This window comes from Rhipicephalus microplus, chromosome 4 (assembly GCF_043290135.1).
Source record: "Rhipicephalus microplus isolate Deutch F79 chromosome 4, USDA_Rmic, whole genome shotgun sequence".
In the NCBI taxonomy this organism is placed as follows: domain Eukaryota; kingdom Metazoa; phylum Arthropoda; class Arachnida; order Ixodida; family Ixodidae; genus Rhipicephalus; species Rhipicephalus microplus.
In genome coordinates this window covers 167,426,578-167,498,666 of record NC_134703.1, presented here as the reverse complement: position 1 = coordinate 167,498,666, position 72,089 = coordinate 167,426,578, and the positions used below count along the sequence as shown (strand labels likewise).

Genomic DNA, 72,089 nt, shown 5'->3' with positions numbered 1-72,089 from the left:
AGTGGCACCAGTATTTAAGATAGGAGGAGTCCGGGGCAGAAATAGACGTAGCCACGAGCGCCGAGCCAAGTCAGACATAGAATATATTAACATGAAGGGTGGTAGGGACAAGCTGAAGTGGGAAGAAATTGAAGAACAGCTAAGGGAGGAGAGGCCGATGGTATAAGGTTTTGTAGAAACACATCTCAGGGACATGTAATAACCTCCTAACAATGCAGACTACGCGTGGGAATATTGTAATAGAACAGAAGGCAGCAGAAAGGGGGGTGGTATTAGGGCATTCATTCATAAAAGTACACACTGGCAAATGGTCAAGCAGGAGTGCAAGGAACAATTATGGCTGAAAGGGAAAGTGGCAGGGTAAATGACACCCCTTGGTTTCGTGTACTTGGGGACGGGAGCAAAGGCCAGAGAGGAACATCAGTCGATGGTAGAGTGTATATCAAAGGACGTTGAGGAGTTAGGAAGAGAGTGCGAGATGACTATACTAGGAGATATGAATGCACACATAGAAGATATAGATGGGTATACCAACCCGACAGGCAAAATGATCATGGATATGTGTGAAAGGCTTGATTTGATAATTTGCAACAGTACCGAGAAGTATGAAGGGCAAATAACATGGGAGGTAGGAAGGCTGCAGTCGACGATAGATTATGCACTCATATCACATAGGATGTATGATAGGCTCAGGGGAATGCACATAGATGAATGTGGCTCCAGAAGTCTGGGTAGTGACCACAAACGTATCAAGCTAAGCTTTAGAAGAGCAGTGAAAGTGGGAAGGAGACAAGATGAGCAACTATAGAAAAAAATTTATTCAGAAAAACAAATAGAAATAGCCACTAAACAAATTGAGAAATTAATCACTGATGACAGTATAACAGTGTTGGCGTACAAGAATCTAATTAGACTGAGCTAGAGCTTGTAAGGCACGTGACAACTCACCCCGAAAAGGAGACACAAACCCGAGAGTTGGTGGGATGAGGAAGTTAAGAGAGTCATTGCAAAATGTCAGGAAGCCTCTAGGGAACACAGACATGCTAAGCAATGGGGTGAACCGACAGATGATGTTGAAAGAAAATGTCAAATGTTTCTAAGCTGTAGAAAGGATGCATCTCTTCTGATCAATGAAAAGATTAAAAGAAAGGGAGCTCAGTGGCTGGCTGAAGTACACAAAAAAGATAGGAAGGCAGCTACGAAACTTTTGAACCATATAAACTCCCTAAGAAATGAGACGAGCCTATAGCAGAGGTTTATAACTACAGCTCAAGGTGCTAGGCTAGAAGGGGACGAAGCTATTGAATATATAAGAACAAGGGTGACAAAAAAGTTTCAACAAAGAAGTGCTTTAGGCACCACAATAGACAAGGCTGAATCAAGTGGCGCAATGGCTCCATTTTCACAACGAGAGTGGGAAAGGGCTGAGAAGAGGGTTTCTAGTAGTACGTCAACAGGCCTAGATGGGACGTCAACAGGCCTAGATGGGATTCCAATTATGCTGATGAAGACATTAGGCCCAAAGTCTAAGCAGGCTTTGAGAGAGGCAATGAACAAAATAATAATCGATGGAGAAGTTCCCTATGGATGGAAACTTAGCAGGATGAGCATGATCTATAAAGGAAAGGGGGACAAAGCTGACATAAACAACTACCGTCCTGTAACAGTGACATCAGTGGTCTACAGGCTGGCGATGCAGATTATAAAGGAAAGACTGCAGGCATGGATAGAGGATTAGGGGGTGCTGGAGAACTGCAGAATGGATTTCGAAAACACAGGAGGTTGGAAGAAAATCTGTTCTCACTGACGCAGTGCATCGAAACAGCAGAAAAGGAACTCAGGCCTTTGTGGCTAGCATTTTCGGATATCAAGGGAGCGTACGATAGCGTGGTTCAAGAGGACTTGTGGGGAATACTAGACACACGGGGTGTGAAAGATGGAGTCAGTAATCTTTTAAAAAATATCTATAAAGGTAACAAGGTAATTATAAAGTGAGAAAAACAGGTATCCAAGCCTGCAGAGGTAAAACAGGGGCTTAGGCAGGGGTGTCCCCTGTCACCCCTATTATTCATGATGTACCTACAAGGATTAGAGGCCAAATTGGAGGGAAGTGGACTGGGATTCAACGTCTCTTTCGTCAAACAAGGAAAACTCATTGAGCAGGCACTACCAGCATTGATGTACGCAGATGATATAGTGCTAATGGCCGACAACAAGGAAGATTTGCAGAGATTGGTGGACATCTGCGGTAATGAGAGAGATAGGTTAGATTTCAGATTCTGTAAGGAAATATCAGCAGTCATGCTTTTCAATGACAATGAAGATAGTGAGCTTAGAATACAGGAGGTCACGCTAGAGATAACAGATAAATACAAATATCTGGGCGTATGGATAAGCAATGGGGCCGAGTACCTAAGGGAACACGAAATATACGTGTCGACTAATGGTAACAGGAATGCAGCGGTAATGAAAAACAGGGCACTGTGGAATTACAATAGGTATGATGTTGTGAGAGGAATATGGAAAGGGGTCATGGTTCTTGGTCTGACGTTCGGCAATGCGGTCTTGTGCATGAGATCAGAAATGCAAGCAAGATTAGAAATTAAGCAACGTGGATTAGGTAGGCTTGCCTTAGGAGCTCACGGGAATACACCAAATCAGGGAGCACAAGGTGATATGGGATGGACATCATTTGTGGGCAGGGAAGCTAGCAGCAAGATAAAATTTAAGGAGCGATTGAGAGAAATGGGGGAAGAGCGTTGGGCTAGGAAGGTATTCAGCTACTTGTACATGAAGAATGTCGATACAAAATGGCGGAAGCGAACCAGAATATTTACTGGTAAATACTTGGAAAACAGCAGGGGGCCAAACCAAAAAAAAAATTATCGATTAAGAAGAAGGTGAAGGAAGCGGAGACCTATATGTGGAGAATCGGCATGATTAAGAAGTCCGCACTAGAGATCTATCGAACTTTTAAGCACAAAAAACCGCAAAGCTTTAGAGCGCGCGAATTTGGTCACGTGCACTATGGCTTCTGTACTTACCGGGTAGAAATTTATTGCTATATATTATATAATAGCCATGCCTTACGTGTACATGAGCTGGCTTGCAGTTATTGTAGAAAGTCTCACATTACGGCATATTTGTTAATAATTAAAATAGGCTGTTGTTGCGTCATGTCATTGCCGAAAAAGGCGCGGCCTTCACTCTCTGTGCCTGAAATTATCTGTGTCCTAACCGGATATCAAAACTTGTTGAAAAAGAAGGAAGATCAACCACACATTTGATCAAGAAGACAAGGAGGGTAGGTTGTATTATTATTATTATTATTATTATTATTATTATTATTATTATTATTATTATTATTATTATTATTATTATTATTATTATTATTATTATTATGTATTGTTATCATTGTTGTTGTTGTTGTTGTTGTTGTTGTTGTTGTCACGAGGCGTTATAGGTGATAAAGTTGTCAGATGGTAGCGTTGGGCAGCAAGACGTAACGTACAGAAATGCACCCGAACTAATGCCTAATGAGCAACTCGTTGGCCTCTTCTCTTTTAGCCACATCCCCACTGCCCCTTGCTGTCCTGTACTGGTACCTACCTCGGGGGAAAACAAGCCGTCCCGGCTACTTATGGGTAGCAGAGCACAAGCGGATCGTGGTAACGGTTTAAACGTTCGACATGCACAATTTCGCGCTGCTGGTGGCGCTTGTCAGAAGGTAGTTCGACGGGTTCGACGATATAATGCGCGGGAGACGCTTGCTTTACCACACGATAGGGACCCAGGCACTTCGAAGCAAGTTTTGGTGACAATCCAGGGCTTATGGCAGGCACACAAATCCATACTAGAGCCAGTGTCATAAGATGCAGGGGCGACGGCAGTATTCCGGCGGTGCTTCTGACGTTGCTGCTCCTCAGATGTCAACATGCCGGAGAGCTTGCGGCCCGCTTCTGCGAGAACAGCAGCTTCAGACAGAGGTGTATAGGTTCCGTGGCATGAGCGCTATACGGAAGAATAGTGTCCATGGTGGAAGATGGCTCACGCCCATAGAGTAGAAACAATGGGAAAAATTCCGTGGTGGCCTGCGTGGCTGTGTTATAGGTATATGTAACAAATGGGAGCACATAGTCCCAAATAGTGTGGTCAGATGCGACATACATGACCAACATGTCGCCAAAAGTTCGATTCAAACGTTCCGTCATCCCATTAGTCTGCGGGCGATATGCAGTTGTGGTGTGGTGAATGATACGGCAGTTTTCGGGGAGAGCTTCAATGACGTCGGAGAGAGACACTCGGCCTCGGTTAGTGAGTAATTCTCTTGGGGTGTCATGGCGTAGGATGATATGGCGCAGGATAAACGAGGAAACATAGCTAGGTATAAAGGTGAAGTTTCTGCATAACGTGTCAGCTATGGTCGATGGCCACGATCACCGATCGGTTGCCGTTGGGAGTTCTTGATAAAGGACCAAAGAGATCGATTCCTACACAATCAAATGCATGTGTTGGGCAGGGCAAAGGTTGCGTTGGGGCAGTTGAATGGCGGGGAAGCTCCTTGCGACGTTGGCACGCGAGTCAGTAGCGTAGTGATGGACGAAGCGTTACATGCCGCGCCAGTTATAGCGAAGGTGCAGGCGTTCGAAAGTCTTAAGTACGCCTGCATGCGCGCAGTGTAGGTCATCGTGAAACGCCCCACAGATGTCCGAGTGGAGATGCCGAGGAACGACGAGCAACCATTTTGGGCACTCCGTGAGGTAATTGCGGCGGTATAAATGTCCACCGTGAACGGAGAAGTGGTGTGCTTGGCGACGTAATGCCCGGCTGGCAGTAGGTGTCGATGACTGTATGGAAACAATCCATGGGTCCTTCTTCTCAATATGGTTGATTGGGCGAGTTGGTGATACATGATTGTTTTGAAATGAGAGCACACTACTTAGACGCGGACAGAAAGACAGGGACAAGCGCTTGTCCCTGTCTTTCTGTCCGCGTATAAGTAGTGCGCTCTCATTTCAAAACAGTCTTTCTTCTGCTCGAAAACCATGTTGGTAGCAGAGAGGGAGGACTAGGCTTGCGGGGTATCAGAGGAATCGTTCTCACCGTGTAGGGGGGAGCGTGACAAGGCAACTGCGTCAGAGTGTTTTTTGCCGGAATGGCCACAGCACGCAAATGTTATATTCTTGTAGCCGAAGCGCCCATTGAGCGAGACGATCTGAAGGCTATTTCAAGGAAGAAAGTCAACAAAGGGAATGGTGGTTCGTTAATACGTCGAACGGGTGGCCATAGAGGTATAGACGGAATTTAGCTATGGCCCAAATCATCACCAGACATTCCTTTTCTGTGACAGAATAGTTAGTTACAGTCTTCGTCAGAGCGCGAAAGCGTCGACGTACGACGACGATTTCCTGACGAGGTCAGGAAATCGAAGCTATAGCCTTTCGTTGAGTAAGGACGGCGCCACGGCCCACACCACTGGCGCCTGTGTGTATTTCTGTCGGTGCGCTTGGGTCGAAATGCCACACGATCGGAGGACAGGTGAGAAGATGACGCAGCGTTTTGAACGCGGCATCGCAATCTAGTGACCAGGCCGAAAGGTTATGGCCAGCACAAAAGAGCTGTGTCAAAGGGGCTATTACAGTAGCGAAGTTGAGCATGAAGCGTCGAAAGTATGAGCATAACCCGACAAAGCTGTGAAGTTCTTTCAGAATGTAAGGTTGTCGAAAGTCAGCGACAGCTTGTAGTTTCGTTGGATCAGGGAGTACCCCGTCCTCTGTCATTACATGGCCTAGGATGACCAGCTGCCGAGCAGCAAAGCAACATTTCTTCAAATTGAGCTGAAGGCTGGTGTTGGCGATGCATGTGAGGACGCGTTCGAGTCGAAGTTGGTGAGAAGGAAAGATCGGCGAAAAGATGACGATATCGTCCAGTTATAACAAAGGCATATTTGGCACTTGTGCCCCCCCCCCCCCCCCCAGGATGTTATCCATCATCCTTTCAAATGTGGCAGGCGCCTCGCATAGGCCAAAGAACATCACGGTAAACTAATCTAGACCATCTGGGGTGATGAAGGCAGTCTTGGGGCGGTCTGCTTCAGCCACAGGGACCTGCCAGTAGCCGGGTTGTAAATCGAGGAACAGGAAAAATTCTGTGCCTTGGAAGCAGTCTAGCGCGTCATCAATACGAAAAAGCGGGTAAACATCCTTACGAGTTATGTTGTTCAGACGACGGTAGTCCGCACAAAAGCGATTGGTGTCATCTTTCTTTTTTACCAACACCAAAGGAGAGGCCCATGGACTGTACGAAAGTTGTATAACTGCACGTCGGAGCATGTCTCCTACGGGCTCGTCGATGACTCGGCGCTCCGTTGCGCACACACGATATGGCCGTTGACGCAACGACGCGTGGTCCCCGGTGTCGATGTGGTGGACAACAGTGTTAGGGCCGCCTAAGTTAGTTTGTGTAAGGTCGAATGACGTACGAAAGCGGTCAAGGAGCGCAACCAGCGGAGTGTGCTGGTTGGGTGTGAGGTTAGGGTCAATGCAGCGAGAAAACGGTTGGTCAAGTGATGGCTGCGCAAGAAGACCAACGTTCACAGCGTCAACCTGTAGAGGAGTGGAGTCATCAGGCACATGATAGACAAAACTTAGATCAAGGTCATCAGCATGACCCAGGCACTCATCGCGGTGCAGGTTGTCTAGACACGGAAACATGTTGGAAACATGAACTGCGCTGACACCCTGTCGAATAGTATGTAGGGCAAACAAGTGGTGACGGCGAGTAGCAAGCTTAGACGGCGTGAAAACAACGGTGTTGTCAGAAAATGCCGCGCAGGAGATGGGAACAAAAGCGGATGAGAAAGGATGAATGGTAGTGTCCGTTGCCACCAACACTCGATTAGAAGCGGCAGAGAAATCTTTTGCAATGTTGCCACCGAATGGAGACAGTGGAAGTTCTTTGCGGGTGCAAGAGATAATGGCGTGATGGGATGACAGGAAGTCCCATTCCAAGATCATGACATGAAAGCATAGAGGCAGACTGATGAACTCGATGTGGTAAAGAATGTCGCCTATAAAAAACATGAACAGTGCATTTTCACAAGAGATTGATTGGCTCGGGGCATGCTGTGCATAATGAAAGTGCTGAAAACAGCGTGGCAACATTGCGAAGTTTAAGACGAAGCTGGTCAGAAATCACTGATACCGCTGCTCCTTTATCGACAAGCACATGAACAGCAATATCTTCGGCATAAACTACCATTACACTCACAGGTAATAAATGAGGTCTTAATATTTTCGTTGATAGCGCAGTTCTTGCCACTGGAACTGCGTTCGTTAATTTTCTCTTGGGGAGTGTGATGTGTGGTGCGCGTTCAAAGTGCGCGCCTTCGAAAAGTGCGCGTCACGGAAAAAAAAAAAAACAAAAGGAGAAATACCAGAGTGCACGTGCGGTGCTGCTTAAACAAGAATGACGACGTTAAAGAGCGTCAAGCACGAGGATGCGTGGCAGGACGTGAAGTAAACAAAAGGTAAAACATCCAATGGGCAGCGAACACGGAGATTTCAAGGCCCAATGGCTTGACACCACGAAACAGGAGTATCTCCAATGAGAACGAGACAAGGGGGCCAGAGCTGAAGCAGGAGCCTGGGGAGACCAGAGCAAGGGGAATTCGAGGCAGGCAGTGCAAGCGGAAGGTCGTCACCGGACCGGGCGCTGAAGATGGGCCGTTGGGTTCCGGACCCGAGCCTACAGGACTTCCACCGGCCGGGGCCTCCTGCTGTCGGGTTCCCGCTCCAAAGGACCGTGGCCATCCGGTCCTGAACTCCTTTCCAGAGCCTGCGGACTTTGGTTCCGGCAGGCGAGCTACAGCCGTCGGGCTCCGGGCCCGAGCTGTGCGCCCAGCTGCTTGACTAGGTCGACCCTAGTTCCCGGACGCGTCGCCACCAGCCTGCGTTCTCCCGTCTCCGACGTGTCCACGCTCCTCAAGCCGAAACCATCACGATTTGGTAGGGCTTTTCGACGTGTCGCCAGCAGCCAGCGTTCCCTCGTCCTCGTCCAGCCCACGCAGTGACGCAGGAGTCACGGCGTTCCGGTTTCTCATCACCGCCGAAAACCAACTTGTGGGTGAGACTGCACCGATACTCTTGCGCTACTCCCATCACTCAGCCCCTTTCGAACGTTAGGTTTAGTTACTGACTTTGAACGTTTTTGTTGGGTGTTTACAGATGTGTTTCGTCATGTCCAGTCAACTGTTTATTAAGTGTTTTGTTTTGTGAGGAATCTTTGCCTTTTTTCTTTTCAATTAAACTTTTTGTGTGTTTCTTGGAAACCGAACGGCTTTGTCCTTATTAACAAAACTCTCTGAGGCTCAGCCCGGGAGAAAAACAAATCAGCAACAAGAACCCGCATCACAAATTGGCGTCCGCAGCGACAGGACAAAGTCGTTTGTTTTTCCAGTAGATTTTTTTGACGCGGTTAACACGATGACGAACACGTGGGAGTTAATTGAGTTGGCGGATAAAATGGGACTGACGGGAGCGGAGTTTAGAGTATGGTACGAGGAGCGGATGGAGAGGGAGCGTGAGCAACGGGCTGCAGAACGAAAGGCGGCGAAGGAAAAGCTTGAATTGGTGCTTAGAGCTAAGAAGGAGGAGCTAGAGCGCGTAACGCGTGAAAATAAAGTGTTGCTAGAGCGTCAGACACGCATACTGAAGCAGCAGCTCCAATTAGAGAGGGTGGACCTCGAGCGGCGACTCGAGCTTGCGATGGCGAAAAGGGGGCAGCTGGCGATGCAGAAGGTCGAGCAAGCGGTGAATGTTTGCTCCGATAGCAGCGTTTGCTGGAGGGAAGTCGATTCCTGCAAGGTTGGCCTCGAGCCTCGCGACAGCCTTACTTCGGAGCGAGAAGCTCAGATAGAGGAAGGCAGAGAGGTGGACAGCCAAGAAGGCAGGAGTCATGAGGAGTTTGTTGAAGCGACGGAAAGCTTCTCTGGCTGGGAACATATTACTTCCGTTAGCTGCTTGGGGACCTCTGAGAGGCCAAGCACCTATGAAGAAGAGCGCCTGGATATGGGCGACCTAGAAGCTGTGGAAAATGTTGTGGAGCAAAGCTTCGATAGCAGGGAACGAAGAAGTTCCATTCAGAATGAGGTGTGTATCAGAACGTCTCAGAGGCCGAGCACATTTCGGGAAGGGGTAGGGCTACCTCTCAATAGCTCCATGGAAGGAGCGCTAGAACGTCATTGGGAAGATGGCAGCGAATGCCATGAAGGCTCTGATATAGTGGCCACTGATTGTTTTGTACCGACAGAGGTAGCAGCAGGCACCACGTCAATGGTCCTAGACCATACGTATATCTCACTCAGAGAGAGAGGGGATTCTAGTTCACAGGATAGCGTAACTGCTATTTGTCCGAGAAAACACGATGGGAGTGCTGAAGCACTCTTCAAAATAAACAGTATCGAATCGGAGGTGGGCTCGATAGTAGGTATGGAGAATGCCAGACAGGGTCTTGAACCTGAGAACGTGATTGGTTTTGAACCTATAATTAAGTCCACTCAAGATGAGCTGTATAATGACCGAGCACAACGGCATCCCTTCTCAAGAATCCAGGAACCTCACACGCTTGTCGGAGCGTTTGGGCTTGCTGAGGGCACCCCGAGCTTGTGTTCATTAGATGGTGAATTAAAAGAAAGCATTTGTGTGAGAGATTGTGGCATTTGGACATTCGTGTCTCAGTGCGTTTCGTGTCGACGCCGACGGCTCGAGACCGCGCCCTGTTCCTCTGTGACCGGTAAGCGTTCATGTGGCCGGCGGGGGCGCAGACACGCGTTTCAGCGAAAGTGCATAAAAGCATGTTTGCCACAGTTACTTTCGAAACGTGCGAGAAGGGCAGTGCGTCTGGTTTGGGACGCGATAACCTGAGTGTAGGGTTAGAAAACCGGTAGCTCTTTCTGGACTTCGACTTTTAGATGCGGACACAAGTAGCTTTGTCCATAGTCGATTTTGTAGTAAAAAGGTTTATTCCGGGTTTCAGAACTTTTAAATGCAATTGGGTGAATCTAAAGTTTAAGTGTGGACATTTGGACGATGTAGCGAACTGTAGCCCGGTGATGTGTTGAACTGCGTGGTGCAAATATGTGGTTTAATTGTGACGTAGTGCAGAACGCGCACTCATCGGCAGTTTTTTTTTTCTAAAAAAAAAAAAACTTGAATAAAAGGGGGGCGTATGTGATGTGTGGTGCGCGTTCAAAGTGCGCGCCTTCGAAAAGTGCGCGTCACGGAAAAAAAAAAACAAAAGGAGAAATACCAGAGTGCACGTGCGGTGCTGCTTAAACAAGAATGACGACGTTAAAGAGCGTCAAGCACGAGGATGCGTGGCAGGACGTGAAGTAAACAAAAGGTAAAACATCCAATGGGCAGCGAACACGGAGATTTCAAGGCCCAATGGCTTGACACCACGAAACAGGAGTATCTCCAATGAGAACGAGACAAGTGGGCCAGAGCTGAAGCAGGAGCCTGGGGAGACCAGAGCAAGGGGAATTCGAGGCAGGCAGTGCAAGCGGAAGGTCGTCACCGGACCGGGCGCTGAAGATGGGCCGTTGGGTTCCGGACCCGAGCCTACAGGACTTCCACCGGCCGGGGCCTCCTGCTGTCGGGTTCCCGCTCCAAAGGACCGTGGCCATCCGGTCCTGAACTCCTTTCCAGAGCCTGCGGACTTTGGTTCCGGCAGGCGAGCTACAGCCGTCGGGCTCCGGGCCCGAGCTGTGCGCCCAGCTGCTTGACTAGGTCGACCCTAGTTCCCGGACGCGTCGCCACCAGCCTGCGTTCTCCCGTCTCCGACGTGTCCACGCTCCTCAAGCCGAAACCATCACGATTTGGTAGGGCTTTTCGACGTGTCGCCAGCAGCCAGCGTTCCCTCGTCCTCGTCCAGCCCACGCAGTGACGCAGGAGTCACGGCGTTCCGGTTTCTCATCACCGCCGAAAACCAACTTGTGGGTGAGACTGCACCGATACTCTTGCGCTACTCCCATCACTCAGCCCCTTTCGAACGTTAGGTTTAGTTACTGACTTTGAACGTTTTTGTTGGGTGTTTACAGATGTGTTTCGTCATGTCCAGTCAACTGTTTATTAAGTGTTTTGTTTTGTGAGGAATCTTTGCCTTTTTTCTTTTCAATTAAACTTTTTGTGTGTTTCTTGGAAACCGAACGGCTTTGTCCTTATTAACAAAACTCTCTGAGGCTCAGCCCGGGAGAAAAACAAATCAGCAACAAGAACCCTGCATCACAGGGAGCTTCACGTCGGCGGATGAGCGGCGATGGGGAACGCCGACGAGGGGACAAAGACCACCGTGTGCTGAAAGCTTGGGAAGCAGCAGGCGCGGCGTCGAATGGCTCAGCGCCAGTGTCAGAGCGGAAGACGTATTCGGGAGAATACACTGGAGGACAGGGTCACGAGAATACCATGAACGTCGGCGGCAAACCCATGTTACGTGACCAGCACAAGGCTTGAGAAACAAATGGGTCGGTTGTCAGGGGTGCGCCACGGGTTGAAAACAGGACCCGCAGATGGAGCGAAATATTGCCGCGCAGGGCGAGGAAGCTGCGATGGTGGACAGTAGGTTCTTGGTGTGTAGCTTGCAGGCGCGGGTACATGTGAAGAAGAGAAGGTGGTCGTAGGCGCGTATGGAACTCTCGGAGAAGCTTGTCTTGGCCTAGCAATGACGGCAGCGTAAGTTAGCGGAGCTGTCACAGGAGCTGGTTGATGAGCAAGAGGTGCAAAGTCTGCCACTTGCTTCTGTATGACCTGCCAGCTGCCAGGCGTCAAGAACGACTCGGACGCTTGGTTACCTGGCAGAATGGACAGCTGGCGTGCGACTTCTTCTCGTACAGATTGCTTGACTTGGTCAAGAAATGAGTCGGAAGGGGAAGGGAAGGTGGTAGGTATGGCACCGTTAGTCAGCACAGGAAGCGTTAGTAAGCTCCGAAAGTCTACTACGTGATACGAGATCTCGGCGCGTAGAAAAGCGTTACTTACACAGTTCCTCATAGCTCTGGCAGAGTCGTTACTTTGTTCACCGTCTGGAGGTTCTTAACTAAGATCATTTGGAAGGCGTCGTCCTCTATGCCATTCATAACATACTTTATCTTCTCCTCTTCAGTCATGTTGATGTGAATGCGATGGTATAGGTCCACTACACCTTCAATGTAGCTGGCGAAGTTTTCACCTCCCTGTTGAGCACGAGTGCGAAGCTGCTGTTATGCCCGAAGTTTGCACTTTTGAGTCTGGTCTTGGTATGCACCTTGTAGTCTGGTCTTGAGTGCCGCCCAGGTAGGAAACTCCGATTCATGATTGTGGAACCAAATATATGGGACTCAGGAGAGGTAGAAGCTGACGTAGTTGAACATATCTGCGTCATTCCACCTATTGACCACACTAATTTGTCGTACATGGACAACCAATTGTCGATGTCCTGATCTTCAGTTCCAGTGAAAATCGGAGGGTCTCGCTGGCGGGGCGTACCTGAACAGTGTACCGCAGGCGATGCCTGGAAAGAGTTGCTCGGCCCAGCGTTTTCAGGCATGACAAGCATGGGGGGAACTGTCTGGTTTCGGAGTTTCAGGTTTGGAAATACCCCACACCTCCACTGAATGTCACGAGGTGTTCTAGGTGACGAAGTCGTCAGATGTTAGCGTAGGACAGCTAGAAGTAACGCACAGGAATGCACCCGAACAAAGGCTTTAGAGCAACCCATCGACATCTCCTCGTTTATCCACATCCCCACTGCCCCTTGCTGTCCTGTACATTATTATTATTATTATTATTATTATTATTATTATTATTTTTATTATTATTATTATTATTATTATTATTATTATTATTATTATTATTATTATTATTATTATTATTATTATTATTATTATTATTATTATTATTATTATTATTATTATTGTATTGTGATATCGGCTTGCCCTTAAGGCATAACATTTTGCGTGTATACCTATATCACCTGCTAGTTGTCAGCCCCGAGTGATGTAGGAAGGAAAGAGGGTGAATTAGCAGCCCCGGGACGTGCGGAACGCTTACGGCGCCCTCCACTATCCCGCATATCAGCGTGTCACTGCACGAGGTCAGTATATAGGTTTCCCAAACTAAGCCACGCAAAACGCCCTTGTTGCTTCGTGGTTCTACGATGCGTAGGGCTGTCATGGCAAGGAAATACTTGTCTCGAAGAGGGATCTATATGCGATGAAGTCAGCTTTCTATAGCACGAAAGAAGTCGTGATATCTTCGCGCACTCTACATGCCTACCACCGTAAAACCCAGCTTGGACCCGCAGGACTAGTTCATAGCAGGGCAGCGGGTCCGGCAAACTGCTCAGAAATGAGAGCTTCTGGACCCCAGGTCTTTACTATAGATATGGGCATGAGCTCCGGATGAAAAAGGAAGTTATGGCAAACCTGTATTAATGGTGTCAATAATGTCATGTCTGAAAGAAGAACGCAGCTGTATGGCCTTCCTTGCATCTCTCTCTCTCTCTCTGTTCTCCTTTGTTATCACTCTTTCTCTCAGCTTGTTGTATTTCTTTTATATGCGAATGCATTTTCAGTCGAGATATGTCAGGCATCCGGCGTTGTCCGTGGCGGTGTGGTGGTGGTAGTGGTTAGAAGATGAGAAAAGGCACCTAATTTCTGCAACCCGGTCGGGAGCACGGCGCAGAGCCTGCGGCGGTGTCCATACGCAGTGCTTCACCACTCCTTCTCTCGCCGTTTGATCTCTCTCATCCCTGCACCCCATTCTCCCGTCCGCTCGCGCCTTACTCTTGGATTCGCTCGCAGGATTTCAAGCTGGACGGTTGTGCCCTCGCGATCTGTGCCATCAGCGTAGCTCCCGCCGACTGGTTCGCCCTCCGCGGTCTCCTGACGCCGTGCAGCTCTCGCATTGTGGCACCCCGCCCTTGGACTGCTTTGACCGGATCCCCACTTTCCTATCTCCTTCTTTTTTCCGCTGCTTGCCTGTCTATTTCTTCATCTATTTTCCTTCTATTCTTTTTATTTCTCTTTCCCCCCACACCTATAAGGCACTGCGCCGTGTCGCCTGAAGGCAGACAGAAATTAGGTGCCTTTTTCCTCTTCCTTCTAACCACTACCACCACCTACCACTCTTGACTGTTCGCTGGCTGGGTGCCTCTTAAGAACATCCGGAAATGTGTGCTCGAGACGCCACTGCAAAACGCCAACACCGAGCCGAGAACGCTGTTTATTTTGTTCACTTCATAATATTTTTATCCGTGCACACTGTAGCTACTAGAGCTGCAAACACATACCGCGTTTCTCACGGCCGAAAAACACCACGTGCGCCGAACGGGGCTGCAAGCTGTAAGAAAAAAAATTGGCAGATCCCACGTACAGTGGGAATCGATGATATGCGAAGCACGGATAAGAAAGGTTGCTCTGTCACTTTAAAATCAGCACAACGTTACAAGGTGTAGATAAACGAGGCCGTACATGACTTTTATGTCATGATTATCAAGTTTGGATGTATCGTTTAACTTCGTCATCTATTCACGTCACGTGATAGCAAATTTAGTATATGTGGAGCTAGCGAAACGGCCATGAGCCTGCTTTTAGCGTGGTATGTTGTCATGTTCTTACATAACACGCGCGTCGGGATTGTCATGCTTGCACCTGTCATATATTTCATCATCCATTGACGTCACGTAACACCAAATTTGGTATATGTGGAGCTATCAAAAACGTCGTATGTGCATCATGAAGGGCTCAACATACTCCAATGTAGCGTTCTGCTATGACCGTCATAATTATTGAAGTTTTTCGGCCTTTGCGAACGGCACAAAAAATATTTCGACGCATTCCAAGCATGAGTGTGCCGTCAAGACGGATTAATTTCCTCTCGGCAAAACCTGAACGAGGGGTTCGGGACTGGTGGTGGTAGTGGTTAGAAGATGAGAAAAGGCACCTAATTTCTGCAACCCGGTCGGGAGCACGGCGCAGTCATATCTGCAAGACTGGTTCGCGCAGAGAAAACGCTCGAGCCAAGAGAGGCCATTGTGAGCTCGACTCAAGAAAGGCCATTGTGTTTGCTGGGAACAAGGCTTTCGAGGCAGACAAGGAGGCAGCTGGACCATTTTCGAGGTCACCGAGGATCTGGAAATCCCGGAACCAGCATGGTATTTGCAGTTCAGGCTGCAAGCTAAAGCCAAATTGGTTGAGGCTGCATCTTGCGAGGTCAAGCGGAACCCCGGGATATGTGCAGCTAAGCGGCAGCTTCTAGCAAACAACCAGGAATGGAATGTGGGGGTGAAGAAAAGGATAATGCCCTATGTGCTGCAGCCCTTGGGGGAGCCTGCCTCGACCACGAGGGATTAGTCGACCACTCCTCCTTCCCCCTTTCTCCATAGGATTGGCTGAATGGGGTGGCATATTTTGAAGATATGCTGGCCCACCACTACATTGTCCTACCCAAAGAGTCAGGCAAGTTTGACACGTGTACTGGCAGCCGGTTTTTCGAACCTCACCCAGCTTCCAGAATAATCTTGGAAACTAAAATCATCGGACGTACGCGAAACTTGGTGACGTGTGCGAAAACGTCGGTGCAGTGCTTTGGCGACCATATTTGGGCATTGTGTGGACTGTGCCCTTCCACATGCATTGTGTGGTGTCTTTCCTCTCCTTCGTGAGTGGAGCATCTAGACCATGGAGCACCGTATTGGCTGAAGCCGCGGACAGTGCGCCCAGCGTTGGCAACGCGGCGCTATATAGATGGAAGACTCTTGTGTATTTTAAGTTCTGCAAGTTCTACAGTTCAACAGCTCTCATGAACAGTTCTGATCACTTGATCACCTCCTTTCTAATTCTCAGTTACTAACCATGTAAATAAATTGTTGTCGTTTTTACGAGCGCCTCATCTGACTTGTTCGACGATGGGTCCTAGGACGGGGGTCCGCTACCAAACTGAGACCCGCGGGACCCGGAGTCGCAACAGTTCACGCGCGCGCACGCTGGGCACGTGCGACGCTACGTTAGCAAAACGCGAGCACTCTATAGTCCACGTCCCGTACTATTCACGTCCCGCAATATCAAATTTGGTATACAAGCTTGCGAAATGGCCGCGAGCGCATCATGAGCATAGCATGTAGCCATGTTGTTACATGACGTGCATCTAATGATTATCGTGTTTGTACCAGTCGCATACCTTTGTCATCCATTCACGTACCGTAATACCAAATTTGGTATATGTGACGCTAGCAAAACGGCCGTGAGTGCATCATGAGGGTGTCATGTTGTTACATGACACGCATGTCATGATTTTCAAGTTAGGGACTGTCGCTTGTGTACGCCATGCAATCATGTCATACCATATAGCTTTGCGACATGCGATGTGAACAAAGCTACCGCAAGAGCTGCAGGAGCATGAAATGTACATTATGACATTCATGACATACATGTCATGATTTTCATGCCATGACTAGTGAAATGTGTTCTTAATACAGTCATGTTATGCCACACCAAGTTTGGTATCGATACCATTATCGAAACGGCCACGAGAGCTAAAAGTTGTAGGCAGCTAGATAGATAGATAGATAGATAGATAGATAGATAGATAGATAGATAGATAGATAGATAGATAGATAGATAGATAGATAGATAGATAGATAGATAGATAGATAGATAGATAGATAGATAGATAGATAGATAGATAGATAGATAGATATGCTCAAGTCACCGAATTTCACTAAGAAATGCTTCGCATTTAAATGAAAACGTTATTCTTCTAACGCTCAATTCTCACGTGCGAAACGCCGTTGTGGACGCTAAGCAATGCATTCGGATTTCCTCACGATACCCTTCGGGAAGGTGAGGAGGTTTTTTCGTATGTGTTTTTTGTTCTATTTATTTCTTTCACTATTTTCTTTCTCGCGTTGTCTATCATCATTTATATATCCTTCTTTGTTTGGGTTTGATTGTCTACTTGTCTTGCACTCTTTTTTCTTTGTCCTTCTTGTTTTCCTCTTTGTCTGTTCCTTTCTGTCTTTCTCTTCATTTATATCTCTCTTTCTCTTTATTTGTTTCTCTTTATTTTCCACCTCTATTTATCTGTCTTGCTTTCTATCCTTTTTTTGCTCGTCTTCTTTTCAATTCTGCTTCTGTCTACCTGTTTCTCGTTTTTGCCCGTGTTTCTACTTTTTCCCTTTATTTATCACTGCTTATCACTTTCTCTTTCTTTTTATCACTCTCTCTTTCTCTTTAGCTATTACTTTCTCTATATATTTCTCTATTTGCGCTTTCATTGTGTATCTTTCTCTCCGTTTTTTCTCTCTCTCACTCACTCTATTCTTATCGTGTGTGACATGCCCCACTGCACTCGTACCTGCAGTGGCACATGTACTCTGCTGTGGAATTTTCGATGACTGATCACAAGTTCTATACCGATAGCTCACACAGCTTCACCGTTAAAAACGTGGACTTTTTACGGGTCGCTTCATCTGCATGGTCCAGAGATCTCCAGTACTAGCACATGCTGGTATACCACTTGGGTGTGCACGATACCAACGCAACACCAGAAATAGTCCGCTGATGCACCGTTCATGAAACCAGCCACTCGCGTCGACTTGCTGCGTAGTTGGTAATTATATTGCCGATATTGCAGTCCGAAATCGCAAACTCCTTGCGGCATGCAATTCACTATTAAGTGGGTCTTGCTGGTACCATCAGGCTGGTACACAGATGTAACACGTGTACTATCACGAGCTACGTATTTGTATGCATGCAGAACATATGCACAAAAGAAATAATTATTTTGTACTTTTTTTATTCACAGTCACATGGCGAAAACAGTGAGTCGTGACCAGAAAGGTGCAGCTGGGTTGTACTGAGTACACCATTTGTACAAAACATGGTTTCCCGTAATGAAAAAGCTATACACGACAACGAAAAAAAATTATGCTCACAACCATAACAATCGTGACAACACGTAAGCACACGAACAACAAGCCATGTATCTAATTTTTGGTCTATGCTTGAGACATTGGCGCCCGTGCTTATTCTAATCCTTTGCCAAGCAAGTGGTTCTTTGGTTGGGTAGCTGCATGCGATTCTTTTGGTCTGAAAACCCTGCACGAAATTGATGCTATCATTTCCTGGTGTCAACTTCCAGAAAACTATCTCAAATGTCTTCAGTTGTGCATGAGAAACATGAGGACAGTGTGAACACAATGAGAATGCTAATAGAGAACGCCGTTGATGAGGATGCAAGTCAAGACGGTGACTTATAGTAGCGATATTCAGCTGTATATTTGCAATATCGCATCAGAATGCAGATTTTCTAGGATATGCGCGATTCCTGGTTATAGTTTAATTATCTAACGACCTGAGCTAAAAGGACTTAGAACACTGAATCATAGTCTGGGTGAACCCTGTTTTCTGAGCCCTCAGTTCATTTCCTGTAAAGAGGTTGACTAGTATATCGAAGAAAGCAAAGCTCAGTTTTAACACGAACCGTGGACACTGATGCTAAACTGTGAAGATATGGATTTTGATATGCGTCTTGTAATTAGTCCGCCTTGATGCATTATGTGCAGATTTACAAACTAAACGTTCCCAAAAAACTGTACGCACGCTTTTTTTTAGTCATAAGCAAGTAACAGGCTGGTGAATTCACTGAGGTTATCGGAAGCGTTTCGACGACCTGTACAGGTGACTTAAGGTGATCTCATCACTATGTTTATCTTCTTTCTTTTTCATTTGGCGCAACAAACATCTATCCACTGTATCGGTTATGGTAAATTGTTCGGGCATCCGAAGGAATGGCCATCTAACACTCTGTAGATGCGTTTATGAAAAAAGTTATGGGTCCCTGTAATTATTAAGGCATATTCTATGGTACAGTATGAAGCAAAGATATTCATGTTCATGGAAAGCGTGCTGCGGACGCACTGAAATTTCATGACGATGATAATCGTAGAATATAAAGGATGAAGATGGTGTCAGATTGCAAAATGGGGCGTTGTGCGTACGCGGCGTATAGCGGTGTGCGTCAGCAAGCAACGAATGACATCACGTACAAAGCATGGTGCAAAACGGCGAGTATGTGGAAGTAAACGCAGACATCTGTGGCTCGCAATGTTGTTAAGGAAGCACTATGATAGGGCGACACCAGCGAAAATCTGCGGTAACGGTGCATCAAACGTCGCACAAGCAAGCTTTCGACATTGGCACATATACTGGACAGGTGCATGCTGTTTTTCCACACAAAGTTATCTGAACCCGACTGACAGCTCCTTCTCGCGATTAGTGCTCAATGATGGCGCATTCGGTGAAGTTAAACCTAGAGAAGCCCCATAACACCGATCAATAACTACTGCAGGAGCTGCCCTTTCGTACCTTTTTATACGAGCACACAGTTCTTTCACCTCGCTGATCTCGAAAACAGCATGGCATTGATAAAACAAAAAAAAAACATTAATAACAGAAGACCTGTTTAAGCTACCAAAGTTTTCTTCCAAGCCTCGTTTTCTTGCTTGAAAGTGGTTTTCCTCACTGAAAAACTGGGGCATGAAAATTGGACAAGGATTACCATGCTGCAAGCGTGTTTTGTGTGTTTGCTGTGCATACTATCACATTTGCTTTGCCTGAGCTTTCCGTTACATTATAATAAGATATTTAATAACAAAAACTTGAATAGTGTTGTCAGAATCTCTTCCGTCACAGAAATGGCTTGTGCGGGAATATCTATGTGGGGTTGTCAACTTTCTTTTCTGTTTTTTTTTTCTAGGGAAGGGGGAGGATTGTTTACATACTGGATTATCCAATCTTTACTGCATAGTAATGCCAATGATCTTTATTTTTTGAAATTCTAACTCACCAATCCAATTTAGCTTGAATTCAAATAAACTGGGCAATATGGCTTGTTCGAACAATCAAAGTAAATCTTGAAAAATTGCTTGTTACAGAGCTCAATATAGATTATGTTTCAGTACCTAACGCGATCTAAAGCACGCTCTTGTACTGTGCACGAACATGTTTGCATTGCGCCCGCATTACGACGCGGCCGCCGATGGGGATTTCGAACCCGCGACCTTAGCAGACAAACATCACAAACCACTGAGCTACGTGTCATGACAACTGTCGTAGTGAACTGCGGTGTCCCTCTAAACTTTCGTTCCTCCCACATTGAAAGTGCGGCTAACATATGGAACTAGATTCGGTGGTATAGACTTAACCACTGCGGTATATACGAATACTTCGTGCAACCCGTTAACAACGTCATATAACATGGTGAAGAATATATACCATGGTTTTAACAGTTTTAACAAGAGTGGTACAAAAGTCGAGTTTACGCTATAAAGACTCCATTCACATAGAACGATAGATCCAATTGCAATTGAAAAGTACAACGACCACTATTTGAATCGTTTAGCAGTGAAAAAGCGTGCGCGTTTACGTTCTGCTAGAACTTGCAAGTCCGGTGTCTTGAACATTGCAGAACATGATACCATTAACAAAATTGGACTTCTAATGATGCGTGAAAACGGGTATCATTAGAAATGGAATTGTATTATATCTGTTCTAGTTAAATTTTGCAGTTGTACATTGTTCGTGCAGCCAGTATTCCTTGTTCGTCCAAAAAAAAAATGCGTTGTAAACGATGAATGTGCCCAGTCATTACTTCGCTCACACGTTCAGAAAGCACACAAGCTGTTCAGGGGGCATTGTTCACCAATGACGAGATAAACAATCATTAAGCTACGAGTCAAGTATACTAACTGATACATTTTCCTCTCGCGCTTTGATACGTGTCGATAGACCTAGTTTTAGGGCTCACGCACCCAAGATTCGGGGACATGAACCACTGGATGTAAGAAAGAAGTTTCTCTGTGTTATTTTCATAAGCCCCTAACCAGTGATTATACAGCACCACCAATTCTGGAAATGCTGGAGTGAGAACCGATATCGTACGCGTGGGCACCAATGCATAGTTTCTCAATGCGCATTTATGACGATGCCATTAAACAAGAACACATGTCATAGGCACTTTTTATGCTGTATTCCTTCAAGGGTCTGCACGTCTACATTCGGTGTTCCTTGTCACTGGAACTCAGCTGAAAGTGTGGTACTTGAGCTGCATTATTTTTTTGTATAGTGCTGCTTAAATTGCGCTTTGAGAAGATGCTTAAAATGCCACTGCTTGTGTAAAACCCATGCACACCATTGACCAGTGAATGGAGGGTGGTTGACTTTCGCTTTATACAGTAAAGCCAATGGTGGCATCATGGCGCAGCCAGACATCCCATGTAGTATTCTCTTTGGTCATTAGACTAAAAATTTAGAAAAAGAAAAGAAGCTCATAAATGTAGCGCCTATCTGTCCTGCCCACAGTTACGAATAGACCGTATGCAGTTATACGGAGAGCATTAACAGTCATTTTTTCTGCCGAACGTTGTAACGCATGAAAATGATAATCATTCGAAGGTACAAGGAAGCCTATATGCGGATTGATTCATAAATAATAATAATAAACAACATATTTCGCATCTGAAGAAAGCGTTGTTTCGGGCTGAAATTGGAGAGTGATCGGCACAGAAAAGTATTTGCTTACGGTTTGGCCCTAGACAGGCGTTTCTCCGGTCTGATCACTTTGCCATCTGAGCTAACCGAAAAGATAGCTGATATGACTGGCCTCCAGATTAACACACCAAGAGGCCCACCGAAAGGAATTTGTACAGGTTCAAATCTAGGACAAATTTTAATTTAGCTGCGAATGCTTTCTTTTCTCAAAAATCCTCATGGACTATACTCGTTGTTTCGTACGTACTTAATGCAGACGCTTAAAAAGTCATTTTGCTCTCTCCCGTGCCTGCTACGACACTGAGGGCTTTCGCGAACCTGACGTAATTCCCATACTCATCGAAGACTCTAATGGCCGCATTATAAGAGATTTGAGTGTACAGCAAAAAAACAAAAAAACAAAGAGGGTTGAGCGAGTTGTCTTTGGGTTTCTCTCATCAGCGCACTGCTCTTGTGCCGGCAGATCCATGAACTTGCTTGGCTGTCGTCTGTATATAGGAACGCAGCTGGATTCACCACGTGCGAACGTGTACGGGGTTGATGACTAGGGGCTGACGAGCCTTCGGATGGAGAAGTCCTGCTGGAGCGCCACGGTCAGCGGCGGCGGTGGCAGGAGCGACGGCTGGTGCGTGCACTGCTGGCACAGACCATTGACCACCAGCCGGCTGGACACCGGAAACTCGGCACGGCACCGCTGACACTGCACGTGGGGACAGCCTGCGCGACAACATCGTATGCATACGTTTCAGTTAACTTATTCACCACACTTACATAGCAATCTCTATTTTGCAATACGAGTCCTTTGTACATGGGCACATTTATACCGTTTTCCTGAGTGTTTGTCGAAATTTCAGCGTTATTTTTTTCCTTCTTCACATGATATATGTACAATCCTGGTTAAAAATCCCGGGCATAGCTTCCATGAAAATACATATGGCCTGAAAACTTTTTACCGCCCCCCCCCCCCCCACCCTGTACGTGCCAACTCCCCCAAGGTTTAACCTTAGCAAGCTTGATCGCTAGGAGAGGATAAAGGAAATCCGAGATGATTGATTTTCTGCGAGTCACCATGCATGCAAGCACTTGCGGAGAAGATCTCACGATGTTGCTCTGTATGTTTACAGCCTTTCATCATAACGCCATCAACTCGATACATGGGGATTATCGCAAGGCACTCAAAATTTCCTTTCACGACTGATCTATATCTTACGAACGGTCGCGATGCGTAATCCTTAAAGAAATCATGGCATAACCGCGAAGTGAAGGATGATGATCGAGTGAGCAAAGCAGTGCGATCGGACGGTGTTAACACAAATGACCCGTGACATTGACCACTCACGCATGTAAATGAATGACAAAGTGGTGTGCAGTTATATTCAATCTTTATTGGTCATATATAGTTGGTATGTTGTGTTAAGTTGTGAATTTTGCTTTGCCTTCACCATAAATGCTTTGTGGTATCGGATTCAGCCTGAAAGGCGAGGTCTGACCGTGTTCCCCTGGTGGTTGTTTCCAGTCACACGAAATGCATCGTAGATCATCTACCGCACAAGCCAGTTGCTGTCCATTAGCATCATCGCCACATCTTCATCGCCATGATGGCTATATGGCGCACACCAACAGACAAGCCCCAATCTTAAGGAACTTCGCCCGTAAAAGTGACTGCTGACCCGCCGTGGCTGCATCACTATTAGTGTTTCAAGCCTAAAGGCTTCACCACAGTGCGTCAGCACGCGCCATGATGCCGCGTCCTCTCGAAGCGTTCTCGGTTTAAAGGAGATGAAATTGGCGCAACGTGCTGCTGGGCTGGGTGCGTTGTTGAATATATATATATATATATATATATATATATATATATATATATATATATATATATATATATATATATATATATATATATATATATATATATATATATATATATATATATATATATATATATATATATATATTGTACAGAAGCCGCCGAACACTGAAGTGGGTCGAACTCTTATGTGCTTTCTAGTGGGTCTGCCCAAAGAGAACGCCGCTCGCGCGGAGACCCCGTGTTTTGGCCGTTACTGTCGCCATTGTGTAGACTCGCTGTGTGCCGGCTAATAAACGCCATAACAAATTGGTGGAGAGTGCTACGATCCCCTTCGATGCCCTTGGAACTACGCTCACGTACGCTGCAATCTACCATGTCCCACGACGCCTCTCAGCAAACGCCTCCTCCCATGCCACCCATGCATGTCCTGGTGTCCCCAGGATCCGCGATCCACCCATCTTCACGGGCGCCGATGGCACTGACGTGGAGGACTGGCTCGCCATTTACGAGCGCGTGAGCGTCCCCAACAAATGGGACGAGGACGGCAAGTTGACAAACTTGGTGTTCTACCTTGCGGGCGTTGCAAGTTTGTGGTACACCAACCACGCGTCCGAGTTTGCAACCTGGTCCGGTTTCAAGACTGCTATCACCAACGTTTTTGGCCGCCCTGCCGTTCGCAAGCTGCAAGCCGAGCAGCGCTTACGCGAACGCGCTCAGCAGGCCGGTGAGTCATTCACCAGTTACATTGAAGATGTCCTGGACTTGTGCAAGAAGTCGAACGACAGCATGTCCGAATCAGACAAGATCCGGAACGTCATGAAGGGCATTGACGATGATGCCTTCACGATGCTGCTTGCCAAAAACCCAGGCACAGTAGCTGAGGTCATCACGCTGTGCCAGAGCTACGAGGAGCTCCGCCGGCAGCGTTCGATGACCCGTCGCTCCACATCACGAGATGCAGGGCTTGCAGGCTTGGAAGCGAGCTGTGATCAGGTGGCACTGCTGGCAGATCTCAAGTCCTTCATACGTGAGGAAATCGCGCGGCAGTTCTCTCTCCTGCCCTTTGCCCACCCACCGGCTGCTCAACAAACGGCCCCTACCATTCTTCCACCCATCCGCCGAGCGATTGAGCAGGAAATAGCGGAGGTCATGCCTGCGTACCACCCACAACAACTTCCGGCCCCTGCACCCCCAAGTTACGCCCAAGTGGTCGCAAGGCCGCCTCCAGTCGTTCAAGCGCCTGCACCAGTGACTTACGCCGAAGCTGCCGCACGACCTCCGTCCTTTGCAGCGGGTATGCCGGCTGCATATGTTGGCGCAACCCCTCAGCCTCATTTTCAGCCCACCATGCAGCCTTTCCAGACACCGTTCCGGGCGAGACCCACCCCGGCAAACCGATGGCGCACACCCGACAACCGGCCCATCTGCTTTGCTTGCGGTTACGCCGGTCACGTAGCCCGTTATTGCTCTCGACTACAGCCGGCTCCCACTTCTCCTGTTGCTGGCCACCTTAGCCGTTCGTATAACGAGGAACTGCCGTCTGTGCCACTGTCGTCTCGCCCAGGTCCGTCTGCTCGAAGGTCGCCGTCTCCACGACGTCGGTCTCTGTCCCCCATGCGGCCAAGTTCTTCTGCTCATGAGCGGGAAAACTAGTCGTCGCAGTCCCAGAGGCAAGGACTGCGACGCTATCGCATTGTGAAAGCCCTCAGAGCCGCCCATCTAATGTCATTGACGTGCTTGTGGACGGTGTTCATGCATCTGCTCTTATTGACACTGGAGCTGCGGTATCAGTTATGAGCGAAAACCTTTGCCGCTTGCTTCGAAAAGTGACGACGCCGATTTCTGGACTGTCCCTTCGTACCGCTAGCTCACATCGTATTAATCCTACAGCAGGCTGCACAGCTCGCGTTGTCGTTCAGGACGTTCTGTATGTCGCCCAATTCATCATCATTCCTGCATGCTCTCATGACGTCATCTTAAGATGGGATTTTCTCTCCCGCAACGACGCCGTCATTCATTGTGCCGCCGCCGAAATTGAACTCTCGCCCTTCTCGCATTTGACGCCAGAAGACGGTCCCTCGACACTGAACAAGATTCTTGTGAAAGACGATACTATAGTGCCTCCAAGCTCGACGATGGGCGTATCGGTCTACTGCACCGGTCTCTCCGACACAATTGCACTTGTTTCGCCATCCTACCGTGCTTCCAGGAGGAAAGGGTTGCTAGTACCTTTCGCGACCGTGCAAATCACCCAAGGCAACGCCGCTATTTTTGTGACCAACCCATCCCCGTACACTGTTACCTTGGTTCAAGGGGAATGTCTCGGCAGAGTGGAAGCAGTCGACGACGCACAAGTCCTAGACGTACCCGAAGACTCGCGTTGTCCCGATTCACGTACCATCAGTGCTGTTTCTACTTCTGACCCATCATCTCCTGATGTATTTGGCCCATTCATTGATGACAACCTTACGTCAGTGCAGCGTTCCCAGCTTCTAGACCTGTTGCAAGAATACCGTTCTTCTTTCGATGTCGGGCGAAGTTCTCTCGGTCGCGCGTCCACTGTTACGCATCGTATTGACACTGGTGCCCATCCACCATTACGGCAACGTCCATACCGCGTGTCGCCTGCTGAACGCCGGCAAATTAACGAGCAGGTTGACGATATGCTCCGACGCGACGTCATTCGGCCCTCGGACAGTCCATAGGCGTCTCCTGTTGTTCTTGTTGCGAAGAAAGATGGTTCTGTGTGGTTCTGTGTGGACTACAGACGGCTCAATAAGATCACTCACAAGGATCTCTACCCACTGCCGCGCATCGACGACGCAATTGACAGCCTTCACGGAGCCCAATTTTTTTCTTCTCTCGATCTGCGCTCGGGGTACTGGCAAGTACCCCTGGCTGATGACACTCGACCGAAGACTGCCTTCATCACACCCGACGGCTTGTACGAATTCAACGTCATGCCGTTTGGTCTGTGTAATGCACCTGCGACATTTGAGCGCATGATGGACACCGTACTGCGCAACTTGAAATGGCACACGTGCTTGTGTTACCTCGATGACGTTGTTGTCTTCGCTCCAGATTTCTCCACCCATCTCCAACGTCTAAAAGAAGTTTTCGCACGTGTGAGCAATGCCGGCTTGCAACTAAATCTGAAGAAGTGCCGCTTTGCAGCACGCCAACTCACCATCCTAGGGTACGTCGTGTCCAAGGATGGCATCCTTCCTGACCCAGCCAAGCTTCGGGCCGTGGCCGAATTCCCAAAACCTGCGTCCGTCAAAGAACTGCGTAGTTTCGTGGGCCTGTGCTCATACTTCCGACGCTTTATACGAAACTTCGCCACGATTATATCACCGCTGACGAAGCTCCTCGGAAGTAACGGGCCCCTCAATTCGTGGTCGTCAGAGTGCGACGACGCGTTCTTGAAGCTCCGCCACTTGTTGACGTCTCCTCCCATTCTCCGCCACTATGACCCTACGGCCCCAACAGAAGTGCACACGGACGCCAGTGGTGTAGTGTAGGCCTCGGCGCTGTCCTGGCGCAGCGCAAACCCGGGTTCCCTGATTATGTTGTGGCATATGCAAGCCGTACGCTCACAAGAGCCGAGACAAACTACACCGTCACGGAAAAAGAGTGCCTGGCAATCGTCTGGGCTCTTACAAAGTTTCGACCTTATTTGTATGGTCGCCCATTCGATGTCGTCACTGACCATCATGCACTATGCTGGCTGTCATCATTGAAGGATCCCTCAGGCCGCCTCGCCCGTTGGGCTCTTCGCTTACAAGACTACGACATCCGCGTCCTCTACCGCAACGGACGCCAGCATGCTGACGCCGACGCCCTCTCGCGCTCCCCTCTGCCTGAAGCTAACGTGCTCTGCTCAGTATCCTCGGTTGTTGTTTCTGCCATTGATGTTGACATCATCGCTACCGAACAGCGAAAGGATAATTGGATCGCCCAACTGATCGACTTGCTCTCTGATCCGTCCACAACGCCATCCACGCGTGCCTTGCGTCGTCGAGCTCACCATTTCGCCATTCGTGACGGCCTCCTACACCGACGCAATTACGACGCCGATGGCCGGCAGTGGCTACTCGTGATACCCCGCAGTCTGCGGTCGGAGATATGTAAATCCTTCCATTCTGATCCACAGTGCGCGCACTCTGGGGTATTCAAAACCTACCATCGCATTAGACAACGCTACTTCTTGCGCGGGATGTACCGCTACGTCCAGCAGTTTGTTCGCTCCTGTCTCGCTTGCCAACGCCGCAAACCGTCCGCACACATGTCACCAGCCGGTCTGCAACCGCTACCTTGCCCTGACCGTCCGTTTGGGCGCATAGGTATCGATTTGTACGGACCACTTCCTCTGACGTCCACTGGCAACCGCTGGGCCATCGTCGCCGTAGATCATTTAACGCGATACGCCGAAACCGCCGCTCTCCCTGCGGCTACTGCGCGTGATGTTGCGTCCTTCCTACTACATCGATTTATATTGCGCCACGGTCCACCCCAGGAGCTTCTCAGCGATTGAGGCCGTGTCTTCTTGTCAGAAGTCGTCGATGCCATTCTCACTGAGTGCCATTCTGTCCATCGCAAAACTACTGCTTACCACCCGCAGACGAATGGTCTGACCGAACGCTTTAACCGCACCCTCGGCGACATGCTGTCGATGTACGTCGCCGCCAACCACACGAATTGGGATACCGTACTGCCCTTCGTCACTTACGCCTACAACACCGCCCCTCAGAGCACGACTGGTTTTTCACCTTTCTTTTTGCTGTACGGAAGGCACCCGTCACACACCATCGACACGATACTCCCGTACACGCCGGATCCATCTGAGTGTACACCTATTTCCGAGACCGCCAGGCTTGCTGAAGAGTGTCGCGAGCTTGCCAAGACTTTTACGACGCATGAGCAAGAGCGGCAGAAGAGTATTCGTGATGGCTCCGCCACTTCTGAGCCCACCTTCCTTCCTGGTTCCCTTGTATGGCTCTCAATCCCGACCTCTGTAGCTGGCCTTTCTTCCAAACTACTCCCGAAATATGAAGGTCCCTACCGTGTGATCGAGCGCACATCTCCGGTCAACTATCTTATCGAGCCAATTGAACAATCTTCGGACATGCGCCGCCGCGGGCGCGACATAGTCAACGTGGAGCGTCTGAAGGCTTACTATGACCCGCTCGTAGTGACAAGCTGTTAGGTCGCCAGGTGGCTCCCTCTTCGACCCCGGGGTAATTGTACAGAAGCCGCCGAACACTGAAGTGGGTCGAACTCTTATGTGCTTTCTAGTGGGTCTGCCCAAAGAGAACGCCGCTCGCGCGGAGACCCCGTGTTTTGGCCGTTACTGTCGCCATTGTGTAGACTCGCTGTGTGCCGGCTAATAAACGCCATAACAATATATATATATATATACTTCCTTAAGCATTTCTGTCTTTTCTGCGCTCGCATGTGACTGTGAGATGTAAATGAAGTTTGAAGTTGCCCAACAGCAAGTCCTACTCAGCTGAAATTGTGCCAGAATATCAGAATATACATCAGAGCCCACTCGCTCGTCTCTGGGATATATATATATATATATATATATATATATATATATATATATATATATATATATATATATATATATATATATATATATATATATAATTTCCTGTTGAGCAACTTCAAATTTTATTTACATCTCACAGACTCATGCCCACTAGTGAGCGGTCACAACGTGGTTTATTTCGACGTTTCGGCCTAGAGTCTGGCCTTCATCAGGATTGAAGGTACAGTTTGTTGGTGTTCAGTTTTATACAATCTCAAATCAGAGGGGGGATTGAGAAAGAAAAAAAAGGAAAAAGAAAAAAAGAAAGAAAAAAAGATGAAAAGAGTATAAGGTGCACTCCCCCGGAGGTGCCCCCTTCCACTCTTCGTTCCACCTCCCCCTCCATCTCTCTACCTTTCTCCTTTTCCCCTTTCTGCTCTCTGCGGTCTGTGTATCCTTTCTTTCACTAACACGTTCTTCCCGACCAGACGGCGCCTCCTAGCTCTGGCGGTTCGGTGTGGGGCAAAAAGAGCTTTTTTGAAAGAAAGAGGGGTGCCACGTATTGCCGCAGAGGCTGGCAAGCGGCTGCAATGCGAATTCCTTGCCCGCCTCTGGATTACGCGTGCAGTAGGGGCCTCCCGACTGTGCACAGGGTTGCTGTTGGGCATGTCATGCTTGGCACAATTGATTGGGTAGTAAAGAAAAAACAGAAAACAGTCGACAGATGTACTTAGGAAGAGTGGTCACACTTGGCATTGTTTTGAGTTGTCCAGGGCCTTTCGCAGCTGCAGTGCCGTGAACTCAGTTACTATTTTCATTTTTGCCCTTATTGTTTTCTAATGCTTTAATTGCGGCAAGTGTACCAGGATTCTCATTTATTCCTCTATCGAGGGTGTTAAATCGGTGGATAAGGTATTATTCTCGTTGTTCACGTTCTCAATTTGATTTAAATCCCGTCTCTAAGAACGTTACTGATAGTTTGTCGTATGCATGGTCGGGAAGATAGAGATGTTTTGATAGAGGTAGACTTGGGGCTGATTTCGCATGGACTCTGTGATTATTGAAGTGAATCCTAAATGGCGTTTCTGTTTGTCCGATGTACTGCATATTGCACACGTTGCATTCGAGTAGGTATACCACATTAGAGGAATCGCATGTTAGGTTTCCTAGTATGTTAATTGAAAACTTGGATTGTGTGCTGGTTGCTTTGTGTGTTTCTCGCATCGCCTTACATACAAGACATCGTGGCTTTAAACAAGGTCGGCATGAATAATTGGGGGGTGATGTATTAATTTGAGAGTGGACAAGTGTGTCTTTGAGGTTACGTGGTCGTCGGCAAACGACGCCTGGAGCGGATGGGAATGCGCGTTTCAGACTTTCACTTTGTTCCAGAATGTTGTAATCTCGTTTAAGGATTTTTTCTACATTGGGGAAGTTTGTGCTGTAAGTCAAGCAGAGGTCTGTTCGTTGTGGGTCTTCTTGCGGTGGTCGCTTCATAAGTAAGTCTTCACGCTTTAGTTTTCTCGCTTTTTGAACAGTGTCATCAATTACATGGGGGGGGGGGGGGGGGGGAGGGGGGTATTCTTGTTTCTCGAGCATAAGTTTTAGCCTCTGTGAGCTCGTGTCAAATTCAGTGTCTCTAGAGCCGATTCGCTTAAACCGGTGAGCCTGGCTGTATGTAATACTGTTTTTACAGTGGCGTGGGTGATCGCTTTGGTAATGGAGGTATTGTTGTCGATCCGTTGGTTTGCGATATAGGGTTTGCGATATAGGGTTGCGTTGGTGCGATATAGGGATTTTGCTCAGCGGTGGCGGCTACGGAACATTGGCTCGTCACTAACTGCTCCTGTCTGACTTTGCAGCCCCGGGAAAGCGTGTTTGCGGATCGGCGCCTGCTGCCACCTTACCTTCTTCGACGCCATATCAAGAATCCCGGGTCCATATCAAGAATCGACAACGCCCCCTTTGTGAACTACGTCATCGAGACGCACCTTCAAAAGGCACAACTCAGACACCGGAGGACCATTTGCTCAGCGGTGGCGGCTACGGAACATTGGCTCGTCACTAACTGCTCCTGTCTGACTTTGCAGCCCCGGCGAAAGCGTGTTTGCGGATCGGCGCCTGCTGCCACCTTACCTTCTTCGACGCCATATCAAGAATCCCGGGTCCATATCAAGAATCGACAACGCCCCCTTTGTGAACTACGTCATCGAGACGCACCTTCAAAAGGCACAACTCAGACACCGGAGGACCATTTGCTCAGCGGTGGCGGCTACGGAACATTGGCTCGTCACTAACTGCTCCTGTCTGACTTTGCGGGTTGGTGTAAACTGTATTTACATTTCCCTAATTTGACGCTGTTTGTCACCGCCGCCACCGCTGTTGCAAGAATTTCCTGATCATTGTATCTTCCTTTTTGTGACCGCTGATACTGTTGAATCTGTGATTTTGCCCAGTTCGAGATGTCAGTCTGATGCCTGCTTAGTCTGTAATGAGCCTCTCTTAGAGAGCGGCTCATATACAACCTGCTCTGAATGCAAATATGGCTATCACCTGGGAGCATGCTCGGGAATGAGCAAAACGACCTTCAAAAAAGATGATGCCGCAAAGAAAACATGGAAGTGCCAGACATGCCTGGTTTCGGCGGTCCGAAGTGCACGTGGCGATAAGAGCCACACCGGAGAGCATAATTCGTCGTTCGAGAAAGTACTGATCGAAATTAATAGGAAGCTGGCCCAAATACCAGACATACAGAAAAAGGTGGATGCACTAATGAAAGTAAAAGATACAGTCGACAAATTGGAGCTGTCAGTTCAGCATTTGTCTGATAAATATGATGCAGTGCTCGTTGAAATGCAAAAGCAATCAGCTGAAATAGCAATCCTCAAAAAACAGGTGCATTCTGCCCAGTTGTCCGACACCACTAAAAACGTCCATGAGCTGCAAAAGCAGGTTAATGCTCTAGAGCAATACAGTAGACGCCAAAATATTGAAATTCACGGCATGCCTGTCACCCAGAATGAAAATTTGCTCGGTAAGCTCAATAACTTAGCAGTTAAGCTTACCCTTCCTGAACTGACAAGCTCTGAAGTCGAAGGCATACACAGACTTCCACCAAAAACCGGCAAAGTTCCTGTTGTGCTTGTTCGTTTCGTGTCACGAGCAACACGTGACCAGTGGATGGCTAAGAAGGTCGAATTGAAAACTGCTAGCTCTAACGTGTATTTTCTTGACAATCTGACGCCACAGAACCAGAAACTTCTCTAGCTAATGAAGGCGAAGGCAGAGGAATACCATTATCAGTTCGCGTGGCAAAAATCCGGCAAATTGTTTGTGCGCAAGGTGCCCGGTGATCGAGCATTGCGCATAGACAGCGAAAGCGACCTAGATAAGATTCGTTGAACCGTGTCTTCTATCACTTACGTTACTTTAATTTTCAGTTATCCCCCTCAATGGCTATATTCCATGAAGCCATATATTATGACGCCCAAACTTTTAAATCAATTGTGCAGGGCCCTTCTTTTAAGGAGCCGGACAGAATGTCGATCTTTCATTTAAACATACGTAGTATGAGAAACAAGCAAACTGATATGCTGTTTGATTCTTTAGATCATACGTTCAATTTTTTGGCCTTCACTGAGACTTGGTACTCTTGCACGTCCGATGTAGTGTTCATCGAAGGATACAAGCATGAAAGCGTGCATAGACCGAATCGTAGGGGTGGTGGTGTGTCGCTATATATACAAAAAGATATTTCATATGCCGTACTTCCCGAATTTTGTTGTGTCAGCGCACATTATGAATCCATTGCCGTTCAATGTGTAATGTCCCTGATTGTCACAGTTTATCGGCCCCCTTCAGGGGATATTCAAGAATTTCTGTGTTTTATAACTTCGATGCTTGAATATGCGTCCTTGAGAAATTGGCACATTGTGCTTGTCGGTGATATTAATATTGATTTGTTACTTCTTACTCCACAAAGTAGACAATTTTTAGATGTAATCGAATCATTTTCGTGTAGGAACTTTATAAGTTTGCCTACTAGAATAACAGCAGAAAGTGAAACTATGCTAGACCTATGTATAACTAATTATGATAGAAACGACGTTAGTGCTGGTGTGATAACAACTGATCTGAGCGATCACTTGTCCATATTCTGTTTTTTTCCTGCAGTTAAGAAAGAAAAAAATAGTGTTAACGATGCTCCTGTTCCATATCGCTCTTTCAATACCAATGCCTTGTCAGCATTTCATGCTAGTATTGAGAGTATCGACTGGGAGATTGTCTACAGTGAGCAAAACCCTAATATATCGTATGATCTGTTCCTGCAACATGTAAAGCGCTGTTATGATGCTGCCTTCCCACTACAATACTATAAAAAGCACGGAAAGTCTAGGAAACCATGGATTAACAGAGGTCTTTACAACAGAATCAGAGAACGAGATAAACTATACCATAAATTCATTAGGATAAGAGACATATCTATATTACATGAATATTAAAAAGTTCGCAACAAATTAAACTCTGATTTGAAGAGAGCCCGTATTCAGTATTATCAGGCTCGATTTGCAGAGGTCTCTTTCAATCCAAAGAAAGCATGGAACTCAATACGTACACTCATAGGAACAACAAAAGGTTCCCTTCCTTCAGCATTATCAATTGACGGTGTTGAGTTTAGAGAAGCTCGTCTGGCGGATAAATTTAATAATCTTTTCTTAACCTCGGGTGCAGCAGCTCAGACAAGGGACGCAGCAAACGACTGCCAAAAATACATTTCTTCTTTCTCTGCGAACTCTATTTTCTTGACTCCCTGTAGTCAATTAGAAATACTTACGTACCTGAAGTCTTTAAACAAAAATACTGCCGCTGGTTACGATGACATTAAGGTAGAACCAGTTAAACATGTCGCCGAATTACTGTGTGGCCCACTGCAGCATATCTGCAATCAAGCTTTTGCCACTGGTATTTTTCCTGATGGCATGAAGATAGCTAAGGTGGTAGTCATCCACAAAGGTGGCTCTCACGGCGACTTGAATAACTACCAGCCTATTTCCGTGCTACCTTTATTTTCCAAAGCTTTAGAATATACATTAAAATCACGACTAATGAAGTTTCTCGGTGACCATCAAATGCTTGCAAGGCAACAGTTCGGGTTCCGTGAAAAGAAATCAACTGAAATGGCACTCTTGGATATTAAAGAAAAAATGCTTAGTAACATGGATCATAAGCAATATACTCTTGCAATATTTTTAGACTTCAAAAAGGCATTTGATTCCATAAAGCATTTCATTTTGTTTCACAAACTCCCTTACTACGGTGTTAGAGGTATCGTATTAAATTTGATCCGCAGTTACTTATCTGACAGGGTACAATTCACTAGTCTAAATGGCTACTCTTCTCAATCTCAGCCAATAAAATATGGCGTTCCGCAACGTTCCATTCTGGGACCTTTATTCTTTCTCCTTTACATAAATGATATTGTGAACATACCGCGAACTCCTGACATAATTCTCTATGCAGACGACACGAGTACTTTTTTTTCAGGTAAACATCTACTTGAACTTCAAAATGTAGCTAATAGATGGCTAACTGAACTTTCACACTGGTTGCATCTAAACCAACTTCAACTTAATGTAAAAAAAACTAAATATATTATTTTCAAGAGCCGTAATAAGCCTGACGATCATAATGCCTGTATAATATTTCAAAACTGCGCTATCGAACAGATTCCTAGTTATAAATTTCTAGGTGTTGTTTTTGAAGAGAATATGAGCTGGACACCTCACGTAAATAAGATTCGATCATGCAAATATGTGCAGGTCAATTTCAATACTGTATAAAGTTAGCTCCTTGGTGCCTAAATGGTTGAAACTGCAGTTATATTACGCCCTCGTTCACTCTCATTTGCAATACTGTCTCCTAATCTGGGGTACCACTACTCAAACAAATTTTGATAGATTAATAATTTTACAAAAAAGAGCTGTCCGTTGCATTGAAAATCTTAAGCGAAATGACCACACAGCGCCATCCTTTTCAAAGCTTAATATACTCAGAATAGATCAGCTATTCCAACTAAGACTTGCAATGCATACACACAGGCAAATTTTGCATGACCCCCAAATCCTGTCCTCATCATCGTTATCTGTACATTCGCAATATCACCTAAGGCAAAATAGACTCGGAACACCTATGTTCCGAACTAAATATGGTACTCAGACACTAGCCTATTTAATGCCACATTTTCTGTATAATAATCGAGAAATCGCCAATATGATCCAAGACAACTGTTCTACATACAGCCTACGGAAAAAAGTTAAAGATTACCTCTTGTTTAGCTCCCAATCTTCTCTTTATATTGTGCATTAGCTGTCTTTTGATTTTTTCCTATTTTGTTCTATACTGTTTTGTAACTTTGATCATCATCAAGGCTTGTATAAACATTTTCATGTCACGCATCATTAGTGTGTATCGAAGGTAACAATTCTACCGATTGTGTTTTGATCGCCTGTGCACCTGTTCTTTTTTGTTTTTTTTACCTTATGTTGTTACCTGTATTTGCGCGTGTACCGCGGCTTTTCACCCCTGAGCAATGTATGGGTAGGGGGTCCTTTGTCAGGCAGTTGCATCTGCCTTTAGCCCCTTCATCCCAGACCATGACTGTCTGAATAAACTTCTTGTCTATGTCTAATACATCACCCCCAATTATTCATGCCGACCTTGTTTAAAGCCACGATGTCTTGTATGTAAGGCGATGCGAGAAACACACAAAGCAACCAGCACACAATCCAAGTTTTCGATTAAAATACGAGGAAACCTAACATGCGATTCCTCTAATGTGGTATACCTACTCGAATGCAACGTGTGCAATATGCAGTACATCGGACAAACAGAAACGCCATTTAGGATTCACTTCAATAATCACAGAGTCCATGCGAAATCAGCCCCAAGTCTACCTCTATCAAAACATCTCTATCTTCCCGACCATGCATACGACAAACTATCAGTAACGTTCTTAGAGACGGGATTTAAATCAAATTGAGAACGTGAACAACGAGAATAATACCTTATCCACCGATTTAACACCCTCGATAGAGGAATAAATGAGAATCCTGGTACACTTGCCGCAATTAAAGCATTAGAAAACAATAAGGGCAAAAATGAAAATAGTAACTGAGTTCACGGCACTGCAGCTGCGAAAGGCCCTGGACAACTCAAAACAATGCCAAGTGTGACCACTCTTCCTAAGTACATCTGTCGACTGTTTTCTGTTTTTTCTTTACTACCCAATCAATTGTGCCAAGCATGACATGCCCAACAGCAACCCTGTATGTGCACAGTCGGGAGGCCCCTACTGCACGCGTAATCCAGAGGCGGGCAAGGAATTCGCATTGCAGCCGCTTGCCAGCCTCTGCGGCAATACGTGGCACCCCTCTTTCTTTCAAAAAAGCTCTTTTTGCCCCATACCGAACCGCCAGAGCTAGGAGGCGCCGTCTGGTCGGGAAGAACGTGTTAGTGAAAGAAAGGATACACAGACCGCAGAGAGCAGAAAGGGGAAAAGGAGAAAGGTAGAGAGATGGAGGGGGAGGTGGAACGAAGAATGGAAGGGGGCACCTCCGGGGGAGTGCACCTTATACTCTTTTCATCTTTTTTTCTTTCTTTTTTTCTTTTTTCCTTTTTTTCTTTCTCAATCCCCCCTCTGATTTGAGATTGTATAAAACTGAACACCAACAAACTGTACCTTCAATCCTGATGAAGGCCAGACTCTAGGCCGAAACGTCGAAATAAACCACGTTGTGACCGCTCACGGAGAATCTACTGGAATATATATATATATATATATATATATATATATATATATATATATATATATATATATATATATATATATATATATATATATATATATATATATATATATATATATATATATATATTAGGGAAACAAGTGTATACTTAAAGGCTCGTTTTTTTCGTGTTTTACACAATATTAATGAGATCTAACAGACAATAATGCCAAGGAAGGTATAGGGTAGGGGAAATTATTAGGCCAATTGTAATGTAAATGAGTAGAAAGAAAAGTGGGTGAAAAGATAACTCGCTGTGGGCAGGATCCGAACGTGCGACCTTCGAATAACGTGTTCGATGCTCTACCACTGAGCTACCACGACAGCTATCCCCCCAGCCACTTCATTGGGTATCTATGTCAATTTAAACGTTGGAGTGTCAGTCAGCGCCACTAGTAGCCATGGCGGCGAATGTGGTACAATCTTTATGAGCCTGTTTGGCGTCACGTAGCACGTGAACTTATTACTAACTGGCAGCTGACCAATAGTCCCCCGTATGTAACCTATAGGCACCAAGTCTGCCAGTACGAGACCCTCGTTAATGAATAAGGGAAACAAGTGTATACTTAAGGGCTCGTTTTTCGCGTTTTACAGAATATTAATGAGATCTAACAGACAATAATGCCAAGGAAGTTATAGGGGAAGGTATTAGGCAAATTGTAATGTATATATATTGCCACCTACTTCTAGTAGTGGGTCGTATGCCAAGGTGAAGGCTCACACCACAGAGAAGAAAGAAGTGCGCGCGGACCCCCGCTCTAGCAAACAAGCCCAACCGACGCGCTTGGTTAGAGCCCTGTTGCTCGGACATCAATAGACCTTATCGACACCCCCTGGAGCGACGTGACAATATATATGCTGTTGAGCACCTTCAAACTATATTTACATCTCACAGACACATGCGAGCGCAAAAAAGACAGGAAGGCTTAAGGGGAAAAAATGAGTAAAATGAAATTAGACATTCCGACCTTTAGTTTTGTACTTCCTTTTTTTAAACCTTCGTTTCTTTTTTTTTGCGCTATTGCATGTGTGTCCTTTGAATACAATTGCACCTGTACATAGGCGGTCACTTGTGTTACAATGTTTTTCGTCGGCTTAAGGAGGGAAGTGGCCACTATGGTCGCGGCACCTTTTTTTTTTTTATTTCGACACCAAAGCAAACTTCAACGTCTCTGTTCACCAAGTGACCGAGTGCCCTCTGGCGATCTTGAAGAAGGGCCATGAAAAGAAAGGGGCTCATTGATTTAGGAAAACTAAGTGATAGCAAAACTGGCCTTCGCCAGAAATAAAATTGCACTTATAATGGTGCCCTTTTGGCGCCCTAATGGCGCCCTAACTTATAAGTTAGCCTTTTTGCGTGCATAGAAAGTGCTGTTTATTTGAATCAATTCACGCATATCTGTTCAGAAAACGCGTATTTGAAATGGCACCATTTTTCGCAACGGGTGTCTCGCAAACACCTTTATAACGAAGCGTGTTGGATATCATCAGTCTTGCGTTAGACACGACATTTTCTTAGATGCATTGTGTGTTTTACTGACTCCAATAGCCTGAATAAACCTACGAGATTTTAAAAAATGTTTACTCGCAGCAGTTTGTAACAGGTAATGATAAAGTCACATTTTCGCCAGAAGGGCCAACCAATGAATGCGATAGCAACATATTTGAATGTTTCGCGAAGCAAGGCTTGCTTATTTGGGAGAAATAAGAATTGTAGGAAACATGCGCTTGCTAAGTAACCAAGTTTCCTGATGCGCGGCCATGGTAGATAACGACAAGGCTCGCGCGTAGTAACGGTGTTGATATAGGAAGTGAGGCTGGCAGTCAACTCATTTAGATCTAATCTCACGTAACTCTACAAAACACTGGCATAAGAGAACACGGCCGCTCGAAGTAGACTTTTGGCATCGTTTTTTTTTTCCGTGTTGACAGCGCAGTCCATAGAAGCTCCTGTCTGCTGTGCGAACACAAGTGGCCCTCCCCCCCTCCCCATTTGTACGCTCATGAGATAAGCGCGTGCAGACGACCCCGGTTGGAAAAAGGATGTTCAATCCGCAGACAGAGGAGGCTGGTACATCCTTCTCTGTATATTGCCTGTATATATATACCTACATATACATATACGTGAATGACGGCGGCGGCGACGGCAAAAAACCAGCCGAGACTGTTCATATAATTGCTATCGCAATAAAACTACTTTTTTACCGTACAACAGTACGACTAAACACTCAAAAACCATCGGCCTGACACCCTCACGGTTCACGGCACACTGAAGTGCGACATTAGGGAGTCGTATCGACATACACCTGCGGCCAGTCAAATGCAGCTCCCACTCACGGCTATAGTGAAAATGCCGTTTTTCCATGGTAGGCTGCAGTCCCCCGCAAGTGTAGCCCGGACACTCAAACTTACATGCGTCTTGCATGCGGCGTGTCCCTATAAGACCGACGCTGGGGGCTGACAACATACAGAGGTTACGGTGAGCCCAGAAAAAGAACATAAATAACGAAATGTCTCTGTCTGTGCTACTGAAGTATAATATACAAGTTGAGGGTGCCGGAAATAAGGTCCGTCGTGGCTTTCGGCACCACTACTTCATAAAGTGAGATTAGAAACAATCTGAAAGGTTGAACTTATCGGGCGGAGGGTGTAGTGCTGCAAAGCTCGAAGTCAACGATTTCATTCCCGGTAACCGCAGCCGCATTTCGATGAGTGTGAATTTCGATAACACCCTTCCTGCTGAAGCACGTTACTTAAATTCACTGAAGAAAAGAACACAAGAAGAAGAAAAAGACAGCGGTCACGGAAGAGCACGCCTGTTAGTGAGGGAATAATAAAAAAGAAGATTTTTTGCTTTTCGTTCGTCGATTCTTGGCCGATCCCCCTGAGTGGGTATGAACCATGGTTTGGAATTATTATTATCATCATCATCATCATCATCATCATCATCATCATCATCATCATCATCATCATCATCATCATCGTCATTCGTCATCGTCATCGTCGTCGTTCGAATCAAACGCAGTCTACGCTTGTCTCGTCTCATTTCTGCGACACAGGTTAAGTAACCGCAGACGGTGAAAATTAATCGTATGTCACCCCCTATGGCGTGCCTTGCATTCGTACCATATTATGTCACGTATAAAAGACCAGAACTTATCATTAATGATTAAGCGAAACAACGAGAAAAGACGCTGTGGGAGGAGTGCGTGTACCTTCTTGATGCGTCTTCATGTGCGCACGCAGGTTGCAGGCCAGGGCGAATGTCTTGTGGCAGACGTCGCAGGTATGCGGCCGATCTCCTGAGGAAGCGAGACAGAACGAACACAACGGTTATTATTATTATTATTATTATTTCTTTTATTTCCAGAATAAACGAAAACATTACATTCTGGATGGTCTCCTGGGCTAAAAGCTGTAATGAAACAGCTTGACTAGGGCCCAGAAGACCAATGACATGGCAACAAGTGACCGGTAAAAATATTTGCACCAAATTACAAGATATATCACACATTGTACAAAAATATTTACAAAAACAAAGCATATAACAATATCTGTGTAAGCGTAACAGGGAATGATTTTTTGACTAAAACACATCTCTAACAACGAACAAGACCAACAGAATACCAAAATTTATTTACAGAAAAGAAATTTTTAATACTACAAGTACAAGGAACACAGTCAATAGTACACCTGTAATAGTACAAGCAATAGTACACCTGTAATTCTAGCAGTAAACTACACGAAACACTAATATCAACACAATATAATAATAGAAAGCATGATAGCTAATCATATACAACAATATACAGTGAAATGTAGTACAACATTAACAAATAATTGAAATACATTAGTAATTCAGAAATATTTCACGTAATGTATTTAGCGCAGGTTTATGTAAATGATTATGCTTTTTAAGAATGCATGGGAGGTTATATTTCAATGACTGCAGTTTATAGTCAGTGCGAAAGCGCGGTATGAGCCATCCTCCTACATTACGAGTATTGATAGCATGACTGTTGCGTTGCAGTGCAGCAGTTAACTCGATAAATTGTTTAAATGAAGAAGAACATATGTAAAATGATCGTAGGATACGGAACTCGTACATATATTGGATTTTAATTATACTGTACTTGCGAAAATATGTCGATGTCGGTGATAAATAACCAGTGTTGGCAATGTGACGGACAGCTTTCTTCTGCAAAACCAATATTCTGTTGATGTTGCGTTGAGTTGTAGTAAGCCAAACCAGACTGCAGTAACTTATATGTGATTGAAACAGTGCTTGATATATGCTGACTTTTATTTGTGTAGGGAGAATTTCTCGACAACGCGACAGAGCTCCCGCTGTAAAAGAAAGTTTCTTGCATAAATGACTTACGTGAGAGTCCCAACTTAGATGAGATGAAAATGTTACACCGAGAATTTTATGTTCTTCTACAATATCTATTTTTTGATCTGCACAAATAATATCTTGTTTAACGTTCAGAAATTTATTTCTAGCTCTAAATATTATAACCTTCGTTTTCTTAGGGTTAATTTTAAGTTTATTTGATAGTGACCATGATGTAATATTGCAAAAGAAACGATTTCCATTAAACACCGGGATTGATGAAGACCACGGTAATGGCACAGACATAAATATATTCAAGGCACAGATGGAGAAGTCAACAAGGCATAGTACAACCCCTACAACATTTAGCTCTCCTGGACGTTTCGATATTGGTATCTATTCCAAAACTCGTATGCCGTAACATGACTGTATGAAGAGCATAACTAACTAGTCATAACATGAAAATTATGACACGTATGCCATGAATGTCATAATTTACATTTCATGGTCTTGCTCTTGCGGTGGTTTCGTTCACATGACATATTGCAAAACTGGTATGGTATGACATGACTGCATGGCGAACATAAGCGACAGACTTTAACGTGCAAATCATGACATGCATATCATGTAAGTCATGACTACACGCCACGCTCATGTTGCGCTCACGGCCATTTAGCTAGCTTCACATATAACAAATTTGGTATTACAGGACACGAACGGACGACGAAGGTAAATGGCACATCCAAACATAATAGTCATGACATAATCTGATGTAAAACATGACTACACGCTACGCTCACAGTGCGCTCGCGGCCGTTTCACTATAGCTTCACATAAACGAAATTCGGTGTCACGTGACGTCAATTTATGACAAAGATATATGATTGGTGCAAACATGATAATCATAATATGCATGTCATGTAATAATATGACAACGTACCACGCTCATGGCGCACTCGCGGCAGTTTCGCTAGCTTCATATTTACCAAACTAGGTATTACGTAACGTAAATAAACGACGAAGGTAAATAACACATGCAAACAAGATAAACATCGCATGCGTGTCATGTAAAATAGGACTTAATACGCTCATAGCGCACTCGCGGCTGTTTCACTAGCTCCACATATACCAAATTTAGTATCACATGACGTCAATAGACGTCATGTGATACTAAATTTAATAATATGTGGAGCTAATAAATAGTTAATAAATTTAATAATATGTGGATCTAATAAATAGTTAAATGATGCGTACAAACATGATAGTCATGACATACATGTCATACATGTCATGTAAAACATGACTACATGCTACGCTCATAGCGTGCTCGCGGCCGTTTCGCTAGCTCCTAATATACCAAATTTGGTATCAGGTGACGTGAATAGACGACGAAGGTACGTGACACGTTCAAACATGATAATCATGGCATGCGTGTCGTGTAAGAACGTGACAACATACCACACTCATGATGCGCTCGCGGCCGTCTCACTAGCTTCACATATACCGAATTCGGCATTACATGACGTGAATGGACGATGAACACAAATGCCAAGAGCGAACATAATAATAATGACATGGAATTGATGGTACGGCATAATTTTCTTCCGCCTTGTAATGTTGGGCTGATTTTATAGTGACATGTCAACGTTTCTCTTTCGTGCTTCGAATATCATCGATTTCCACTGCACAAGGGATGTGCCAATTTTTATTTATTTATTTATTTATTTGTTTATTTATTTAGTCAGTGAGTCCCTTCATTACACACGACGCAAATTTTGTGTATGATGTATATGTGTGCCTGTGCTGTGTATGAATGGAAACAGTGTTTTGTGGAACGCGCTCTCGCATACCCGATTGTCTGTGGTAAAGCCCCTATATACTTCGTAGGTACAGGGCTTTAGTCTGAGCTGGTTGTGGCTCTGTAGTGGATCTCTGCTTGCAGTAGGAGATAACAATGTTCTCATCATGAGCCTGGACTTGTTGTATTAGATGGTATGAGCCTGCCTCAATCCCTGAATCGGAAGATCATGAACACGTCGCCTAGCACTCAGCTAGTGTGACTATGTATTCCTCGGTTACAGCTGCGGTGTCGCTCAACAGCGGTAAAAATGATTGGCTTCGACGGTGTGTGTGTTCGTGACTGTGTGTGTTTGTGCAACACCATCTGTGTGGTTTTGCGCACGTGTGTATGTCAGTGCAGCGAATATGCATGAGAACACGCTTATGCGTGCGTGTCTGTGGTTGTGCGTGCGTTTGTGTGTTTGTGTCTTCCTACGTGCGTCTGTGTGCGTCGGTGTTTGTGCATGTGTACGTGCGTGTTTGTGTGATGATTGTACATGCATGTGAGTTTCTGTCTGTCTTTGTTCGTACGTTTGCTGTTTGTGCGTGCAGGGTTTGTTTGTGACTCTTTGTGTGATTGTACATGCGTAAATTTGTATGTGTTTGTGTCTTTCTGCGTACGTTGGTGTTGTGCGTGTTTGTATCATTGTACACGCTTGTCGCAAATCTGACCACCGCCGTGGTCAGTTCTTCCGTAGCCGCTGGGGACTGAGGACCGAGGGTTAATTAGCGTATACATGTGGCAGGTAGTGGCCAGATAATGCACCGGCGTGTCCAATCCTTCTCTGGTGAGTTATTCACATAATTCACAGAACGCAATAGCTTAAGAATCTTGAATAACTTCTACCGAAAACGAGTGAACCGTACGTGGACATGAAGGAGCCTTAATGGTGAAAGTAAGAACGAAATAGACTTTATGCTGAGCGCACACCCAGGCATCCTGCAGGATGCGGAAGTGCTTGACAAGGTACGATGCAGTGACCTTATAATGGTAAGGTCTCAAGTTCGTCTAGACTTGAAGATAGAACGACAAGAAATGATGCACAAGAAGTCAATCAATGAGCTAGCACTGAGAGGGAAAGTATAGGCATTAAGAGTCTAGCTTCAGAAAAGGTACTCGGCTGTTATGAAGGATACCAGCCTTAGCGTTGGCGCAATGAATGATAATCTGACGAGTATCATAACGAAGGGCGCAGTGGAAGTTTGAAGTACGGTAGTTTGATAGGACACTAGCAGGCTGTCCCAGGATACAAAGAACCTTATTAAGAAATGTCAAAGCATGCAAGCCTCAAACGAGAAATAAACATGCTCTAAAGAACGAAGGAAGCGTCAAAGCGGTGAAGAGAAAACTTGGGATAGGCAAAAACCAGATGCATGGACTAATGGGACAAGGCAGGCAATGTTACTAATATGGAAAGGACAGCTAAAATAGCAGGGGAGTCTTACAGACATCTGTACAGTAGCCGGGACCACCACGACCATGCATAATGTACGAATTAGCAGTAATCCAGATAACAACCCAACAGTAATACCAGAAGAAGTCAGGAACGCCTGGAGGGGGGAGGGGTGCAAAGTGAGGATCAGGTAACATTAGATCTGCTGAAAGACGGAGGACAGATTGTGTTTCAAAAACTAGCCACCCTGCTTACGAATTGTCTCCTGACGGGTAAGGTATCAGAATCTTGGAAGAATGCTAACAAAATCTTATTTTATAAGAAAGGGTATGACAAATACTTCAAGAATTTCAGGCCAGGCTAATCAGGTTTCTCTCTGCCGCATACAAGCTATTTACAAAAATAATCGCTAACAGAGTTAAGACAACGTTAGAATTATATAATCAACCAAAGGAACAAGCAGAATTTCGGACAGGTTACTCACCAATCGACCACATTCATACTATCAATCAGGTGATAAAGAAATGCTCCGAACACACTCATCCACAATGCAGAGCCTTATAGGTTACAAAAAGGCATTTGATTCAGTAGATCGAGATATCAGCAGTAATTCAGACACTGCGGAATCAGGGCGTCGACGAAACATATACAAACATACTGTAAGAAATCTATACAGCGGATCAACTGCCACCATAGTGCTTCATGAAGAAAACGACCGAATACCAATAAAAAAGGGTTCGAGACAAGGGGATACAATGTCCCCAATGCTATTTACTGCGTGCTTCCAGGTGGTTTTCCGAGGCCTAAAATAGCATAAGTTGGAAATAAGAGTTAATGGGGAGTACCTTAGCAATCTGCCCTATACAGATAACATTGCACTGTTGAGTGACTCCGGGAGGAATTGCACTTCATCATTATTGAATTAGTTAAGGAGAGCACAAAGGTAGGTCTTAAAATTATTTTTCAAAAACGAAAGTAATGTACAACAACCTCGGAAGAGAGCAGCGCTTCGATATAGGTAGCAGTGCACTGGAAGTTGTAACAGAGTACGTCTACTTAAGACAGGTAGTAACCGCGGAGCAGAACCACGAGACTGAAGTAACTAAAAGAATAAGAATGGGGTGGAGCACATTCGGTAAGGATTCACAAATCATGACAGGTAGATTGCCACTATCCCTCAAGAGGAAGGCATATGAGAGCTGCACCTTGCCGGTACATAATTTCGGAGCAGAAACCTGGAGGCTTTTAAGGAGAGTTCAGTTTAATTTGAGGACGACGCAGCGAGCGATGGAAAGGAAAATTATAGAAGAGGGCAGAGTGTGTCAGGGAACAAAATGGGGTATAAGGATATCATAGTTGAAATCAAGAAGAAAAAAGGGACATGGGCTCGGGACGTAGCGCGCGTAGGCAGGATAACCGCTGGCCATTAAAGGTAACTCACTAGGTTCCTTGTGAGGGCGAGCGGGTGAGGGGAGTCAGAATGTTAGGTAGACAGATGACATTAGGAAGCTTGTGGGGGAAGTGGCAGCAGCAAGCATAGGATTGAGTTGAATGGCGCAACATGGGAGAAGCCTTTGTCCGGCAGCAGACGTAGTCGGGCTGATGATGATGACATGCGTGGCTTCGTTCATGTCTGTGCGTGTGAGTTTGTATCATTGTATATGCGTGTTTGTGTCAGTGCGTGTGTCGGCAGTCATGCGTGGTTGCATGTGCGTATCTTTTTGCGTACGTCCGTGTTCATGTGTGTACGTTGGTGTTTGTGCATGTGTTTGTTTATGTCTTTGTGCGTGTGTCGATGTTTGGGCATGCATATTTGTGTCGCTGAACATGCGTGTGCTTGCGTGTCTGCGTATGAGTGCGAGCATCAGTGTTGGTTCATGCGTATGTGCATTTGGCTTCGTGCTTGCGTCTGTATTTGTGCGTGCGTGTTTGTGCCGTTGTACATATGCTCGTGTTTGTGTTTGTGCTCTTGTCATTCAAGCGTGCTTTTACGCGTCTTTGTGGTGCTTTGGTGTTTGTGCGAGCAAATGTTTGTCTTTCTGCGTGTGCATGTTCGTGTCTTCGTGCGTGTTTGTGTTTGTGCGTGCGTATGTACGCACAAACACAAACACGTGTGTGTTTGTGTGTGCATGTGTTTGTGCGTGCGTTTGTGTTTGTGCGTGCTTGTGTCTGCGTGTGTTTGTTTCACATGCGTGTGAAATTTGTGTGTTTGTGCATGTGTAAGTTCTTTGTGCATGCAATTGCGTCTTTGCGCATGTGTTTGTGTCTGTGCGTTTGTTTGTGTGATTCTAAATACGTGTGTGTGTGTGTGTGCACGTGTCCGTTATGTGCATGCGTGTTTGTGTGATTGATCATGCGTGCGTGTTTGTGTCATTGTACATGTGTGTTTTTGTGTTTGTGCGTATGCTTGAATCATTGTATATGTGTGTGTTTCTGCGCGTTTCAGCGTTTGTGCGTGTGTACAGTGCTCAACTCTCATGTCTATAACGACGGAGCGTCACGTGCGGAACAGCACGAGCAACATCTGCAGTCACAAATACGCCACATCTGAGCATGCGCAGCGCCACTGATGTGCCCGCCTCGCAGTTTCCACTCACCTTTATATCCACGGTCACGATGACCACTTTGGCCGTCGAAGAGCTGTTAACATTATAGTAGAACCGAAGGAAATGAAAAGAAGAAACCAGCAATTTCCCGAATAGGCATCTTTTATACTCTAAACTTATTCTCGCTTCGTGATATATCACAGCGTGAACGGCTCGCTTCATTTTTTTTTTCGCTCGTTTTTTTTTTCCTCGCTAATTCGTTCAGAGCGCTTTGGACGTCCAAAGCGGTCGTTGCATACGCGGTGATAAGCAGGTATCAGTATTTCAAGGCAAGCAGCACATCGCTAGCGCTGCGCATGCTCAGATGGGTCGTTTTTGCTACTGCAGATGTCGCTCGCACTGTTCCACGCGCAAGAGTTGAGCTCTATGCGTGCCTGTGTGTTTATGTGCGTTTGTGTCACTGTACATGCGTGTTTGTGTGCGTTGGGATTGTGCGCGCGTCGATGTTTGTGCGTGTGCATGTTTGTGTGATTGCACATGCATGTGTGTATTACTTCTTATATAGGAAAATACTGCCTGTCTGAATAACAGACCTGGGCAGGGTTGGGCGGTACAATAGACATGAATGAAGTGGAAAAATAGTGAGCAGATTATTCATCTATAGAGATAATATTTAGCAAATAAGCGTTGTTTCACACAGAAAGAAGCCTGGAATGCAGTCCCCAATCGCAAAAATTGCCGTGCCAAACAAATCAATACAAAAACCGCTCGAAGGTAGTGCACAGCAAGTCTTTCCGTGTGCGTAAAAAAAAAGAAGAAACTTGAAGCACCAAGCACCACTTGTAGTACAATTAAGGTCAGCATCAGTGCAAAAAAGTACACCCGGGCGTGTAATAGTATACCTGCGCGACCGATTGGAAATCAGGCAACCAGTTCAACTAAGAAGCGTACAAGAATAAAGCGCATGCACTGTGGAAGAATTGGCGCTATATTTCGGACAGATGGCACGAAAAAATGATTTCAAATCGACACTTTCTGAAACCGCTGGTGGCAATTTATTCCACTCATTGATTGTAAGGAGGAAATAGGTTGCATGTACATTTGGGTACGACAGAGCTGCTGACGAAATTTTTAGGGTGAAAGAAGCACGTTTCGCGGTGCGAAATTGGTGCGATGTAATTGGATTTGTATTTGTGGCTTTATATGATGTGGCTTCGTTCTTTTATGTTACACGATTACATTCCTAGGTTTACAGTTTAGCACAATACAAAAGAGCTGACTGAGTTGTGTCGCGTCGTTAGGCATTCGATACGAACCGTACAGCTTTTCACTGTATTGATTCAAATTTATATATTTTAGCTTGTGTATGCGGGTCACATACTGTCTTTGTGCGTGCACGTTTGTGTCATTGTACAGTGTCAATTTTTACGAAGGGCAACCCGGTGACGCGTGGCCTGCGTGCTCCGGTGGCTGCTGGCAGCGCGTTCAAGCGGGAGCGAGAGCAGCCACAGCCTCTTTTGGCGTCATCTCGCGGCGAGCAAAACAGTCATTAATTGCGGATATAGAACAGCAAGATTGCAACCCCTTCCCCTTCGAGGCGGTTACCAGCTCTCATGTAATCGCCTTGAAAGGGTAGGGGATCGCAATCCTGCCGCGGCTGGTTGCGTGTGTTGAGGATGTACTGACCGGTGTGTAGGAACAGGTGATTCCGGAGGTTTGTGTGCTTGCTGAATCCGCGGTCGCAGAGGTGGCAGCGGAAGGGCCAGGACCCACTGTGCACGTACGCGTGCGTCTTCAGGTCGCCCGGCGTCGGAAACGACTTGGCACACACGGGGCACTTGTGAGGCTTCTCCTGCGTACACGAAAACACGACGCACTATATTCAATGCACGTCCTTCCTAAACGCGCTGTTCGTTTGGTCTTATGCCAGTTATAACTTACGGTAACAAAAACATGTACACGAACGAAAGCAAGCAGATGTCCCGGCACTCGACTTTCGTTCTTCCTGTTAACCTGTTAGTGACTTGCGCATATTTAACTTTACATGGATCTGGGGTGCGATGCAGGATGGCCCGAGCTTCTCGGCAGCTGAGTTTGCTCCGAGCATGCTCTGCAGTGGTCATGGCATGAAGACAGTGCGGAGCGCGTGATGGATAAAAATGGCTACAAGAACGCGCGTGTATGGTGTTGGGAACGCATGCGGGACATTTGCGGCGGTTATGAAATAAACACCGCGTGTGAACGCGTCAGCGTCACCACTCAGTCAATATTTTAACAGTGCAGCGACGTCAGCGTGATTTTCCACGTTACCTTTTTTGTCAATTCAACACGCGCCTCCCACAGGCGTGTTCGTGGGCGTATGTCCTAAAACTGTTAGTTGGGCGAGTTGGTTCATGATTATTTAGACTGATTTATCAGCGCAAAAAAGACGGAACATCTAGGAAAGACACACAAGCACAGCGCTGTATTCCCAACTGATTTACTATTTCAAACGCAGGGCCTTTTTGTAGGCACGCATTGAAACAACAGAACATGATGAAAAAAGGTCGATGAAAACCAAGTGACAATCGCTTGCCAATAAGATAAAAACAGAAAGCATGCAGTCACGCCATAAGGTACCCCTCCAATATGAAAGGAGAAAAAAGAGAAAAAAATTATGTACTTGATTCCAAAACCCACCGGGCCGAACACAATGAAGCCAGAGAAGCCCAGGCAACCAGACACGTAAGACGAACAATTCGGACAGGTTCTTTCGTTACGCCTGCCGGGTAGAAATTTCTAATCTCGAAGGCAGCAAGGGTGCGCACGCAGCACTCTTGATCTTTGAGCTACTCGTTTCGCTCCTATCAAATATTGTAGATAAATATAGGGACAAGTGGCCACCAGGGGCACTTGCATCATGGCGGCAACGTGGCTGTGATAGGAAACGTCGTGAGCGTGGTGAAATTAAATGCGAAACATCGTATAGCCGCGTGAAGATATCACTTTTACTTCTGCGTGCGTGTGTGCATAGTCTGCTCGATATACCTGATAGATTAATCGTGCCGCACGACGTGAGTACTGTTCCTTGGTGGGCAAACGTGGTGGGCGTACCCGATCTCCGCCATGGGCGTCTGTCAATCAAACTGATTGACACGTGAACTCAGATACACAAGCTCGTTGGTTCTGAGAAGGCCCGAGTTCAACTCGGCACTGTGTTCGTGCGAGTGTCAAGCGTTTGATGCAATGAACGCTAAGCGACAGCTCCTTTGAATACAAAATAATTTGGGTAGCTCACACTACTTGTGCAAGGATGGAGCCATGGAGGAGCTTATGATAACCTAACTTCATGCAGCTTTTCAAGTTAGTCGTCTACTCTTGTGCGTGATTTGATTCGAAGTGAAAACCGTATTAGCTCTGTCTCAAGTTTGATTGAACTAATCAACTGATGCTTAATGACCTTTGCACTTAGCTGTGTTGTCTTTATTGAAAAGGCCTCGAATAAAATGCAATTATCCCGGGTGAAATTAGCCGAGCAGTTATCCGTATGAAGCTTTTAACTTCATCCTGATTAGCAGGATACTAATTGTCATTGTATTAGTAAGGACTAGTTACCATGGTTTTCCTTATAATGTTCATAATAACGTCGTATTAATTAGCATAGTTTAGTTAACTCCTCAACCAGCATGCACTAGTTAGGTCAGTTATAGCTTTACATGGCTTCATCAGCACGAGGCTCTGGGCCATATCTGGGCCATACCATGCGTGACTTGGCGTTATTAGCTTGGTCATAGCATGTCCTGTCCTAACTAGTGAAGTATACCGTTCAGCCAAACAGCCAATTAGCCGGCCGCACGTGCTTGGATGCTAGCAGGTGATGACAACAAAGACGACGCGCACCGGCCCAGCAGCTCACGCGTGGCCTCGCTAGAATGTACAGACCGACACGTGGCCTCAGACTTAGCTGCGGTCGCGATGTTGTAAGACGCTCGGCCAGTACAGATCTCAGAGGCCACCGCGCTGATTTTTTAAAAACAGACTTAGTGCAAGTAATAAAAGCTACAAAATAAATCTTAACACCCCTGTCTCTAAAAAATATCATCACGAAACGTTTTCGACACATTTATTGCATGGAAGGAAGGAAAAGAGGAGGAAAAGAACAGCAGGGAGGTTAACCAGCCTATAGGCAGCCGGTTTGCTACCCTGTGCATGCGAGGAGGATGGGGGAGATGAAAGATAGAGAGCATAGAGGGAAGAGAGATAAACAGAGCACATTCGGCAGCACACGCGCGCACATGGGTGCACATCTGCACTCAATGGAACGACAACCAAATGAAAAAAGATGCCTCTGGTTTGAAAACACCCCTCAACTTTGTTGAACATCCTTGACGCGATGGCTGGTTTCATCGCAACCAATGAAACGCAGCGTGCTGAGGGTGAATTTGACTTTTTCGTCCTGTTGGCTCGTTCATAAGGGGGTGTCGCCAGAGCTCGGGAATATCCCGAGTTTCGTGAAACTTGGCCGATCCTGCATAAAGCGCCTGAATCTACATAGTGCTATTTTTTCTGTTGACACTTTATGTCCGACAATTGTCAGTGAAACGCAGAACTGTCACTTTTGCACACAGACTGCACTGCTACGCGCGCTTTTTAGGGGCGAAGCTTTTTAAAGTGGCACCCGTACGTCCCTGGTAGTAGTGCGTAACCAGTCTTTACGCTTTGACATGCAAGGTGGTGCCTGTGGGACATTTCTCCTGTGCGTTGTTGAACAATAAAAAATTCGCAGCGTGCGCGTTAACTAAAAGCGGAATTCTCCTGTCTCTCATTCCCCATTAGCAGCCATTGGCATATTATTGAGCACTATCTGACAAGAAATGGCTATTACGTTATACTCGCTGGGCGTAACCTCCTTGGTTTTAGAAAGGTTTAGCGAGCGTTGGGCCGCAGTGCCATGAATACAGTGAACTAGTATATACCATGAACTCGAGGTGGTTAAAGGTGGGAAGTATACACGAAGCGCAAGCCGTAAGAAAGTGTGCGTGTGCCTCCTCTCGTTCAGTCCTTGGAATGTACGCTGGATGGCGGTGCTTATATATGGGGAATATATGATGAAAAGATGCGAGATGGTGGTACTTGGAGTGTTGACTAGATGGATGAACGGACACACAGACAGATGCATGAACGGACGCATGGATGGCTGCACGGACGAATGGACGCATGGACGGACGCAGGGATGGACGCACGGACGGTCACACAGACGGACGTACTTTTATATGACCGGGTTTCACGCACAAAAACTGTTGCACGTGTTACCCCACACAGCGCAGGCCGAGTTGGAATGCATGTGAAAATTTTCGTGGCTGTTTTTGAATGTTTTGAACGTGCATGAATGGTGCGACCATACAGTTTAATTCATTCTGGAACTAATGTGAGCCCCAGTGATAACATCAATCACGCATGTACGTACAAAGGACGACGTGTCTCACCGGCGATCAGATTATCAATTATCGACGACTGTGCTCGCCGCGATCGTTGTATATACATGCAGCAAGTGAGAGGTGCAGCCACATTTTTTGGGGGGGTGGGGGGGGGTGGGGGGGGGGGTGGGGGGGGATAGTAAACTTTGTGCGAATGTGCTAGAGTTCGGACCGGTTCTTTTCAGCGAAGCAACGCCCGGGAAGACCCTAAAAACTGAGTGCCTGTTTCGGCTTAAAGAAACGTGCGCAGCGCTTGTAATTGTTGCCGGGCATGTCGTATATATATAAGGTTGAATGAACTCAGGTTGATGTGGACGTTCGCATTTATTGTCTTTCAAGAGTTTTTATTTTAAAAAATTAAGAAATTTGGCTGAACTGTTAAGAACTAGTTTTTTATTCATTTGCCTTTTTGTTTTTCTTATTTTGTGAACTTCTCCACTCCAGGAAAGCGCTAAAAAGGGTGGGATTGTTGGCTGTTTTGAATAGTGCTAGATACCAGAGATATAAATCAATAAAAGTGATAGTTATTTATCCCTCAGTTGCGTTTTAGGTCGCGAATCGCTGCTACGGGGTCTACAGCTACTCGCTGACGCAAAGATCTTGGCACGAAAAAATTTGACGTCAGTGCTCCTTTAAGCTTCCACGAAGGTGCTTCAGGGGAGCTATTCTCGCCATAGAGTCAATATGCAGATTCGTCTATATATGAACTCTACGATTCCCGTGAATTCGCCGAAGCACGTTTCGTTAGGAAAAAAAAAACGGTGAGTCATGACGCCATGGCACGCTTGACCACGTCGGTGCACCGAACCCGCCAGCACACTCCCAGCTTAAAAAGAAACGAAGTGGACAAAATGGAGAGTAACAGGACACTTAAAGAAACTTGACAAGTCTGCAGCTGCGTATGAACGTGCTGAGATGTTTGAAGAGCAATGCAGGGAATGCGTACATACTTTTCAGGTGCGGCAGGTGCGCTGCCGCTTTAAACCATATTCATGGGCTAATGTCATCAGAGTCTATGCACGGCCTCAGAGATCTGCGTCTAAAAGCGGATCACTGGGGCCAGCATTCGTTGTGGCGAAACGTGTTCCGTCTTTCTTATTTTTGTCGAGAGTCGTGAAAGCTTTGTGGTATCTCAATGATGTTGCGGAAGAAAGACTGGAAACAGGCGCGGCACGCTCCAGCCAATCAGGAAAGGCTGAATCGGGCATGTCCACGAATAGAGCTCCGAGATAATAGCTCCCCAGCCTTCCTAACGACAACGCGTGGGCACAAGCAATAGGGTGCATTTTCTGACAATCCCAACTTCGTTCTCTCCTGCCGCTAGACCTGTGACTCCGCCATGGTGCCTCGCTCAACCAATGATTAATATTAACATACCTGGCGTCCAGAAAAAGGCCAATTTGTCGTCATCGGCTCTTAAACAGCTCACACTACTTCTCTTGTATCAGAAATACCAAGACTCCACACATATATACACTGACGGATCGGTTCAGCCGGACAGCTCTACAGGAGCAGTAGTGATACCAAGGTTGGCCACGACAATTAAATTCAAGACATCTCACGCAACAACATCAACGGCAGCAGAATTGGCAGCACTTCGTGCCGCATTGCAATTTTGTAGTTGATCAACCTACACGCAAGTGGACTATATTCTGCGACTCGAAGGCGGCACTGCAGTCTCTACTATCAGCCTTACGCCGTGGACCACATGAGCAGCTGGTACTAGAGATAGCAGAGGTTGTACACCACCTGACTGAGAAAGGGCACCAAATTACATTTCAGTGGTTGCCCAGTCACTGCGGAATCATCGGCAATGAACGGGCCGATCAAGCTGCCCGCTCAGCCCACACAGAAGATCATAAACTACGACTACCACTTTCTAGGACAGATGCTGCACGAAAGCTCCGCAGGCTTGCTCGCCAGCAAACCACATCGCAATGGAATCAGCCACACTTCAAGCATGCCCGACTGTACTCGCTTGGCCCTACGCTAAGTCTTCAAGTCCCGTCGAGGCTTTGCCGAGCAGACTAGACCCTGTTATGTAGGCTGTGGTTGGGCGTTGCGTTTACCAACGCCTACGCTTTCCGCATTGGGATGGCCGACACCGCAGCCTTTGGCCACTGTGGCAAAGAGAAAACAATCCAACATATTCTTTGTGACTGCCTAGCGTATAGTAAACAACGACTATGCATTCGCAAGGAACTCAACAAATTAGATGATCAACCTCTGTCGGAGCAGGGAATTCTGCAGTATCGTCAGGATGCGACTTCACAGAAGAGGGCCCTGAAAGCGCTACTACGCTTTTTGCGATCGACCGGCCTTACTGACCGGTTGTAGCTAGGACGCCCTTCCTGAGTGTGTTTTCGTTTTCACATGAGTGCGCGTGCATTTTTTCCCCTCTATCTACCCCCCTCTTTCTTGCCCCTACTTCCCCGCCAGCGCTGGGTAGCAAACCAGATGCCAATATTTGGTTAACCTCCCGGCCTTTCCTCTCTCACTCTTTCTCTTCTGACGATGTATTCGTTTTTGCGTGAGTACATGAATGAACCCAGTTGTCTGTAAACATGACTCCATCGTGCTAAATGCGCAATTGCACAGGACTACTTCGTCATGGTGACAGTCTGCCTGTCACCAGTAAACAACGTTTAATGAAAGGCTTGAATGCGTGTTGGTTTGGCTACACAGTTTATTCATATTTTATTGGCATGTAGCTCATATGATATGAAGCAATGACAGGCTCCTTCCTGTTCGCCAAAATGCATGTAGCAAGTTATGAAACGTTAGTTTTTTATTTTATTTTGACTAATGGACTCTTTCTTCGTCGAGGCAATACTGCTGCTTGACGAAACAAAATCAAGTTGCCGGAACATTGTTTTCACAGGCATTGCATTCCCTGTTAAACTATTTCTCATCGCTCCATGCCTGCATCGATTCTCCTGAACTTCTTTAGTGTTATTCAAGTTATCTAAGAAAATGTGTGCGCCATCGTAACAGACGTGATTGAGCCAAGCACGTCGAGGCCTGCTCGTGACTGTTGATAATTTTCACACTGGTTCGGATATGCTGGGCTCAACGATTACTCAATATTTGCATACTTCACTTGTGAAATAAAGCTGCTTTCTGCTGACTGACACTTTGGCACCACTTATGTGCCTCTGTTTTTAGTACTAGACGTGCGATAATCGCCATGCACAATGCTCAAACTATTTCAGTTTAACTTGTATTGACCGAGTTTTGTCTTATTGAGAAATCGTTCTTATTTATATAGTTTGCCCACTCCTTAACACGAGGGAAATTTTTGAAAAAAATTCCTAAGTAAATTTCACGAATGGCCGCGTGACCTTCAAGAGGCGCACGTGAAAGAACCCCAGGTGGTCTAAATTTCCGGAGCCCTCCACTACGGCGTCTCTCATAATCATATAGTGGTTTTGGGACGTTAAACCCCACATATCAATCAATCAACCTTCAAGAGGGCACGAACAGGTTCCGCTTAAGCCAGAGAGAAAAACCAAGAAAAGACGGGGTGCAGAGCAAATGACACTGCTGAACTTGGACAAAAGTGTGATGGATATGCGTGAAAGGTCGTTTGTAACAGTACTCGAAAGCGTGAAGGGTATAGATAAGATGACAGGTATAAGAAGGCTACAGTCGACGATATATTACGCATTGATGTCACATCGGAGCTATGGTAGGCTACGTATATAGGGTTGTCAGCCATCCCACATTTTGCGAGTCTGTGCCGACTTTTTATGCAGCATCCAAAGTCCCACACCAGTCCTTTTCGAAACAGCTGCACGTCCCAGATTTTTTCCGCCCACGTTTTTCTGTTCCGACATAGGAGAAGGACCCAATAAAGTATACCCTTACAAGAGTACAAAATTGGGTGTGTTGGTAATGCATAACTGATTACGCAGTATAGAATGCAAGATTTAGTAAGTATAAAATGTAAGATTTTCGCGCATGGCAGTTGTGGGCTTCTTGATTGTTTTGGTAGTTTTTCGCATTTCGGGAGTTCATATGTGTACGCTCTTCAAAATAAATCTTGTTGCAAGTAAGCGATCCCCTTCGTCTCTTCCCTTGTCCTGTGTAGAATAATTTTAGCGCTACGTGTTCAGTTGTACCTATTTATCCATCCATATATCGAACGGATGCGAAGAAATGCGAAGTTCACACTACACTCAAGAGGCAATGTTGCGGTGGCCAGAGGAGGCAGCGATGGGCTTTAGCCCCGGCCTATAACTGAACTTGCGCATGAAGTGTGCCAACATTCACGAGTGTACATTCTCCAGCAATGAAAGGTGGCTGAGAATGTGCTTCGCGAAAGAGGAACGATATACATCGAGGAGCACGGACTGTTCGCATAAAGCACGAACCCAACTTAAGTATATCATTTGAAGAGCACCATGCAACAATAAAGCAGCATTGAATTCATCTGGCATTTGTCCCTCATTTAAGAAAACTGAATTCGCTGGCTTTCTGGGTTGATGCACGCAGCCCCCGGTCCCCACTTCCATCACTGAAGAGATGATAACCATGTGACTAAGGGTGATGAACACAGATGAATACTGGCTCTAAAAGCCGAGGCGGTGATGACTAACGTATCAAGCTGTGTTTTGGAAGAGAAATGAAAGTAGCGAGGAGGCATGATGATCAACCACAAGGTAGCGTTTATTGAGAAAGGCAAATAAAAAAAACAAATAGCAACTAAACATATTGAGAAAGTTAGCACTGAGGATACTAAAACAGCATGGATAAACACAAATAATAACGCGTCAATTCGACCGGGAAAAGGAGACAAAAACACAAGAGCTGCTGGGCTGAGGAAGTTTAAAAGAGCCACAGTGAAACGGCAGGAAGCCTCCACGGAACACAGATATGCTAATCGGAGGGGTGAACCTGGAGATGGTGTTGGAAAAAAAGCGGGATAACATTTGAAGCTGTAGAATGGCAGCATTCCATCCGATCAATGGAAAGATTAGAAGAGGGCCCAATGGTTGGCAGAAAAAAAAAAAGAAACGTACAGAAACTTCTCGACGTCGGCGGTGGTGTCCATCGCGAAGCCCGAGTCCGGTGTTCCTTTCACCGAAAAGAACCGGTCTGAAATTCTAGCAGCTTCGCACGAAATTTATTGACGCAGTCGGCAGGATTTCAAGCCAGAAAAAGACGCTTTCGCCGCACTTTACGCATAATGGCGGAGGAGAAGAACAACAACAAAGAAGGCAGAGAGGTTAACCAAGCACATTCCCGGTTTGCTACCCTACGCAGGGGGAATGGAAGGGAGAGTACAAAAGTGAGACAGAGTAAAAAGAAGAGAAAGAGTTTTTACAAAGAAAGTGGGACCTGAAGCAGCCGTGTCAGCTTTCCTAGTAGCGACAGACTTCCCTGCTTCCTGCTTTCTGGGACTCTCTTACCCCCCCCCCCCCCCCCTGCATAGACAGCCATTAGCACCGCCGGTCAAGACGGGACAGGCAGTTTCACGCTGTGCAAGATGCGGGAGGGGCGAGTCCAGCCTGACATGCACCTGCAGATCTCTGGCAATTTTCAACACATCTTCGCTCAGGGAAAAAGAGGGACTGAAGGGTACGTCACGCTGGGCACAACCAAAGTCACTATTTTAACCGCGACTTTAGAGGAGGATGGGGTGCGGGTTCAACAAACCTCTATGTACCTCCCTGTATTTGTATAGGCACTGCGCTGTGCTCCCGACCGGGTTGCAGAAATTAGGTGCCTTTTCTCTTCTTCTAACCACAACCACCACCTATTTGTATGACTGCGTGCATGACGAATGCTAAATTGAATACTTTCAGAGGTGTTCTCAGCTTTTTGCTTTTATTACAAAGTGAGCGTGACTGTGACGCCTCCGTGACACCTCTGTCTCCAGGATGAAAAAAAAGAGATATTTGCGCACTCGCTAGAGCTCGCACGTCTGAAGATCGTGCTGAGGTCATTTCGAACATTCTCCGTCTGACCAACAGGGAATGTTTTTTGCAGGGTCTCCAAGGCGCAATAGGTTTCTTTACGAACGGGAACTGGCAGTCATGCCTTTGTACCAGGAAGCTATAGAGCTGAAGTGCAAACGCTTCTTAGAAACAATGCTTCCTAAATCAAGGAAGCCACTCGCAATGCAATCGCCACTAAGAAGCGTGACCGACTTGAATTTGTGAAGGTGAGCGAGTTGCATCTGATGAACTTTGTAAGAATCAGCGCGAAAAAGACTCCAGAAGGCCCTTTGCATGGTCGCAGAAAAACGACGAGGAAAGGCAAGGGAGCAAACCAAGCACGTTCTTTATTGGCTACACAACAAACAAGTGGGAGGAGTGAAGAGAGAGAATAGTGGGTAAGCCAAAGAAAAAGAGCAGCGAAAACTAAGAGTTGGATATTGAGAAGTTAGTGAGAAGAAAGCAGAACACGAACTCATGTCAATAGTTCAAGTCAACTTCAGGAGCTCACATGGTAGTGACCGACATGAAGAAGTGTTAGAAGTGTAAACTAAAGGGGTCGCTTTCTTTTTTGGACACAATATTAGGGAGAACAAACAGGCAATGATGTCGGAGAAAGCGTACTGGATGGAATTAAATTGTTGCATCGTTAATTGTAAAGAAAGAAAGGTGGACGAAGAGAGAACTTTCTGTGGGCAGGTACCAAACCTGCCTTCCTGTGTTCTACCAACTGAGCTACAGCGGCGGTCGTCCCCCGCTATACTCAACGTTTTTAGATACTTTAGATACTTCGCTATCTAAAAACGTTGGCTATACTTTACAGGGTGTATGTGCACATTTAAACGTGGGAGCGTCAGTCAGTGCCGTAGCCATTATGGCAAATGTTGAACACTCCTTCTTTTGCCTGTTGGCGTCACGTGTAGCCTGTGATCTAATTACTAGCTGGCAGCTGAACAATAATCCTGCACATACTATTTGAATGCATTAATTCTGCCAGAAGGAGACCCTCGCTATGAATGAAGATAATGAGTGTCAGTCAAAAGGTGGTATATTGCACCAGGATGAAGATTTCGCGGGCCGGGAGGAAGGAGCTTCCTTTCCGTGATATCCGCGCAGTTCTCTACCGAGATATGTCGCAGCGCGGACAGTGTGTGCGTAGAGAGCGCTCACCTTTGAGTGCGTCATGCGGTGGTAGTAGAGATTCGAGGATGCCGTGAACCGCTTTCCGCAGACGGGACACTGGTGCGGCTTTTCTCCCGAGTGGATGCGACGGTGCGTGTTCAGGGAGCTGGAGGTGCTGAACGCCTTGCCGCACACGTCGCACGCATGGGGTTTCTCGCCTGCGGGAATCGTTGGTTTCGGTAATAAGCGAATGCAGATAGATTACAGCAAGCAAGGGGAAATGACAGATTACTAGTCGCAGGAACCCCCAGAATGTAGATAAATAAATAAATAAATAAATAAATAAATAAATAAATAAATAAATAAATAAATAAATAAATAAATAAATATGACAATCACTTAGCGAGTTTTCTATTAGGAGAGGCAACGGGCCGACCATGCTTTCAAGTTTTTACATCACCCTGTTTCTGAGCGAAAATAGTAAAAAAGAAGTTCTTTTGGAGCCGCACTTTTTATTTCTGGCAACCGTGTGCGATTGTACAGACACTGAAATCGGAGTAAGCATACAGAATACTCAATATTGTGTTTGATTTATTTGCACAAATGAGTGACTTCGAATGCAACTTTAAAAGAAAGAGGAAAATGCACATGGTTCATTATGCATTGCTTGCTTGAGCATTTAGCTTTAGCTCGTACCCACTACAGGGCATTGGTCATCAAACAGACTGTTAATACAAGTGAAAATTTTTAAATTTAGGAAATAAAACTGAATTGACCAGTCGTCTATTGAATATAAAGATATATAACTATAATGAGTACAATTCAATTGGCTTGAATTCAAAAGTAATACATTTTGATTGGGAAATTCCCTCAACTAATTCTTCTTGTCGGTTAGAATTAGGCAGATGGAAATGCAGACGTTCCTATTGCTGTGGTTCATAGATGAGGCCCCAGAGAAAAGTATATAGCGTAATTTTTAAATTTTGGAGTAAAATTTCGAAACGCTTTTTTATGGTTATTGAAACGACTGCAGGAATATGAAAAGTTATTGATTTTTTCAGGCTCTTGACAGGAAGAGCATAAAGGATATGGCACCTGAGCAGACCTGTATAATTAAAAATTAAGAGAATGAATCCGGCATTGCCTAGCTGGACGCCAAGGTTATCTTTTACTTACTCGATTTGTTTATCGAGTGCTAAGGAAACACCAGCGTCCGGCGGATGACACAAACATCAAAAACTGCAAGCCAAGCACTCCAGCGCTCATTGCAACGAGGGCCTCTTTGTAGTTTCAGAAAACTAAGCACTCTTTCTTTCTCTCTCGCTGAGGAAATAATTACCGGTGTGCGTCCTCATGTGTCGCCTGAGCAGAGACGGCCGGTCGAAGGTCTTCGTGCAGAACTCGCAGCTGAGAATGCACTTCTGCCGCCTCTTCTTCTCCTTGCTTTTCCGCGGGGCCTGGTTAGGCTGCCACACACAAATGCGGCAGTCAGTGAAATAACGAGGATAACAAGATGTGATGCACACCTAATAACGTCACCTTATTTCATCATGAACAAGTTTAACAATCATGCTGACTCAAGTGCTGTTTTTCATAAGAAGCACCATCTGTTCCTTTACAGCATTTTGTTTTGTTGCCGCAAACCAATAATGGCAAAGATTTAGTTTAGGCTAGTTGGTCATCACCTATTTACGCACCTAGGCACGAATCAGATGAGTATACCAACAATACTGTATCAAGGGTAGTAGTAGTAGTAGTAGTATTTTTATTTACAGTAAGCCGGATACAGAGCTCACTGCAGGGGCAAAGGGCTAAAGGCGAACAGCCTGACAAAGGCCCTTGTCCCTCCGCAGTCCGTGACAGTGCAAAGCTTAAACAATATATATATTCAATACATTGGTTTCAAGCAGCCTGAAATTGTAAACACAAAATTCAAACATAAATAGCATAAGAAGTTTACATAACACATTTTAAGAATTAGAGGTCACTCTCGTTAAAATTCACAACTAAGCAATATCAATGAAACAACTCAAAAACATACACAAAATGCATGCGGATACAATGAATTCCGCTGTATACACTCGTATAATTGACATAGAAGTTTATGAACAATTTAAGCATTTGCAGAGGCATGAGACTCCATTACGTAGTTTCGATAGTGTAGACCGGTGGTTATGAATAAGTTCTTTATTTGTTTCTTGAAAGTCGCACTACTAGCCCTGAAGTTCAATTGATCTGCAAGGGTATTTAAAACCTGAGGTACCTGGTAAGCAATACTTTGTTTTCCATATTGGGTTCTTGTTCTAGGAGCTCGTTTCTTTTGTTCTCGCAGACTGTAGTGTGGTCTTCCTGTAGTGGGTGACACTACCATTTTTTTCGTTTGTTACCAAACATACAATATACATGTGATATAAAAAAACACACCACTGGGACATGCGTATGATCTCCATAAACAAACCAGCACAAACTTGAACATAGGCATGATCACAATCTTCTGTAAGGTAGCTTATGAACCTGATCGACCAGAAAAGACATTACTTTTTCCAGTAACAGTACGGTGGTTCGCTTATGCGTTTTTAGCCTTGTTGGCTGATATACAGAGTTGCATTCAGTCGTTTCTCGTTTACTCATGTCGTAACCATAGTTGACAATAATTTGTGCAGACAGCTAATTTGGCTAGAAACCACAGCTCCACGCACGGCTAAGTGGCTGCCATAACCGTTCTTCGCATAAGTATGGATAACCGTCTTGTCTGCACTTTTTTGTCCTGCCAAACATTGTGCTTAGATGTTTGCATAAGCATACATTACATTGGGAGGTGAAAAGGGAAGCTAATAAATAAAGCACACACACGGAAGGAAGCATTCAGATTGGAAGAGTCGTTTACATCGACCACGCGAGTCTACGGGGAACTCAATAGATCCTTCATCCTCTCCTGTACCCTGTCCTCTGTGCCTTATCAACGACACGCCCTTTTCAATTGAAATCAAGCATAGTTCAGTAAACTTTGTTGCTCGTAAAAGAGATACTGAACAAAAATTTTGCCGACAAGATTATCAGCCAAATTGAAAGATTAGATCCTCAAATTGATAGAGACAACCTCCCAAGCAGAAAGTACAGGTAAAATAACAATTTAATGTGTTTTTTTCATGAACTGCCGCTTCCAGCGGCTGTGCCGTGAATTAGAGAAGGTGACGTTTGGTGACGTCACACACAAGCGAGACGGGCCGTCGCCCACATCTCTTGACTCGCTCAACTCCCACTTCGGTTCCCAAAAGCGGCATGAACAGCAACAGCGGCGAACTATGCATCCGGCGGGGACAAAGCACCAGCGCATTTGTGGAAGGAAAAAGATATGATGAAAGTAGAGGCGGAGAAAAGAAAGAGGAGTACATGAACCAATGCATCTTGCAGCATGCTCCTCTGTGAGTGTGACGTCATGGCTCGCGCTCGCGAGCAACCGCCGCGCGCTGACAATCCATCAAAAATACAACCAACTGTCTGAATATACGGGAAATAAACTGTATTTATCGAAACAGGGCCAGCTTTCCAGTCGCAATTCGAAGTTTCACCAGTTTTTCCAATTCTTGTTCAGTATCCCTTTAAGTCGGTTGACTTGTGCGCATTACGTGTTAGCACGAACAGCAAGACAAAGTTTGTGGGAAAGAAAAACCTTCCTCTTTTTTTCTTCTTTTTTTGCGCATCTTTGTTTCACTGCTTGCGCGAACACGTATTTCTTTCGAAGCCAAATATATGATGGCATACTTCTCATTGGTTTATTTGAGTTTTGTAGAAAAAAAAGGGGGTGGGGAGAGCGCTAAGAAAAGAACAATCATAGAAAACAAACGTGTCTTGGTTCAGCAAAGGATGAGATAACATGTGAATGCGGTACAACATATCTTTGGCGTTAGCTGCTGGTAAAGAGCTATCTGTTGCTAAGGGAGGACGCTGAGGAGGGCTTTTGGCAGTCTTTGTAAATTACTCTTCGAAAACGCGGGAACTTCCAAGTCACCTTGTATACTTGAAAGGGCAAACGGATGAGTCCATCAGGTGCGTGACACATTTATCATTGGTAGTCAAGATATTTCGAAGCAGCGCCGCGGCCGTCCCGTATATGTAGTACCTGAATGTTCTCGTTATTCGCCTCCGACGTAGACGGTGACGAAGAAGAGCAGGTGGACGTACAGGAGACGGAGGCCGGCGTTCGTAGAATGCCTGAAGACGACGACGACGTCGACGACGACGCGCGACACGAGCTCGAAGACGCTGATGACGCCGAAGTCGACGTTGACGGTGACAGCAGGCTCTGAGACAGGTCCAGCGGGTAGTCTGCGTGAGGACTGAACGTGTGAGTCAGAAAGCTTTCTTGCAAGGGCTATCGTTAAAATGGACAATGAACCACTTTAGAACGATTGATGATTCTCTCAGGACTCTATCGTCATTAATTTCACCACTATACGTTAATTGCCAAAGGAAGAAACTAAGGTCGGACTCTCACACCCCGCCATGGTGGTCTAGTGGCTAAGGTACTCGGCTGCTGACCCGCAGGTCGCGGGTTCGAATCCCGGATGTGGCGGCTGCATTTCCGATGGAGGCGGAAATGTTGTAGGCCCGTGTACTCAGATTTGGATGCACGTTAAAGAACCCCAGGTGGTCAAAATCTGCGGAGCCCTCCACTACGGCGTCTCTCATAATCATATGGTGGTTTTGGGACGTTAAACCCCACAAATCAATCAATCATCAATCAATCTCACGTTTGAATTTCATGCCGAAAATGACGTCAATAATGTCAAGGTGATTTTGCGATTTTCACCACATTGGTTTAGCAAAATTTTCTTGAACTTAATACTCGTAAGTAAAATTTCTATTCGTTGATGGCTTGTGTCCCTCAGAACACACCACAAATATTTTTTTTGCGACAAATCATTACGTAGGCCCTAGCAGACACCGTCAAAATCTACGTGAGCAAAGTACATGAGCCCTGACTTCGCCTTTCGAAGTAACTGTAGTACCGTTTTTTTAATCATCAAAATCTACTATACGAAACCACAGGATATAGTGCAAGAAAAAGGCGGCATCGCCAGATGCTTTTGATCTTGCGCGTTTTCTCGCTTCTATACCAAGCACCTTCTCGCAGGAAAAGTGGCCATTTCGATGTATACTTACTAATACGAATAAAAAATATCTTTTGTTTATTTTTAGTGTCCATTCAATATCTGGAAAAAAAGAAAACTTACCGATTCCATGAAAATATAAGACTTTATTGAATGCTCCCACTTTTGTCCCTGTGCCGTAATTCCATTCTGGGTTTCTAGCGTACCTTCGGTGATTTTTTAATTTATTTTTTGTCCAATACTACAGACACGTAAGGTCCAAGCCAAAATGTGACAAATAGGTACATAGACAGTAAATATACCTGGCAAAAGAAAAAATATATATAATAATACAGAATTACTGCATTTTAATATAAACCTACACATAGTTTGTCTCTCTGCCTCTTCATCGTGTTTGCTGCAAATAATTCATCCAAATACTTGAAAATGCATAAGTACATATTCTCGCAAACATGCCACAGTTTATTTAGTGAAATAGTCAATTGCCATTTGTTCAATATTGTATTATCCAAACGTGGTTACGCGTTCGCGCTTCTGCACCTTAATTTCTGTCCATGATGAGTGCATGTAGGACTCGCGATAAAATGTTAATTTAGAACACAATGCTGTGCGCGACCTCCGCGAAAAGCTACATGATACGGTGATTAGTCTGTCATGCATTCGCTTATCCTGATATCCACAACTGAAAATCCGCCACAATTTATAACGCTGGCTACTTATACTGCACATTAAGTTTTTAGTGGTTCAGTAGAAATATTTAGGAAACGGATTTTGTGTAGCGTGCGCAACATGCCATGCATAGATAGCTTCATGCACCACATTTCTTTCGTAATGGTACGATACGATTATCATGGAGTCTTTTATTGATGGGCAGCAAAGAGCGTGACGCTAGCGATTCTAGATGCCAGCTTTATCACGAGTAATTTAACGCTGTTCCTTCACTCCGGCGTTGTCCCCGCATCCTGCGCTAAATCCGAGCTATCCAGCATTTATAAACATGCATGGCGTAATATAGGGTGACGCGGGTTCACTTCTAGATCGCATTGAATTTACGTGCAATACATATGGCTGTGAACACTGCAAAACTAATCCTACATTTTCTTTTCAGAATTTTTGTATTTGTAAGGATGAGAGCCTTCGCAATCGCTCGAAGACAGATTTCCTCGTCCCTTTTCACCCACAGAGATCATGAGCATAATGCGGAAGCGACGTATCTATATGCCATACCTTAAACAACTTACTTTACTTTCTCTCTTCTTCTTTTTTTTTCTCTTTGAGAAATGTGCACACACTTACTGTACATGATGCGCGAGTATCGCCTAACGTTCTTATTGCAACGCCAACCAACTCTGGGCAGTGAACAGAGCCGAAGAGTTGGCGCTCAGACGCTGCTTCCATGAGAAGTACAATTTATCTCAGTAATGCGTCACCTCTCTTTCTCCAATGAAGGTTAATATAGAATGAAATGCCCATTGAGCAACACTATGAGGTCAACAAAAAAGTGCTTCTGAACCGTGTAACCTTGCAGCGTTCTCTGAAGTAGGCGGCGTTCCAGTCCGACGGCCGCCTTGGGCGTCGAGGTGGTGAGGATTCGGTGCACCTGTTCGGCGGAGTCGTCGAAGTAGGCCACCAGTTCGGTGTTCGGCTGCACGGGCCTCAGCACGCGGTACAGCACGGGCGCCTGCCTCTGCTGCGGCGAGGTGCGAGCGGCCACCAGGTTGACGCGAGGCGACAGCCGCTTGGCGACCCGCACGAAGCGCACCCAGTTGCAGTGGCGAACCTGGCGGTCCTCCACCTCGCGGATCTCGTCGTAGCAGCCCAGCGAGTGGCGAACCTGCACGTGACGCACTCGTGAGACTCGGGCCCGCATTCGCAAACCATGATTTGATTTGTGGGGTTTAACGTCCCGAAGCCACTATATGACTATGAGAGATGCCGTAGTGGAGGGATTCGGAAATTTCGACCATCTGGGGTTCTTTAACGTGCAACCAAAGCTGGGCACACGGGCCTACAACATTTCCGCCTCCATCGGAAATGCAGCCGCCGCAGCCGGGATTCGATCCCGCGACCGGCGGGTCAGCAGCCGAGTACCTTAGCCACTAGACCACCGCGGCGGGGCCGCATTCACAAAACAACCTGAACCTTACCTCAACGTTATCTCGCGTTTTTTTATATCGATTTGAATTAAGCCTTTGTTGCGCTCGATGAACAAAGTACGCCCGTATGCATGAACCCTGTTATCATTTCTGTGCCCTCATAACACACGTAGAGAGTACAGGAACTTGAGGAAAACGTGAGGTAAGGCCAATGATGGTTTGTGAATACGGGCCTCAGTGGAGTGCGCGGGGCCACTCTGCTCATCATCTATACATTCGGATTTTCAACGCAAATTTTTAATGTTCGGTATCATGGCTGTGCTTTTCATTTTTTTCGTGATAACAGCGGCCCTCTGATATTGCATTCACAAAGCTGTCTTGCATAGGACATCAGGAAGGAGCTTTTAATTGTTCCGGAAATCCTCGATGGCAGTTTTGATTGCAAGTAACTTTAGGCTAATAATTGTAAAAGAACTTGTTGTTGGGTTAGTTAGTATAATATTTAAAAAAATTATTGTGAGCGCAAACGCATGACACATTCTTGCACACAGACACCCAGGCATCAAACCCGCACATCGCTGTGCATGTTTGGGTGTGTGTGTGCGCGTGAATGCGTCGTGTGTTTGCGCTCACAATAATTTTTTTCAGTGAGGCTAATCTGCTTAAATAATGACAACGACGTGGTAGAAACAGCTCTGTGCGTTGAAAAAGGACGAACCTGCATGCATGTGGTGCTTTATATGTATGTAATTAAGGTATATGTAAGTGTAAGTGTATATATGTATGTATATATAAAGAGGGAACGCACGTGATGTGTTCTCCCTTCTCGTCCTTGTGTTTCATTGCGATAGAGATTACCCAAATGTCTTAGAAACAGGGCCGCATTTCTCCTTTGCTCAAAATTTTCATGCTGATCAGTGTACTTGTAAACTGCATGTTATCGCAAATCAGTCATGTTGCAGCCGAACAACTAATACGCGTTTTTCATTATCAGTTTTTAAGAATAACTATCCTTTTTGTCACTTCACCTTCAAGGAACGTTTGCTGCTCTGTACTTGGAGTACTGGTTAAGCATTTGGAAGTCGAGTTTGAGGCTCTGAACTAATGGAGTTTGAAAGACTGATATAAATAATAATAATAATAATAATAATAATATCTGGCATTTAACGTCCCAAAGCCGCGATACGATCATAAGGAATATCTTAGTGGTGGGTAGGCTAATTGACCATTTGCAGAAATGTGCAAGGTGGCTTTCTGGCAAAGCTGTTTCGGTGGAATTGTAGGCACCCTAGAAGTGGTTAGAGGAGAAAGAAGGCGCTTAATTTCTGCAGCCTGGCAGGGAGCACGGCGCACCTCCTTAAAAAAAAGAAAAGCTGTTTTTTATCAGAAGGTCAGGTTCACAGACTGCTTTTCTCACTCATTGTCCCCCCCCCCCCCCACTCCTTTTTTCACGAACGACAGGCGCCTCGCCCTTCATGCGATTTCAGGGTTCTTTCGAGGTGGAACAACTGAGGGAAAAAGTCGTCTTGTCGCACTCGCGTGCCTTCACTGGAATAGGAGCAGCACAGTGGGCGAGAAAAGCATTCCAGACATAAGAGTTTTTTTTTTTTCTTATGTTGGTTAGAAAACATCGTTGCAGCAAAGGCGTTTTGCAGATCTCTGCAAATGGTCATCAAGTGTTTTCTAATGTGCCTTGACTTCACACAGTACGCTCAGCTATAGTAAACCAGATAGATCAGCCTGTACCATTTCGCCTCCTTCAAAATGCGAACGCGGAGTCGTGGATCGCACTTGCGACCATTGGGATCAGCAGCCCAGCAACGTGACCACCTCGGCGGCCCACAGGCAGAGCACGAAAAGGTTGGCTGCCAGAAATACCGCGGTTCTTTTTGGAGCTCACTGTAGCAGGTTGCACTTCGTATGCAGGTGGCATGTGTTCAATGGCAGCAAAAGGAAAACAAAAGGGCTGAGGCTGACCTGTGACTAGATTACGGCCACCTTGATCGGCGCGCGCGCGCCGATAATCGAGGCGACCGTGACCAGACAGGCATGTCTTTGTAAACGAACGTCCGGTATGGGACCACAGATATTCCGAGCGTGACCACCGCGATGAACAAAACATGATTCCCTCTCCCTTTTGTTCGAGCATGGTTGCATTTTAGGTCGAAGCTATGCTGCGTTGTTCAGCAGTGTATATGCACACTCTTTCTTTACACTCCGCCATCGATCCGCAGGTGCGTGGTTTTCGTGTTTCGAGAGCGCGCAAAGCTCACACGTGGTTTCAGAGATTTTTAGTTTCTTCGCCACGGTGGTCTGGAAACTCGACGATGGATCTCTGAAACCACGCGTGATATTTTTTTTTAAAAACTAGGCTCGCCATTAGTATCCATATTTTGTGACGTTGAACAAATTTGTCATGTAAACTACCACCATAAAATAATGATAAAAGTTATTTTTTGTAAATTAAATCTAAAGTAAATGTGAAGAAATAAAAGTGGGTAAAAAGATAACTTGTCGGGGGCAGGAACCAAACTTGCGACCTTCGAATAATGCGTTCGATTCGGCTCGCAGGTTCGGTTTCTACCTGCGGCAAGTTATCCCTTCACGCTCTTTTCTTTCTTCGCATTTACTTTACAATTAGGTTTAATAACTTCTATACTTTTTAAATGGGTACTCGGCTCTTATAGAAAAAGCTAACCTTAACCTTGACGCGATGAATGATAGTCTGACGAGCATCCTTACGGAGTGTGCTGTGGAAGTTGGAGGTACGGTAGTTAGACAAAACACCGGCAAGCCGTCCCATGAAACGAAGAATCTCATTGCGAAGCGTCAAAGCAAACAAGTCTCAAGTACAACAGACAAAATAGAGTTGGTAGAGCTTTCGAAGTTGATGAATAAGCGTGAGGTATCCGATGTAAAAGATATAACATGGAGAGAATTGAACATGCTCTGACAAACGGAGGAAGCGTCAAAGCAGTGAACTCGGAATAGGCAAAAATCGGATGTATGCACTAAGGGACAAAGAAGGCAAAATAAGTACCAATATGAATAGGATAGTTATAATAGCGGAGGAGTTTTACAGAGCCGGGACAACCACGACCTTAATGCTATAACAACCAGCAGTAACCCAGATGACGCCCCGCTAGAATTAATAGAAGAAGTCAGAAAAACCTTGCATGCAAAGAGGCAAAGCTGCTGGTGAGAATCAGGTAACATAAGATGTGCTGAACGATGGAGGACAGATTGTATTAAAAATACATAGGATAGGAGATGACAAGGACTTGAAGAATTACAGGCCGATCAGCTAGCTCTCCGTGGTATACAAGCTATTTACAAAGGTTTTGCTAACAAAGAAAACATTACAATTCAATCAACCAAAGGAACAAGTAGGATTAACAATCGACCACATTCATACTTTCAATCAAGTAATAGAGAAATACTTAGAATATAGCCAACCACTATACAAAACCTTCATAGATCACGAGAAGGCGTTTGAAGGCGTTTGAACTAGAAGAATAAGAATGGGGTGGAGCACATTTGGCAAGCACTCTCAAATCATGACAGGTAGATTGCCACTGTCCCTCAAGAGGAACGTATATAACAGCTGCATCTTGCAAGTACTTAGCTACGTAGTAGAAACCTGGAGACTTACAAAGAGGGTTCAGCTTAAATTGAAGACTACGCAGCGATCAATGAAAAAAATGGTAGGTGTAACCTTAAGAGACAAGAAGAGAGCAAAGTGGATTAGAAAACAAACCGAGGTTAAGGATATTGTAGTTGACATCAAGAAGAGGAAATAGACATGGGCCGGGCATGTAGCACGTAGGCAGAATGACCGCTGGTCATTAAGGGTAACTGACTGGATTTCCAGAGAAGGCAAGCGGGTTAGGGAAAGACAGAAGGTTAGGTGGGCAGATGAGATTAAAAAGTTTGCGGGTATAAACTGGCAGCAGCAAGCACATGACCGAGTTGACTGGCGTACCATGGGAGAGGCATTTGTCCTGCAGTGGATGTTGTCAGGCTGATAAAGATGTAGATGATACTTTTTTGGCATCATTGTCTCTTAGATCTCACTAATATTGTGTCAAAACACGGGAGAACGATCCCTTGAGTGTACACTTTTTGTCTAATTCATTAGCGAGGGTCTCATGCTGGCAGACTTGGTGCCATTAGGTTGTATAAGAGGAATTATTGATCAGCTGCCAGCTCATAAGTTCACGAGCTACTTGACGCCAAACAGACTCAAAAATAGTGTTCCACACTCACCGCCATGGCTACCGGTGGCGCTGACTGATACTCCCACGTTTAATTCACATATATACCCAATAATGTGGTGGTGGTGGTGGGGGGGGGGGGGGGGGTAGCTCAGTCGGTTGAGCATCGGGCGCGTTATTTGAAGGTGGCAGATTCGGTTCGTCCCCACGGCAAGTTATCTTTTCACCCACTTTCATTTCTTCACATTTACTTTAATATTAGGTATGATAACTTTCTCCGTAGTTTCCTTGGCATAATCGTTTTCCCAACGCGGCAAAAGTGAAGCCAGATTTTGCCCACAAAACATCATGGAGAGGAGCTATTTTCTGGTAGTGCGTCGTGTGCATTCGCAAACGCCACCATTTGCAAACACGTTTCCCACAAAAGGCGGTGGTAGTGGTTAGAAGAGGGAAAAGGCACCTAATTTCTGCAGCCCGGTCAGGAGCAGGGTGCAGTGCCTACCCCACTAAAGAGATCCAGGCAGAAGCACTGCATCAATGATCAAATTTCGCCAAAACCAACACATTCTTCACAAACTTGAAAGGCGAGGATGGGGCGCTTGCGGGCATCGGTGCGCCGGTGCCGCACCTGCCGGTCTGGTCAGCACTCTCAAGGCTATTGTTAGGGCATTGGCCCGGTCCAAAGGATGATCACACGTGGGGGTGACAATACCATTCTCCACAGTGAGAGAGAGAGGGAGAGTGTTGGAGGTGCCTAAAAGCAGGAGCTGCGCTGTGCTCTCTATCGGGCTGCAGATATTAGGCACCTCCTACTGCAGACCGCCCTACACAGCCACTGCTCCTTTCAAAATTCTCATTTCGTTCCGTGCTTCGACGGTCGATGGACCGTGGCCGAGAGTGAGCAGTACCACCACAAGCTTCTGCAATGTTGTCCCTCGCTGTCAAGAAAGTGTGCGACACACTTTACTGCCTGCCATTTGAAGAACTGTACGCGCTAGACATCTTGAACTTTCCGTGGCTATCGGTTCTTCGAGGCCTCTCTCTGTCAGCAGCCGTCGAGACAGTTCGTCATTGCCTGACGCGCATACGCAACGAAAAGGAACGCTTCAAGTGCGTCGCGAAACTTCACGCCTGGCTCATTCCTCGGCGCATACACCGTGTGTGGTCCATCTATCACCTCCGCGATGTGTTAGCGAAGAAGGATAGGACCTTCACATGCAACGAATTGCTAAAGGCCTTCAACTCTGCCGGCAGCCTTCTGGGGTA

The 72,089-nt window shown here is 45.8% G+C and overlaps 1 protein-coding gene across 1 annotated transcript; it reads right to left on the bottom strand.

Annotated features, from left to right (window-relative positions):
* Positions 1-17,811: 17,811 nt before the first annotated feature.
* LOC119172946 (uncharacterized) lies at positions 17,812-66,608 on the bottom strand. Its single transcript, XM_075893204.1, has 7 exons — positions 65,966-66,608; positions 63,493-63,728; positions 60,739-60,865; positions 59,448-59,617; positions 48,569-48,734; positions 39,986-40,072; positions 17,812-22,303 (listed from the first exon to the last, which is right to left on the bottom strand). The coding sequence occupies exons 1-7, from the start codon at positions 66,381-66,383 to the stop codon at positions 22,131-22,133; spliced, it is 1,377 nt and encodes a 458-aa protein (XP_075749319.1). The 5' UTR covers positions 66,384-66,608; the 3' UTR covers positions 17,812-22,130.
* Between the last annotated feature and the right edge of the window lie 5,481 nt (positions 66,609-72,089).

Coding starts and splice junctions, on each gene's coding strand:
- LOC119172946 (XM_075893204.1), bottom strand. CDS start 66,383: ATGCGGGCCCGAGTCTCACGAGTGCGTCACGTGCAGGTTCGCCACTCG. Junction 63,729..65,965: donor TGGGCATTTCATTCTATATT/AACCTTCATTGG, acceptor GTCCTCACGCAG/ACTACCCGCTGGACCTGTCT. Junction 22,304..39,985: donor CATGAAGACGCATCAAGAAG/GTACACGCACTC, acceptor GTTGTCGCGCAG/GCTGTCCCCACGTGCAGTGT.